The sequence below is a fragment of the Catharus ustulatus genome, chromosome 11 (genome assembly GCF_009819885.2).
Source record: "Catharus ustulatus isolate bCatUst1 chromosome 11, bCatUst1.pri.v2, whole genome shotgun sequence".
In the NCBI taxonomy this organism is placed as follows: domain Eukaryota; kingdom Metazoa; phylum Chordata; class Aves; order Passeriformes; family Turdidae; genus Catharus; species Catharus ustulatus.
Window position 1 is genome coordinate 8,699,706 of NC_046231.1, and position 72,089 is coordinate 8,771,794.

The 72,089-nt window shown below is 40.1% G+C and overlaps 1 long non-coding RNA gene across 1 annotated transcript; it reads right to left on the bottom strand.

Annotated features, from left to right (window-relative positions):
* Positions 1-6,003: 6,003 nt before the first annotated feature.
* On the bottom strand, positions 6,004-26,669 carry LOC117001223. The gene is made up of 5 exons (XR_004418985.1): positions 26,516-26,669; positions 23,790-23,922; positions 11,689-11,794; positions 11,120-11,262; positions 6,004-6,240 (listed from the first exon to the last, which is right to left on the bottom strand). It is a non-coding gene; the product is annotated as an uncharacterized LOC117001223 (long non-coding RNA).
* Between the last annotated feature and the right edge of the window lie 45,420 nt (positions 26,670-72,089).

Consider the following 72,089-nt stretch of genomic DNA (forward strand, 5'->3'; position numbering starts at 1 on the left):
AAATCTCTAGAAAACCCAGATTTATTAAGAACCTGGAGATAATTACAATGTACTTCTAGGGATGACCAGATGGACAAGCCAGTCTCAAACACTTTAAGGGCAGTGGAGCTGAACAAGAGGTGCCTATGCCATTGTCTACGTAGTTGGAGAAATTTCCTTTGTGAGGATATGACAAAAAAGCTGGAGGCTCACTGCAGACACCTGGGCAGACTGAGCCTAAACATCCTAGCCCAGCAGCATGGCTCACCTGCTGCTCTGAGGAAGGGTGACAGGGGAAAAGGTTTCCAAGAAAGAATGCAGCAGGAATCAAGAAACCCCAGGCAGCCTTTTGTCCAAGGAGACTATTTACACAAAAGAGCTCCTCATGATTTAATATCAGGTTCTCTTGACGAGCTACATTTTCTCTCCTGAGTTGGAAATAAAGTGCCATCTCCCAGGCAGCAATCAGATCTCACTTAAGCAAACCCAGCCATCTTCCACAGAATGACACCCAAGAAGAGAGAATGAAATGCACTTGAGAAATCTGAGTATAAACATCTCTTTTTACCAGTGTAAAGGCACATAAAATTTCATTGCAACCTCTCTGATCTTGATAACATGCTTCATCACAGGGGCCTGCCCTTGTCTCTAGTAAAACTGCAAATGTGAGTAGTCCCATTAAGGTAATTTGGATCTCAGAGGATGTCTGTGTTTTGGTTAATTAGGAACTTTGCTGAATCAAGGTCTTTTTTTCAGCTAAATATTTTATCTAAGAAGATACATTAAACAGTAGAAGATAATATTTCTTATTTCTAGTACTTCCTGGCAGCTTCAAACTAGTAAATATTTACATTTCAGTCACTGATAGCTAATGTGACCTTTCTGTTACACACTACACCTATGGTATATTTTCCTCTCACTGTTAACATTCTTTCTAGTCCATCTTTCATTAACAAGCAGTATTTAAATATATGCAAATTTCCTATTTTAGCTGATGTTTTAGGAACATTTCTAAGGTCACCCTGTTTGATCTATCACACAGACATAGCAAATTTATGCACCATATATCTTTCCTCTACTTGTTTTTTACCTACATCTGTCTTCTCTGATTGCATTTGAACAGGGTTATTTTCTATTTTAAATAAAAGATTTATGCCTTAGCTGTCAGTTTGCCTTTATTTGAAAATTTAATTTTGTTTCTAGAAGTCTAGATTAAGTTATTAGATTTAACTGTCCCTTGTGTGTTGCAGCAATAGCAGAAGTATATTTTCCCTGGTGGATAGAGAACATAAACAAAATGCTCTCAACTTAAAAATAAAGAATGTTATTATTAAGACCAATACAATACAGCCCAGGATACAAAAACTGGTGGTGTCATTTTTAATAATGATGGTGAGGAATGGGAATTGACTAATAAATATGACAACTCACAAATCCAGCAGCCTCCAAAGCCTGGGAAATGCTTTTCAGAAAAGGCATACTCCCCCAAAATGTCCCCTTCACTTGTCTAGTGAATATCCTTTCATACCACAGCACCACTGGGACACACAGCTTGATCCCTTATACTGAAGAGTTTATTTAAATGAGGCAGAAATGAGAATCAGCACCGCTGTTTCCAGAGGGCTAGTCAGAGGGCTATTTATTGATCCAGTGTGGTGCATCACATCTTCAGTGTGACACCTTCTTTAGCATCTCTCAGCAGTGCTATGTTGGTTATATTTTCTCTCAAGCCCTGGAGTTTTAGGGCTCTCCTAAAGTGCTAACCACATCATTGCAGCTGTGGCCTGTGGTTGCTGCCTTGCAATATCCAAACCAGCTGAGCTCTGGGGCAGGGCAGGGGATGGTGTTGGGGGAGTGTGATCTTTTCAAACCTGTTCACATGTTTTCAATATTTTTCTCCATTTTTTATTTCTAGAAGTACCTGGCTTCTGATCAGTTCTGTTATCTTCTCTTCACATGACAACATCCATATAGCCCCCATAAGAATCTGCTCTTAATCAACCTCTGCACCTCTTATAAACACTCAAACCCTATATCTTGTGATTCTGTGCTCTCAACAATATGCAGTATGAACAGAGAAAATAAAGAGCTGAAGGATAAATATTTACCTGGCTATGTTAGTAAATCTTCAGTCACAAAGGGGGAACCTTGTCCTGATACCCTTTGTTAAATACTGAACACCATGAAGACAGGTCTTTTAAGAAGAAAGGAGGAATTCCTTGTGCAAAGAAAACAAATGCATGTATATGATGGCTTTTGTCACTCACAAATTATCAGCTGAGGGTTGAATGGCACGTATGTCTACAAGGTCCCCCTCTCTCCCAATTCAGGACAACACAGCAGCTATTTAATACAAGCAGGGATGAAGAACAGCGTGGCCACCTCCTGGTAAGGGAGGCAGGACAGGGCAAAGCTGAACCTCTTTGGCAACCTTCAATCAATGCTCCTGTATGCACAAAATGCTACCAAATGCAAGCAATCCCAGCGGTAACTAGTCAATATTGATATCAGCCCAGTAAAAATTCAGTGAAAATACTGCAAGGCCATGAAGCCAATACTACCATGTCCAGGAGCACAGCACCATCAACACCAAAGTGGAACCTTCCTAAGGATTTTCTTGGAAAATCTTGTGAGCTCAGAAATACTCTAAGATACACATTCTAGACACAATTATAAATATGAGCCTCCTGCTGCCACACCCTGGGAAAGAATTCAGGACCTGTATGATAACATTGTGGCACAGTAAGACCACACCAGTGGGTGTGGGTAGGGAACCATCCAGGCTCACCTCTCTCTCTCCTTTGCTAGGAGCATGAGCCTACTGCTTCTGCTCTGATACCAAAAATTCATCAAGGATGTTCCATTAACCCTTATGCCAATGACCTTTAGAAACATCATACAAGAAGAAAGTGAAAGGCTAAGACCTGCAAGGAAGTAAACTCTGCACTACACACTAAGTAGAATATATTATCATCACAATTACTTTATTACAGAAAGCACCTTCAAACACCAAATAAATTGCACAAATCACTGCACCAATGCAGATGAAAAGACTGCTCCTCCTCTCTTTGATTTAACAAGTAATTAATGAATACATAAACCCTGAACAAAACTTTAATCTATCCTAGTGTCAAATAATTAATCATTCATTCCACGTTTAATCCTGTTCTGATAAATGTAATTAATATTTCACCATGACACTGCAGAATAAAACAGTACCTGGGACCAGAGAAGGCAGCCTTCCATTTCTTCTTTGCTGTAATTCTGAAGAGATAGGTGCTTGCTACCACTGACAGGTGATCCAGAAGACAGTGTTCCCCCCACAGCTGTAAATTAAGGTTTATGCTTGGCATCTATTGTGATCGTAATGAAGCTTTTCTTCTTCTAACCAATTATTAAAAAAAAAAAAAAGAAAATAATAACAATAAACCAATACCCAACAATATGAAAAATAAGTCACCTGAACTTGGTCAATCATTTTTCTGGCCTGACAGCATTTGGGAAACCAGAGCTTGCACAAATATTTTGGCCTATACAATGTCACTGAACATATGCCAGGGATGTGGCTAGAGAACAAAGCATGTGCAGATTGTCTGCTTCTGTCCACAGAGAGCTGTGCTGTGAGAAAAAGCAACTGGATGAAGATTTAAGTCCTAATTTTACTTCAGGAAAACACTGACATCTTTTTTGAAAGTCTGAAGTCTAATCGAGAAATATGTTGATGAGTACAAAATTAAATTGCAGGAAATCCTGTGTTGATTTTTCTCAGGATGACACATCTCAGGTATCCACATATTTTAGCCAAGAGCTTCACAAGGAAGATTCTGTAAGAAACAAATTGCCTTGGGATCCTGCTACCCAATTACTCAAAAATAGAGGCATCCCTTCAGAGTCATCTCCTTGCTCAGCATTCTCCAGCAGGGCCACAAATTCTTCTCTCTAAAAAAATGCTAAATATACTGTCATAATTTATTCTCATTCAAAAGCAGAAAAAACACCCAAACACTTGATCAAGCATACCAATTTACTGACAACTTTTTATAAGAAATCCAGCTTGTGACACAAGCCCCTCCCAGTCATGTAGGGATGCTCACAAGAAGACAGCTGTAACACCTCTTTTTCCTAACATACTATATCATGCTATCATCCCAGCTATAATTAATCTAATTCTCCATTATGTCCCAAATCAATACAGAGACAACTTTCAGATGGGGGTCTCTGGTGGAGTAGGACTAAATAAAGGCATATGAAACCAGGCAGTTTTAATTTTGGGACCTGTCAAGAGCTGTTTTATCCGCAAACTAATTTGCACACCTGATGATGGCTTATCTGAGGTGACTGATATTTCTAACACCTAGATAGCAATTCTAGCCAATTATGCTGGACAGCATTTGCAGTTACAGACAACTTTGATTTAGGATCACAGTTTTATCAGCTGAGATTAATTTCAAAATACTATATTTTCCATTACTCTAAATACTTTAAAGATGCACCTAACTTCTCACTACTTGAATAGAATCTGCAACTCTTAGGAACCTGAGTCATACTCCTTTCTCAGAGCACTTTTCAATGCTAAAATAAAACCGAAGTATCTGGTAAAGTTCTGGTTTTAGGTTTATAAGGAACACTTGACCTGATTAGGGGCAATGAATCATCAAGGCAAATGTCCTGCTCCTGGCAGCAGCCAGCACCAAAAGCTTCAAAGGAACACTCTGGCCCCACAATAAAGCCTTAGCAATAGATTTATTTTTGTGTTTCTTGGTTGAGTCAACTGTTCTTTTGCACAGAAGACAACTTAAAAACTGATTGTCTATGCCACATCTTTAACTTGTGCTTGCAGAAGTGGGTGATATTTATACCCTTGTACCAATAGTCACATGGATTTGTTGGCCAGCTGCTGCACTGTCACCTCATTTCTGACTCCCAGAAGGAAACCTTTTCCATATTCATGAATACTGCATTAATTTCTAAGATCCTGGAAACCTCACTGAAGCTCTGTGTAATAATCCAATTGATTGTTGTATTGCTTAAGATCAACAAAGCCTTAATTCAGGAACAGTGTTGTGTGATGTTTTGTATACATACACACATAACATTATATCTTGGCTATCACATCGATTTTATTTCTATTCATTTATGCTAATTATGTTAAATGGGAAGGATTAAATTAGTGATATATGTAAATGTACCATTCTACATTAGATTTGATGAGATTGCATAGGAAGGGTTACTCTTGTAGAAGAAAACATATTTCTACTCTATAAGGAAAGCGATGTTAAATTGCAGTGGTAGCTATCAGCCAAGGCTAGACCCATTCATGCTAATATGACCTTCAATTAGTGAAGCAGACATCTCAAGACCCAGCTATTTTATCAAACACACAGTATAGGATGAGGAAATGTTGGTATCCTTGAAAAATTCTACTTTGAGGTGACCTTCTACTTAGCCAGGCTCATTATGCAAAACAAAAATAATTGTGCATCTTCTTCCTGGTCTCACTTAAGAAGGTTTTCAGCAAACTTCAAATTACAAATAATGATTTAACCCATAGATTTATGCTAATACATAGCAGCTCAGGCAGCACATGCATCCTGTACAATTCCCCAGAGACACTGGTTTACTGTGTTTTCTTTTACTTAGCAGAAACAGATAAAAGCTTTTACTTAAAAAACACTACACATCTACTTGGGCCCAGATTTTTTAAATAGTAAGTACCATTGTGACACCCTTAAATAGCAAAGAATTCGGTGGTCCCCCACAGTAGTTTTCTCACTGCAAGTAGTTGCAAAATTATGCTGAAAATCTGGCTCACCTCAGTGCTAAAGTAGATTGGATTTCTTTCATTCTTATTCAGAAATATGGCAGCTCTGACATGGCAAACAAGTGAATATATGTCATACTCAATTTGTAAGTTATAATGTAGTCAAAGACACTTAAGGCTACTAAAAAATGTTTATTCTGTCAGAAGGAAAATCAATGAAATCACCATGTGGAATATTATCTTATTTTTATATGAGCCTTTTCAGCAACAAAGAAGTTCCATACAATGTTTATTTAATAAACGGTCACATTTCTTTTGAGATAGGTATTAGAATACAGAGAGTTAAGTTAGAGAGATACTTAAGTACTTAGATAAAAACAACAAACACAGGTAAGAGATTTTAAGGTTAATGGAAAGTTGACATTAGGAAGCAACCACCAGGACTACGAGCAGTGCAAAGTCCATGAGACTGGAGGGGATGGTAAATCTTCATCAGACCACTGAAAGAGAGAAGAACTGGTCAAATAAAGGAGGACTTCCCAAAAAGGTCAAAGAATCGACAGGAATGGAGAGGAATACCTGAGGAGACACAGCTGGTATATATTGCCATTATTATTGAAGTCAGATGAGACATAACAACTTAGATAACAGCTAAGGACTTGGCTGTGCAAAGCCATAGACAGGATGAGATAATAGACAGGTACAATGGGATCATGTTCTCATCTTGGTACAGGAGAGAGAATCTGAATAAACTTTCTTGTAAAATATCTTTACAATTCCCATCAGTTTGCTGTCATAGTCTGAGCACTGAAATATGTCACAATACTTACTTTTTTCTTTCCAAACTTGTCTTCTCTTCTGAAACTATTTCAAATATATTAGTCTTTGGCTGTGCCTGTCATCATGTGTGTATATATATATATATATATATATATATATATATATATATACACACACACATATATACACACACACACACACAACTTTTTCTAGTGCTTCTCCAGTCAGATGAGGATGGACACATTCCTGAGGATGCTCATGCAGATCTTAGACTAGGGGTGGTTTTTTTGTTTGTTTTCTTGCTTGTTGTTTTGTTCTTGTTTGGCTTTTTTTTGCGGGGGAGAGAGTGGAAGGACTTTTATTGATTGGTTGGTTTGGGGGGTTTATTTGTTTGGGTTTATTTCTTTTGGGTCTTAATTTGTCATGTTTTGCTTAGTTATTTGAAAACAAAGAGAATTTTGAGAACTGCCTTATGGTGGTGGGCTTAGCCAAACAGGCATGCAGTCTGCAGTTTTGAGTGATTCGTAGTATTTCACGCTTTCCTTTTCCCTAAACGAGATCAACAGCCAGAGAAACGAGTCCTTGGAAATACTCTTCTTTTTGCCCCCTGTTTTGAGTGAACCAATGCAACAGGCAGCCTGGGAAATGCCCCTTTTCCCTGCTCTTTCCTATGGATCAGTGCAACAGGCAGCCTGAGAGATCCCCCTTTCCCCTCCTGGGGGATCTCTCTTTTCCCCGTTCCAGCTCTGTCCCAGGACTCAGTGCAATAGCAGTCCGGGGGATGCCCCATTCCCCGTTTCCACGTTTCCTGTTCCCCATTTCCCTGTTCCTCGTTCCCCTCTGTCCCGGGACTCGGTGCAGTAGGCAGCCTGAGGGATCCCGTTCCCTGTTTCCCCGTTTCCCGTTCCCCGTTTCCGCGTTCCCCTGTTTCCCCATTCCCTGTTTCCCCGTTTCCCGTTTCCTGCTCTATCCCGGGTCAGTGCAATAGGCAGTCTGGGGGATCCCCGTTCCCCGTTTCCCCATTTCCCGTTCCCCGTTTCCCCGTTCCCCGTTTCCTGCTCTGTCCCGGGTCGGTGCAATAGGCAGTCTGGGGGATCCCCGTTCCCCGTTTCCCTGTTTCCCGTTCCCCGTTTCCCGTTTCCTGCTCTGTCCCAGGTCGGCGCAATAGGCAGTCCGGGGGATCCCCGTTCCCCGTTTCCCCATTTCCCGTTCCCCGTTCCCTGTTTCCCCGTTCCCCCTTTCCCCATTCCCTGTTTCCCCGTTCCCCGTTTCCCCGTATCCCCATTTCCCCGTTCCCCGTTCCCCTGTTTCCCCGTTTCCGATTCCCCATTCCCTGTTTCCCCGTTCCCCGTTCCCCGTTTCCCCGTTTCCCTGTTTCCCCATTCCTGGTCTGTCCCAGGTCGGTGCAATAGGCAGTCCGGGGGATCCCCGTTCCCCGTTTCCCTGTTTCCCGTTCCCCGTTTCCCGTTTCCTGGTCTGTCCCAGGTCGGTGCAATAGGCAGTCCGGGGGATCCCCGTTCCCCGTTTCCCCATTTCCCGTTCCCCGTTCCCCGTATCCCCGTTCCCCCGTTCCCCCTTTCCCCGTTCCCCCTTTCCCCGTTCCCCTGTTTCCCCGTTCCCCATTCCCCGTTTCCCCGTTCCCTGTTTCCCCGTTCCCCGTTCCCCATTCCCCATTCCCCGTTTCCCCTTTCCCCATTCCCTGTTTCCCCATTCCCCGTTTCCCCGTTTCCCCGTTCCCCGTTTCCCCATTCCCCATTCCCCGTTTCCCCGTTTCCCCGTTCCCCCGTTTCCCCGTTCCCCCGTTTCCCCGTTCCCCGTTCCCCGTTCCCGCCGTCCCGCTCACTGCTGGCGCTCCGGGCCGCACCGCGGCGGTTCCTGCAGCAGCAGCGCCACCTGCTGTCCCTTCCCGGCGCTGCTCTGGCCGCCGCCGCCCCACGCCGGAGTTTCTCACCCAAGTGTCCAAAGAATTTTTACATTTTAATAATTTTAATTTACACTTTTTCCCCGCCTTTTTTTTGTTTTGTTTTGTTTTTTTGTCGGGGAGAGCCCTATCCCTCAGTGAGCTCTGAAAAGCTCCTGCTGGCCGCGCGCAGGTCAGTAACATTTACGTGACATTTTCAAGCACAGCAGATCTAAGATCCTCACTTTCTCCACATTAGTGAAAAAGAATAAAACCAACAAAGGCGAAAGCCTGGTACAATTCTGATTAAGAGCAGCCACTAAGGTAAACACTGAAGTGGAGGCTGTCAGCTTGCTCCCCAGAAACACCCCCAACACTTTTGTTTGAGCATCTCAGGGGTGGAGGGGCTGTGGTACAGGTAGGGCAGCAGACCAGGACAGCATATTAACAAGAGTGTAGCTGCATTTCCTTGAACACCTCTTGTCTTTAGACTAAAGGAACAACTCATCTTCCAAGATCATGTTCTGTCAATAGATTAATCTACAACCAATTAAGCCACATTCACTGTGAATTTCACATGCAAATACACAATTTGTTTGCTTGCATTACTGAGAACGTGCTTAGGGGTTTTTGTTGAGGAGCGTTTTTTTTTTTTCCCTCCACCACTGTTTGATAGAAGTCCTGATGGCTTGCACAGCAGTGGTGACCCACAAGAGAATCTAAGAAACAGTCCCACAGATGAAGCTGCAGGGATCTTTCATATATCGAATATTTTATTTGTTTGATGGGGGCTGGTACTTGGCATTACTCTTTTTGCTCTTTGTTGTTGTTGTTGAGATTTTGGGGGTTTTGTTGGCTTTTTTTTTTTTTTTTTAATTTAGCTTGTTCTGATAACATCTATAGTAGATTCTTTTATGCATAAAAACAAAATCATACCTTGTACACAAGTAGTGAAAGCACTGATCTACTAGTGCAATGTGTTTCTCAAAGTAGTTGGGTTCATTTTGGCAATGTACTTTATCAAAGCTGTATTTTACCCACAGCCAAACAACCTGTGAGCTGTTACAAGGAATAATTACTTTCCATATTAAAATGTGGCTCATTTAAAATGACAGCTCATTGTATCCATTAAACATTACCTGTTCTTCAGGCTGGAATCAAGACTGCTTTCAGAGAGTATTCAGCTTGCTACTGAAACGATTTAAACAGGTCTACTGTAACACTGTAAATATGATCAAGGCAAAAAGCCAGTCAATAAAACTGTCAGTTTTACCCTAATAAAGGAGGAAGGCCTTTGCTATTTCTCTGTAGCAGACAGTTTATTGTCCAGCTGTATCCAATGGATTCAGGACATCTGGCCACTTAATCACTGAGTATCAAGTCCAGAGCACCAAAGGAGCCATAAGCAAAATAATCAGTGGTCTAATTCACTTTTGTACTAAAGACCCTGCACATAGCTCTGACATCAACAGACTGTACGATCCTGCTCTAAAATACATTTTACCATTTGTGGTAGCTGCCAGAACACAAAGAGCCTTGATGACAAGACAAATATGTCTGAAGAGCCTCATATTGCCCAAGCTAGGTCATACTGATTGTATGGTGGGGCACAAGTCTGGGAAACGCAGGAGTGCCTTGGAGTCAGGAGCTGCTGGGGCCTTGTCCCAGTGCCTGCCTTAAGCCAGCTGGAAGCATCAAGAGCATCAGTGCTCCCAGCTGGGAGGCAAAACAACCCTCTCAGCTGAGACTGGTGTGGCTAATGCTTGGTGCTGCTGGTAAGGCACTGATATTTTTTGCTCTAGTTACCCTAAAAGCAGCTCCTGCCCAGACTGAAACATCCACCAAATCACACAACCAACTGAACCAGCTGCTTCGCTCTGCAAACCCTTCTGTAAGGCCTCAGGTAATCCTGTGCACATAGAAATCCCCTCACTCTAGCAAACACATCAATCTCTCACTTTCATTGCTGCAGATTGAAGCATTAAAATACACTTGATATCTGGATTTTCTGGTTTATTCAAGAGAGTTAAATTTCAATATATTGATATGAGCTGTAAGGCTTATTTCCTTCATGGAGCAATCAAAGCATGTGGATTTCTACAGCACCAGGTGCACAGCTTTGTTCTGACTGCAGGTACAGAAGCTGCTGTGGAAGACCACAGGTATCTGAAGCCAGAATATACTGAGAGACCATGTCAGTGGGCAGTGTGTTTCTACTTCTGAAAGTGATCCTGCATCCTGGGCTTTAGCAAACTTCCTCCAGGATAGCTCTGGAAAGCAATTACACATCATGATGGTACCTGCCCTCATCCCCAGCTTCTCAGGCAGCATTGCTCCTCCCTGTCTCGTAAGTCTAATTGGGATCTGTGTTATTCCACAAAAAGGAGGGATTTGGAAAGCCAAGAGGCTCACATGATCTTCTGCATACACCTGTGCACCCAGAGGGTCAGTCACAAAATGGCTGGGCTGACAGGTACTGAATTTAGCTGTTGTAGTAACTTGTCACTAAATCCCCAGGCACCCTCAGACTGTGGAGGTTTGAAAGATAGGAAGGAAACATTAACACATTACATAGAGAAGGGACACAAGAGAAGGACGCAGGGAGTTAAGGGTGGGAAAAAAGGAAGAAATGCCAAATATCCCTCTTTCCTGGTGAATTCCTTCTCTACTGAAATACAGAGCTGTCCTCTATCACCTACCATTTTCTTGGTGCTTGTTCAGTTGTGGAGAAATCCGTCCAGTGAAATGAAACATCCTGTCCCAGAAATGAGGTAGCTGCTAAGTGAGAGCACTGGCTTCACACAGCCATCAAGGCAAACGCCTTAGGACTGAGCTGTTCAACCTGCAATGGAAAACAATTTTGCTTTTTTTCTTCCCACTGGGCATAAGTCTTCCCTGCCTCTCTGTTGTGCTAGTGAAAGCAAATTCACTGGAAACTGAATCTATTTACAAATATTTTGACAGATTGAGACAGTTGCTCAGGAAAAAATGATTAAATGTATCCAGATAAAATATAGTGTCATGTGAACAGCTGCTGCACAGACCCACAGCCTGTGTGGATATAATTTTATTTATGCTTTTTAAAGGCTATGTGGGTGTCCCTGCAAAACAGAAACAAAGAGAACATTACTCCTGTTGGTGATAAATTAGAGAAAAATCTCAAATGATTAATCCTCCAAAATGTGCAGTCTTGACTTTTTTTTTTTAACTTTTTGGCAGGAAGATATACATGCAGAATTGTAGCAACACTGCTCTTGTATACACTCACACATCCCATTCCATAGATCTCATCGGCAACTCCCTTTGAGGCTGTCTCAGTTCCTGACTGGAACGGGTCATTATGTGTTGCCTCAATCCATCATTTCTGAAGCATCCTGCAAAAAGATTGCCATTAGAAGCCAGCGCAATGAAACCAACTATCTTCCATCTAGAGCATGACTTGCATTTTTGTGTCACATCTTATTTTTCTATTTCTCACATTATATTACCTATCTATATTGTTACTTTTCTGTAGGGATCATGCTGTACCTGATTTTCCTGTACCAATTACCACTATTTTAAGACTGTGTAGAGATGTCTGCAAATAAACATTAGCTGGAAGTTCCTGATGCTTTCCCCTGACACTGTCATTGGAACATTATGACCATAAATACCCTTGCCTATAGCAGTTATAATTGATTTTGTTTCAAATTCTGGACACCTGAGCAATGAAACACTCAAAGTGTTCCAAATACCAGGATCAGTCTATAAAAAAAGGGCAACAAATTTCAGATGCAGCTGTTGCACTGAGTGACATGAACAAACTGCTTCTCCATAAATGCCAGCACTTGCTATAACCTGTTTTGCCCGGCACTATACAGAGTACTCACAATCTGCACAAGGCTGTGATCTTGACTGCAAACACACAGACTTCCTCACCTTTACAGAACCTGAGATACATGTTTTGACACCCAAATTCACATCCTCAATTCAACCCTGGAAAACAAAACATCAGTGGGCAAAAAATAATTCAAAGTGCCTTGCTCTCTGAGAGTTCAAATCATCTTTTCATACAGTGACTGCAATACCCAGATAAAAACATGCTAGTTCAGCTGGATCTCCACTTAGAAAATGGAAGTGCAGGGTGCTCAGACAGCAGCCATGAAGCAGCCTTGCACAGTCAGAGCCACTCTGCATGTGAGCTCCCCACAGCAGGACACAATCCTGCCATGGCAGAGCAAGCCCAGCACGTCTGCTGGCTCCCGCCCAGCCCCAGCCAGCAGCGCAGATGATATTCCAGAGCCTCACAGTGCCAAACCAGCTCCTGCTCTCAGACAATCAGCACTGTGGGATGCTTTTACTCCTAAACACAAGAAGCCCCACAGAACCTAGCATGAGGTCATAAAGAATTTAGAGGTGAAGGGGATATACTCACCTAAAGGCAAATCTTGCAAGGATAACTTGGAATAATGCTAAGGGTTTTTTAAAGGGTGAACCATCCCACAGCAAAAAAGGTGATAATAGAAATAATCTAAAAATGCCCTATTCAAATGCACAAAATGTCTCTTACTGTTTATCATTCTTTGAGCATTTCCCTTGTCAAATCCTACTTTGCAACTGATGAAAAAAAATATCCACAGTGTTTCATGATGACATGGCACAGATACTTTAAGGCTGATGATGAATAAGGAGGCCTTGAAAACCACTATGACAGTGCTGTTCTTTGTTTGCCACATCAGAAAACAAATGCCAGACCTCTTTATTCAGGGTCTTCTATACAGCAATCTGCAAAAAAAACCCCAAACAAACAACAAACTCTCCCTGCACAAAAAAACCCCAAAACCAACAAAAACAAACAAAAAACCCCTGGAAACAAAATACAAAAAAAAGATGGGAACTAGAAGTAACGTTGTGTTGAAAACCATTCTCAAGGCCAGTGCCAGCTTACTGGGAAGCTGTTGCTCATGAACTGGTACCCCAGGATGCCACCACGCACTGCTCAGGGGACAGGAACTATTTGGCTCATATTTTCTTTTACCTTGAAAATTTGGTGAGCAGTAGCTGAGCATGCATTTAAGAAATCCACTCATAGCATTGGCCATCACCAGCTTGTATTGTTTGTTTTTTGAAATTGTGGTGCATTTGCTGACCCCTGATTAACAAAAATTTTTGGACAAGGGTCAAAAGACAAAAAATACCTACATATCCACACAGGATGATAGAAAACCTGTTACATCACAGTGCAGTGAGCAAAGACCACAACTGCCTGCATACCTTGGGAAGCTGACACTACACCAGCAGATACTGGAGTCTGCCAGGTGTGAGGATGGGGCTCAGGAACTCTCAGAGCTCTGTGAACCACAAAGCAGGGTTCACCATTGGTCCCTTCAGAGGAAAGTTCTGCAACTTCTAACCTCGCGCTAGCAGTTTCAAATTAATTTTAAAAAGAAAGCTTTCTGAACCATAGCTTTTTTTTTTTTTTTTCATCACTTTGTTAAGAAATAATAAGCAGGTGTATTTACCACAAAATTTCTTCATGATAAAATGTACTCCAACTTTATGAAGAAGCTTATACTACTGTTAATTAAGATGAATAGTTTAAGGAGATTCTGAGAAAAATAATGCCTATCCTCATAAAACTTGATGACAAAATCTGATGTGTTAGAGAGAAAAGTGATTACTCTAATGCATTATAATGCTTGATACATAGTCTCACAGCTCTCCCCTGCTGTGTTTTGTATAAACTATGAAGTCAACAAAGCACTGATAAAGAAACAAATTAAAGGTAGGATTCACATGATTCATATTTCAATAGAGAGGAATTAAAATAGATAATGGCTCCCAGACAAAGAAGGAAAAAACAGCATTTATTGTAGTATTTCATCCCTGACCCCATTAGAACTTTGTGATATTGTCTATCCTCTCTCTAATTAGTACATACATTAACTGTTAAGTAACCCAACCTCAGTTTATGATATATGTCTACAACATAAAAACTTGGTACTGTATTTGAAAAACATGGCATCCCTGATATAAACTGTTTGATGAATGTTCGAGAATCTCTACCTTTTGTCAGAAATCTGCGTTCTTAGCAGGCCTGAACCATTGTCCCTAAGCTCCTCCTCATCTGATGAAACAGGAGTGACCTCATTGAAAATTTCTTTCCATGTACTATTTTCATCTGCATTCTTCCAAGTTCATCTCTCTCAATTTCAAAGAAGCAAAGAAACTGAATAACGGCATAAAGCAGAATGTGACCATGTTACCAATGCAACACATTAAGAGGAGTCCCATCTGTAGCTCTTTGTCCCCGGTAACACAATGGACCTGCCCTGCTGAAGGCAGCAGCGCACTGCCAAAGCTGCAGCGGCACCAACAGCCTTCAGAGGGACACAAAAACACAAACACCTCTCCTGTGAGAGACCCTGACAGCACTGCCCAGGAACCCAGGTTTTGCACCATGAGGAACAGCTTGCTGCTTTTCTGTACAACCCAAATATTCAGGGCTACCAGCTGCTGATAAGCATTTGCCAAAGACAGCCACTTCATTATTTAGACAAGACACTGGAAATGCCACAGTAAACTTTTCAAGGGCCTTTCTGAGCTGACTCTTGCTAATTATGGCCAAATATATTTTTTAAAAGTAATAATTGTATTGAAACATATAATTTCTGATATAGTACCCTGAGCCTAGCTTTACCTTTTATTTCTCTTGTGGTCAGCATAACAAAACAGGATATATTTTAACTAGTTCACTGTGTGTGCATCCATGGCATGAATACAGGATTCTGCTGAATATATTCTGCATTGCATAGCTGGGAACAAAAGAGAATAATTGTTCAGAATGTGGTCTCCTACTCCAAGGTAAACACCAAAAACTGATTTTTGTAAATATTTGCACTGTGTTATACCAGTTGAGCATATGCTCTGTGTTAGGCAAATGAGCTGCCCCAGGGTATTATCTTCATGGACTGTTTGCAGTTCTATAAAGCTCTCATCTACTCTCATCACATCTACTAACTAAAATAATTTGGGATATTGAATATCAAAAAGGGCTCCACAATGCAAATAAGTCAGTCTCCATTGTGCTGCTTTTATATTTTGACAGCTACAAGAGCACTTAAAAGAATGAAGCTGAGCATGAGCAGGTGCTCTGTCTTTGCCTTGTGTGCTGAGTACTGACTGTGAGGTCATAGCCAGTGATAGATCACATGATCTTGGGATAAAACACAGAAATCTGAAACTCTTACAGGCAACCAGCAACTGGAGGCAGCAGCTTTGATGTGTCATAATTTTCAGTTGCAAAGGGAAAGACAAACCTTACATAAATGCACATAAATACATAAAAGTGATGTCACTTTGGCGACACAAAGACTTCACTTCCTCACTCTATATCTGTTCCCAGACCTTTCAGACTAATTTCTAAAAAACCAATAAATGAATCTAAAATAATGGCAAAGTCATTTTCCCCTCCTTACCCCATCTCTTTCATGTGGTGAAGTCCTAAAATTAGCCAAATGAAAAATTGCTGTCACAAAATTGAAGGAGCCAGGTATAAAGCTGGGGACCCTTCATGGGGCAGCCTGCTGCAGGTCTTGGGGTTTGCTCTGGTTGTCCTGCCAGGACTCCCTGGTGAGAGCAGTGGTCTCTCAACCTTTAGGAACTGAACTGACAGCTTGGCTAGGGACAGAAAAATGAATGCTTCAGTCAAACACTACTGAGAAAGTGGGGTGGATAACTTCCCTCCAAATGTTCCCTGTCCCAGGCTGCCCACAGGGGAGAGTCTACTCATTCCTGCTCACTAAATAAGTATATAGCCCCTCCAAGTAGCACACAGCTCCTCCATCCCAATCTCCAAATAGAAAGGAACAGAAAATGTAGAGAGCTATTGTTCAGCTGGAGCCTCATGTCCTCTCTTCTCAAGGCTTGCCAGTGACTTTAACAGCTAGCTAAAGACAATTGTGTTTTTCAGAAAACCTATAGTAATATATATAGGCAGGAGATGGCCTGTGGAATTTGCAGCACTCCAAACCCTGGAAAATAGATGCCCAATCCAAAAAGTAACTGCAACGCTTTTAGAGTCAATGTTCAAGTGCCAAACGAGAAATAATGGATGATTTCTCTGTAATGATATCTTTTTTCCAGATACAAAGAGGGGACTACAATTTTCTCCCTGAACAACGAATTATTTTGTGCAGAAAAAGAATCCCTCATTGCTCCCATGAATCACATTGTCAAGAATTACAGAGAAAAGGAAACCAACTCTTTAATAGAAAAAGGATTTCTCATACTTGGGATATGTAAGTGGTTGGTGCAAAAAGCCACTCAAGAAAACAAATAACAGTTGACCAAATCAACTGGAGGGATACAATGACATGCTGGGGTGCTCATATCCAGCTGCCTGAAAGTCAAATCTTGACTTTCTACAATATATTCTTGTGCATTCTTGCTGAGGAAAAGAGACATTTGACAGCATCTATATGTAGAGGTAACCCTCCACCTTTCAGTGGAGACCATGCTGCAGGAGGGAAGCAGCCAGCTCTGTTCATGGGGTAAAAAAGAAGAGCTATTGCCCCCACAGCCCAGATCTTCATGTGCAAATCTATTTCTGGTTCATAATCCTTTACCCTGCAGATGATAAAGAACAGAGCAGCAAAGGATAAAGAACTTACACGGCAACAAACAAAAATACACAAGGACTCTGTCCACAATATTCAGGTCAGAATCTAACACTGCCCAAAGTTCAGCAACATTCAGCTCTAGGGTTTTCTTCAAGGCCAAATCTGGGAAAAGGAGGGAATGAAAGATCTCATTATGTGTGTCCATTGCATGGAAAAACCTCTTCAACACACCATGTGAAACGCTTTGTATTTTAGAAATCTATCAACCAGATCTAGTGCACATTGAAGTTAACAGAAAGCTTCCCACAGGCTTTACTGGGCTTTGGTTTAGGTTACGTTATTTAATTCTTTTTTTCCCTACAACAGAGAAGCACAGTAAATTATAGAGGTTCTCCTTGCTCTGTTCCCCTCCAGGCTGCAGGCAGCATGCACAGAAGCTTCTCTCCATCTTCTTCCATGTTCATCTTTGATGAGGGCTCCATTAAACTGTCCCAGTTGTTACTGCTCAGAAGGATTTAATGACTGGTGTTCAACCCTGATAGCACTTAATAATAGCATTTATGTAAGGAATTTATGCTAAAATGATTTTATGGCTTGCATGAGAATGTAGTAGCAGTAATAATAATAATAACAATAATAATAAACCATACACAATGTATTTTTAAATACAAACTCTAAGGACGACATCAGTAATCTTAACAGTTAAGACAAGTGAAAATATAATCTCGAATCATAAGCTCTCATAATAACATTTTCACAATTACAATTCAGAGGTTTAAAAAATGCCATTTTCCTGTGCTTACTGTTACAGAGATTATAGAAACATAAATGTGCCGTTTACATTTTTTGTAAGTTTTAGTGAATACTAGAAGAAATAAACAGAAGCAGTGTTCTGTTATCAAACCTCAACCTTTCCAAACTTCTGTCTGACACCCTGGGGGCCGTGACTCCTGAATGTATGCAATCAAGCATTTTAAAAGGCCAAAGACCAAAACTTTGGTGATTAAATACCCTATTAAGCCCTGGGAGAAGCATTTAACATATGCTTCTTCAGTGACATTATACATTCATTTTATGTTATCACACCCATAGCATGTTTTATCACTTTTAAGCAGCATCCCCTAATGTATACAATTGCCAGACAGAAACCCTGAAAATGAGAACTGATGTTTGCTGGGAGGAGACATCAAAAACATTGTTTATTGTTTTACAGTGTAGTAGATGGATGACCAATGAAAACATCCATTCCAAGGCAGTTCCTTCTTTTACTACTGAAAGGTTTCATTGCCTTGGATAAGGCACTCAGTTTAAAAAAAAAGATGCAGTCAGTTCCTCATGATGATGCATTAAACAGGGTTTGGGGTTTTCTTGGTTGTTGGCTTTGTTTCTTTGTGTTTTAAAACATTTGAGCATTACCAGGTTTATAAGGCAGAGAGGAAAAAGTTTGTTTCTGAGCCATATTTTCAGGGAAGAAGCAGAGACAGTTCCTTTGTTTTCTTACTGTTGGAAAGTTTAGCGTGATAAAAATGTAAGAGCACTTCAAGTAGTCCCATAAAGCGTGTCCAGTCTCATCAGCATTAGAAACATTGCTCAAATCAAACCTATTTAGGCATCCTAATGCAGCTCTTTCCAGCCCATCTCTCAGTGATCTCCACAGCATCATGGGACACATTACCAGCTCTGTTCCAGGTTTTGACCATTTTCAAAAACCTCTTGCCAACCCTCCCTTGCTTAAAATTCATCTCTACCCAACTGCTCAACCAACTGCTGTCTTCCCTCTCCTGCTCCATCTCATCTACCACTGTCCCCACTCCTTTTCCCCCGCTCAGGGCTGTTGCCACAGCTGTTCATCCAGCCAGGGAGCAGCGCCGCTGAATTTTGCAGGAGAAAAGCAAGTGCAGCCCCTCGCTTTGTTAAGAGACCCTCTGCATTATTTGTTTCAGAAGCAGCCACCTTCACTCTCAGATTTCTAAATGGGAGAGGGGATTTAGGCAAGCAGGCAGGCAGATGCCTGTGTGAAAAGCCCTTTCTTATAAATAAATCTTCCAGATTTTAGTTTACAAAGTAGATTAATAATGCAACTCCTGGATAGAATTCAGGGAAATTTTGAACAATTTTGAAATTTTGCTTTACAAAAATAAAATACTGAATCCTGTAGTATATGAAAACACTGTGTCAATAAGAATGTGTGATTCTCACCTTGGCAACAGGAAGAAGTATTTTTTTCTTCATTTTGAATATACCAGATTCCCATAAATCTGGACTACCACAATCCCTAGCCAGTGGCAAGGTTTATGCCCTCTAAACATCAGAGCATCTGCCAGGTACTTAAGGATTTATTCACAGGCTGCCACGATGAGGCAGTAGTAAGTTGTGGTGAATTCAGCATTTACAGCACAAATGATACTGCTGAAGTGCTAATTAGTGCTAATTTGACTTGGCCCATTTTGGACTTCTGACAATCACAATTTTTCAAAAACAAGCAGGTCTGGCATATGTTCATCTAAGGAAAAATTCCACCTCTCTTTTTCCCTATTATAATATTTCCAAGGCAAAACATTAAGAAATTTAAAATATCTGTGTTTTCCTAAAGTAGTAGCTCAGGCCAGCTGCTGCTACAGATTGATTTATAGAAGAGAATATTGTAATGTATTTGGCTTAATGGGGATTGTCAAAAGCATTAGAGCAAAGGTAGGAAGAAAACATGTCACTGAGCATAGATTTGAGTGTTGAGTTACATACTTGTGCAGAAGTTAATAAAGAAATTAACTTTTTTTTTTTTTTCCAGATAAGCAAAAGCTGTTTCCCAAAGAGAGGGTCATGAAGAGAGAAGCCAATTTTTCTGCTTTCATCCTCTGCCTTTGGGCTCTGGTAACTGTACTTGCCTCCCCCCATTTTCACTAGATGAATCAGGCTAGTGAAGAAAAACAGCTTAGAGATGCAGTAGGTTCATCCTTTGAGAAACCTGATGCAGTAAACTGTCTTGATCAGAAATATTATTTTCTACTAAGATGAGCTACATAATTTGGTTCCTTAAAAAAAGGGACTTTGAAGCTACACTCTGCCTCCAAATACTTGTCATTTGACCCAGAAGGCAATAAGTGAAAAATTCTGAACAAATAAATCAAAAAAGCTGACACATTTTCCAGGTGGTAAAGCTTTGGTATGCTAACAAAAGGCTTGATTCTCACTGCTTTTGATCTCTGCAGAATGACAGGCCAACAAAAGCACGACTCAGTGATCGACAGAGTAGCAGAATGAGGCCAACAGAGTCAATACTCAAAAGAAGAGAGTAACTACTCCAGTGATTTCCCAGGTGGCTGAAACTCTGGGCACTGAACACTCTCTAAAATTTGCATTTTCATAATAGTTTTAAATATGCACTTAAATACTTTGAAGACCTAAGTTACAAAATACCTAAATAATCTTGTTTTGTGTTTCATGCATTTGTGCTTTAGTTCTCCACTGTAACAAAAGGAATAGCAAAAATATTGGATAATTTCTGATTGCAGCTCATTTGATCAAATTATTGGCACTAAAAATGAGTGGCTCTAGCATCTTCACAGGGCAGGAGGAAGTGGCAGCAGGCAGGAAATAAATGAATAAATAAAATAACAGGAGGGTGCATTGCAACTTCTAATACACAATAAGCAGGAAAATATTTTCATTAATTAAAAACCTCCAGATCATGGATTTGATAAGAAGCAATAAATCTACACTGAATTGAAGCAGAAATCATTCAAAAGACTGGGGAAAAAATAGCATTAGGAATTATGTCAGGCTCTTATCCCATTTTTTACGGTTAGGCCTACCTGAAAATTAAAAGAAAACAAACAAAAGAATGAACTCCCAAAACTACAAAAGGTGCAACAGAAGTGGTGTTGTGAATAGACCCTAAAAGATCATTATGTGAACATATTAATCCAGGTCTCTGTGGCTTTTACATTTACACACTGCTCACATGAAGCTGCAGCCTGAACTCATGGATAAACAAAGCAGCAGCCACCCCTTGTCAAACCTCAGCAGAGATCATCCCAGGCCTGCAGGGAAGGGGAACAAACAGGGCAGGATACAACCTTCTCTTTTCCCTTAATTGCTACAGATTATTTATGCAATAGATCAGGAACTGGAGAGAAATCATCTAATAAAATATTTGAGAAAAAGCATTAATATAAACATAGAAGCATGCATTTACTTGAATTTTCCCTCCTTATATTAATGTTGAATTTTTCTTTTTTTTTAAACGAGAACTGTAAAAAAACTGATAGAGGAAGAGGTTTTTTACATATACACACTCACACATGGTGATAATGTCCTGGAAATACCAATGATATTCTAAGCTTTTCTTAGTGTCTTTTTGCATTTTTGTTTACTTGAACAACCAATCCCTCTTAATGCCACACAAGATAGACACACAGCCTGGAAACTCTTCTTCGCAGGGGATAATGCACTGCAGTCATTCTCCTTGTTTTGCTCTATTCCAGATTTCTCAATTCTTGTACTATTTCCATGGCATAATTATAGCTATGGAATTCCCTGATAGCAGCCAAGGGTGGTGTTTGTTTATATTACTATCCTTTCTCTCTGGTTTCTGAAGGATGAAGGACCACATTTTAGTGACTCCAATCCAAATCTCCTCAAAAAGCAGACAAATACTGCAATAGCAAAAAATCTTAGAAGAAAAAATGGGTTGTCACCTGTTGTTCAATGATCACCGAAGAGTCCTAAATTAATTTCCTTAATGTATTTGATGGAAAGCAAATTTTTGAAGCTCTAATTTTAAGTTTGCAGATTTGAGGGATCAGTTGCAGCAACAGTGACTGTTATCACAGGCAGCCAGGAGCAGCAGGGAAGGCAAAGGACTTGAGAAAACTTCTATAAACACCACCCATCACCATCTACTGTTAATCCTAATAGCCTATTGGCCTTAAAGTGGAGCTGTGCAAAGCAACATTGCTGGGACTTGTGTAAGAAAAGTGGTTTTAAGTGGCAAAATTCCTGTTGTAACTTAGGGACAGGTTCTTCATCCCTCTCAGCACCAGGGGGCTCCTGGAAGTGAGAAACGAGTCCACAGACTTCTAGGGAAAAACATTTCCAGTGTGTTCCCTGCACAAAGCCTGTGGTGCTGTTTGTCTCTGCACTGCAGGAGAGGCACTCTGAGACCAGGGCTGGGCTCTGAACACTGACCCAAAGTTTTCATCATTAACTAAATTCACTCACTGTGCACTACTGCAACGAGCAAAGCCCTTTCTGTGCACTCCTGAATGAATTCTCTTTCAAACTGGACAGTTCAGCAAAATGCCACTTTCAATTAGGACTAAAACTTTCATTGCTAAATATCTTGCATTTACAATATGAGACAAATTCAGTGTGGTGCTGCTTGTACCACCACCTTCTAAACCCCATTTCTGCTTTTCACTGGTATCAAACACCAGTGTTGTGTCTTTGGCAGGTAACACTTGTTTCTAGCCCTGCTGATGAAAACTGCAGAGCTGCTGCATAGGTGCACCACACACACAAAGACTGACAGCACTGAATGCAGAGGGAGTTGAGTACTGGTTGTCAAAGAGAATTAAGAACTGCGTGCAACTTCACTCAGGAAAATAATATGCTGCTCTAAAAATGCCTCCATGGTAAACTAAGCTTTAGAATGGGCTGATAAGTGGACATTATTCACAAAGAAAAATGACTGGAATTTGGGGAAATTTTGTTAAAGGAATTTTGAATAAGGACAATTAACCACGAGGATACATTTTTTTAAAAGCAGAGGCAGCCCAGAAAATTCTCAGATCCAGGGTGTAGCAATCCATTTGCATTACATAGCTAACAATTTTCATGGACAATTGCCTTGTTATTCAAAATATATTTATGATTAAAATGTATTTAAGGTGAAATTGAATGCTCAGCCTTTGCATGGCCTAGAGTTATTAAATACTAGCTAGCTGAGGTGTTCAATGATATGTTTCTTAATCGATGAATTTTACTAGAGTCAAGTATTACCCTTTGCTGATGCAGCTCCAGGTTGATCAGCCCTGAGAAAGGGCTACTTGTCATACAGAATAAAAGGTATTTCTAAAGATGAAACCTTGTCACTGTTTCAAATGGTTTGTTTTCTTAAACAACCTACATTTTTAACTCCTTTTGTGTGCAAGTGGGTTTTCCCTCAAAATAATAAATAAGCATAATGATGCTTTTGGTCTCTATTGCTACAGTAAACCCATGGCTGAAATAATTTCACTGACCTGTTCAAAATGTGAGTTTTGCTTTCATAAGTGTTAAAGAATGAGTTTTTAACAGGTCTGCAACAGAATTGATTGCCCAAAAAAAAGCCAGCTTTGCTGCTGGCAAAAGATATTAAAAATTTTCAATATTTGACACATTCATCAAACAGATTTCCCTAAAACAATCTGTGCATTCCAGCACCAGGGCACCAGCAGCACAGGGTGGGGCCAGACTTACCAACACTGGGGAAAAAATGGATCTTAACACAATAAAAATATCGTTAAATAATTTTAAGCTTAACATCTTGTGCTTGGATTTTTAAAGAGCTCAGAGTGTGTGTCAGATGGGGGATGATCCATAGTGATACAGTTAAAGTGTAGTTTCAGGATGACCTGACTCCACATCTCTCTCCATTACAGCAACTTTTCTCTTAAGCTGTCCCCTCTGGTTCTCAAATGCTTTTGAAGAAAGAGAACTAAAAGTTCTTGACAGTGCTATTAAGGCAAGTAACTTCCCACTCCCTTCTCATGCCAGTAGCCTGACTCACCTCTGGATATAGATGTACACTCAGAGAGAAGAGGTTTTAATGCTTTCTCCTTCTCCTAGTACTTGCAGCCACATCCTCACAGATATGTCCATTGACCTTCATGGCTGACATGACTTCCAGGTCTGTCCATGCTCTGATGTAAAATCAAGCAACAAAGCTGTGTTACTGCAGTCCTAATCCATTCTAATATAAATAGCTGAAAGACTAAAGTAATAGGCAGGGCAAGCTGACCATGGCTTACAGTTTCTGCAAGCCTGGACAAATCATAGGCAGATTTTACTAGACGAGGACAGTGTTCAAGAGACCTTTTGGACTTACCTATACACAAGTGATATATGTTGCCTTTACAACATGATAAAGAAGAATTCCCCATTTGACACACGGGAAGGAAAGTACAGCCAAATTCAAAGGTGGATCCAGGTGCCATGGGAAACCTCTGGAAAAGCTCTCACTCAGCCTTTTAGCAGTCACTTCAGCTGACGGCAGTGCCTCCTTGTTCTTCAAGTATTTCCAGACTGCTCTGTAGTATTACAAGCAATACCATGTATTTCTTCAAAAACAGCAGTAGAGACTAAGCTGAGAGCTGTTGATAATTTTCCTTTGTACTATTTCTTCCCTGGAAAAAGAAACCTGAAGACTGATGGCAGCCCTCTTCTCTGCCTCCTTTCTCCTCTGAGGAAGGGTCCTGCCTGCTGTTTCCAGGCCCAAGGGAAACCCAAACTGCATCTCTAAATGTGCACACACTGTTCGGTCACTAATTCTGAGACCAGCTGTGGCATGGATGCATGGTGAAAGAGTTAACTGCAAAACCTCTCTCTCTGGAGGTTCTCCACTGCAGTAACACATTACACCGGCTCCATTTTGTATTTAAATGAATATGTGGGAACATATCTTAGTGTGGTCAATTTATATTTACATTACAACATTACTTGCTTAAAGAAAAAAGTGTGGTAGATTTGATGAGAGTTTGAAGATGTTCCTTGGAAACCAAGAAGGGCTTGTACCAAGGGTACAGGCAGTACTGGCACTGTGTGGAAGGCTGTATTCAGCCATCAATTTTGACTTTTTTCCCTTTTCTCGACTGTTGAGCAGACGCCTCAGACACCATCCACTTCCTTCCTCCTTTCCTTGTTTGTCTATTTGAATTGCAGACACATTAAGTGAAATCTTTTATCCAATGGCAGTGAAACATCTTGCACAATACAAACCATTTACCTGAAACCTGAAAACCCACCTCAGATATACAAAAATGTATAGGAGTGAAGCTGCTTGGCAAGATGGCTGAATGGATTATAGATTTTCCAAAGAAAGAAATGCCAAAGGCTTTAAATATCATCATTTAATGAAGGAAGCTCCTCCCTTCCAAAAGTAATGCATAAAGAAATGCATAAAATAGGCCTCACATCATTAGAATAACTCTTATTCAGCTGTCAGTGCTGTGCATCCTTGGAAAGCTTAAATGGCTTTTTTTCCCCATGAATTCATAGAATTTTCTTTTAGCTCCATGTGTAATTTTAAATAATTACACATGAATAAATAAATGAAAATCAAAGAAACTGTCTCTTCTTAGAAATCCAGCTTAATTTGGCATGCTCTGCTGCACACTTCTAAATACTGATCTTTCAGGCCTTGCTTAAACCAAATGCCTCCACACTGTGCAAGTAATCCTTATAAAAAATATTAAATTAAATTTGGCACTAAGTGAGGTGTGAAATTCTTAAGTTGTCTTCTGAAAAAGGAGTCATCAGGTTCAGATAGGGACTGCCATCCTTGTTGCCTCCAAGCATACATTTGTTTAAAAAATAAAACTCACCAAAAACCATCAAGTTAGGTGAAGAGTAAGTGTTGCCACAAGTGCCCCTTGCTCCCTGCAGGAGCTGCAGTGTGCATTTTAAATTGTGTTTATGAAATGCACTCATGGCATGGCTTGCACTGATCCAGCTGAGCTATTCCTGCTTGTCCTCTTCCTGGAGCAGAGTGCTCTCCACGGTGCCTCTGCTGACTTTTGCCGCTTTGTTCATCTCCCAGACCCTGCTGTGCCATTTTTACATCGCCCACTCTGGAAATAGCAAGTGTCAGACTTTACTGATCACTCCACCCAGTTCCTTTCAGTAGCTATCACCGGATTTTTTGTAACAGGGCAGTACTTTTCCAAACCAGGACAATTTACAGAGGGAATCTCAGCTCTTCAAAGACTTCCCTCCCTCCAGCCTGAGCCTGCTAATCAAGGGAACAAGTGTTGACTCCTGGGGACTCACTTGCTCAGTCTGCCCCCTGGGAGGGTGTCTCACTATGACAGTGATGCCAATTCTTTGAAACAAAAACAAAACACAAAAGAGCTAAATCAAACCCCAAAACAAATAATCCCCCAAATATACCCACAGAAGGAAATTTATATAACAGCACACAATTTCTTGCAAACATAAATGTACAGACCTGGATTTTGCCCAAAATCAAGTATTTTTAAAATGTATTCCCAAAAAGGAAATAATTAGCAGTTGTCAGTAATCAAATCTATCTTAACATTAGAAATACTGAACTTTGAAACATTATGAACTCACATTATAATGGAGACATGAAGTAGCTCAGAAGTTTTAAATTTCTACCACTTTCAGGACAGCACTTTCAGAGCAGTCTGAACTGCATTGATTAACATTTCAAACCCACGTGAGTCTCCCTGGAGTCCATGGAATCAGCTCTCTGTCTGTATAGGGTTTTCTACTTACAGGAACCAAGGATCTGAGGACCAGACGCTGCATTGGCATGTCCACTTCATTTCAGGAGGAGTCTGACAGTGTGGTATCACTTAAATAATGAAGCACACATCTGGCAGGAGATTGCTGAGGTTGGCTAAGTTTGTACAAGGTCAGTTCATCCTCTAAGCTTCTGTATGCTGAAAATGAAGCAAGAAGTTTACATGGCAACCGGCAGAATCCACTGATTGATTTCAGGCTTTGTTTTCCAAGTAGCACGTCTTTCTTTGTAAATCAGTATTGTATTGTATAAAAATAGGAGGGAGTGATATTGTATTGCTCTGAGACCTATTTTCTGAAACATTTCAATAGCTAATGCATACCTATTCAAAAATATGATGCTTTTTCTTTTGTAAAAAGTAGAAAAACTACAATGCACCACACATGGCAAATAGAAAAGTGTACCTCTCACAGATCTACCCCACTACCCTGCTTTGCAAGTTTTAGACTATTCTTACCAAAGATGGATAATCCTTTAAGTCAAAATAATACAGCATCGGGATTTGAAAAATGTATTTATTTAGTACTTCCACTAATTTTCACAAAAGAACAATACCTGCTCAATATGAAATGTGAAATCCAGTATCCTAATATATTGTTATCAACTTGCTTTACAGAACAGGCATTAGTCCTGATAAAAAGTTTCATTTAAAAATTCTTCCTATGTTAAAAGAAATAGCTGACATTTTTATAAACTCAGTGTAACATAGAAATGAGACAAACATAATGAAAAATTGCTTTTATCATTCAGTAGTCCACAACATTAAAAAATCAACTTTGTGAGTAAGGGTTGTAGGTTAAAGCTCAGACCTCAATGATTTTTCTCATTTTAACAATTATACAAAGTATCCTTTCTCCAGAGGTCATGGAAATCATCTACCGGCACCCCAGGCCAGTGCTCTTACTGCAAGCAATCCTTTCATACAAATCTCTGGCACTAAAAAAAAAAAGACCAAAAAAAACCCCCTCAAATTTTTTTGCAAGTTTGCTTATTCTCCATGACCTGAAGATACTAACTTCAACATTTTTGTTGTTGCTGTTGCTTTTGCTTTTTAATTGATTGTTGTTGATTTAATATTGTTGTGGCTTTTTTAATATCTCCATTTGGCATTTTCATCAATGCTTCAGTCAGAGCATGGACCAGCTGCTGTGGAAGTGACAGAGAGGAGATGTCACCCTCACATGGGCACACATACAGACACTGATCAGCAAGATCACCACTCAGTCTGGCTCTGACCCTCTCCTCCTGACACACATTGTCTTGGAATGGGCAATATCAAGTAGATACCAAGGGAAGGGGGCAGAAAACACCATCAGAACTCTCCTTCTGATCCACCATGCCTGCAAACATCAGGGCTCCACAGTTGAGCTTGTGTAGATGCCTTTCCCTGATTTTTAGAAATTGAGAGCTAGACATAGTTAAGGGATAAGAGGTTTTTACTCAGTATTTTAGTAGGAATCCTTATGGTGCAGCACTCTGCCAAGGTGGGATGCACAGCAATGCATGCCCTGATAGATCATGTATACAATTTATAGATATGTTAATTTCCCAAGATAGCTCAGGGCTTTCCAGCTTCCAGCTCTGAGGCCTTTAGGATGTTTGGTCTGCTGGCCTAAGAGAATATTAGGGCTATGCTAAGTTGCCAAATTTAAGGAATTGCAAATATGCATGCTAAGAGTACTAAGGATACATTAAAGGTATATAAAAGAGAAGGCAAAAAATGATCCTGGCATCAGTGTAACTGGGGCTGGCTCTTTCACAGAGCAACCCAGTGCTTCAGCCACCATGAGTGATGCTTTCTGCTCTTGTTGTTTCTTGGCATCTCCTTCACGGGCTTTTTTCCTGAAGTGACTGAAAATCTAGAGGAGAATCTTAAGAGAGAAATCTGAAAAAAGATAAATATTTTCCTTTCATGGCTTTTTCCCACAGGTGTCAGTTTTATATTGCCATCCAGCCTCCCCTACACCCAGGATACTGTAATAGGTACTTCAACACTGTAACTTCCCATTTTTAAAACAGCCTTTTCAATGAGCTGCCTTTTTAAAAGCAATATTAGTTTTATGAGCCAGTTTTTTTAAAAAATAGAAAGACCATGGAAAATTCTGATATGTTGGCACCGGTCTATTATGATGCCAAAGTACACCACAGAACACAAATACAATTTTAAGTATCTCTCATCCATGGTGTGCTTGTTTATCCCAGAGAAGGCACAGAGAGCCGATCAAGACATTTTCTCCTGTGGGGCTCAAGAGCTTCCCACACGCCTTATCACCAAAAAGATGTTACTCATGCAACACGTTACCATGGAGAGGAGCCACTTCACGCTTTGCTCATGTTGCACTTCTTCCCTTTGTTTTTCTACCTTGAAAACAAGGACACTACATTCTTCTATACATGGAAAGCACTGGGCACATTCACTTTAGAAATACTTCTGTTTATTGTTTTTCTCTGTTCAGAGCACCAAAGGAGCACCTTGTACTGTCAGATCAGTTTGTGCTATTGTTTGATTTCCTTCTTTCCTCTAACTTGGTCAGTCACTATTACTTTGCTTTCTTGACAAATAGACAACTTCTCTTAGCAAGCTTGTTGACATGTCCATGTCCTCTGATGTCTTTCTTCACTACTACTTGGATGGTAAAAACAGGTACTATTCCTTTTTAAAAAGGGGTGCCCAAATCTGGAGATACGTATACCATCCATACACTGCAACAGAAGTCCAGCAGAATCCCCACTCCAAAGGCACACAGCCATCCAATAGCCTTGCAGCCCTGGGGATACCCTGCTTCTGACAGGAGTCTGGAAGCAATTTTTACTTTAGCAATGACTATCCTAGAATCATCATCAACTTAAGTACCTTGTATTGGCTGCTCTATAGTGCAGCCAGGGACCTGAAACTGAAAAATCAGGGATGTTAACAGTTGTTTTACCTTTTTGGGATTCTGGATAGTGACCAACAATCCATGAGTGCCCTGTCCATGTGTTCCAGTCAGCACATGCAAATCCCTGGGACAAGGTCTCAGCTCTGCAGAGTTACATACCAACAGCCATAAGGTGACACACAGAGCAAAACAAACTTGTCCTGTCTGTGGCAGCACCAGAAAACTGCAGCAGTGCCATGAGGACAGAGAAGAAGATTCAGGCTGTACCCAGACACCAAGGGACTGGACCTCTACTTGACACCTTTACCTTCTGTGCCTGGCCTGCAGCTCACAGCTCGTCTGACTGCTCGAGCAGTCAGAGCTCTAGGACTGGAAAAAAGAGCAGAAAGTTATCAAGGGTATGGAGGGACCCAGACCCTGTCTGATAGGAATGTGGGCTGAATGGCTGCTGCCACCAGCCAGTCTTATTATTCCACCTATTGCCTGAAAAAGAAAAGTTGGTTGCTTGTATTTCCAATGGCTTCACTTTGGGAAAAGTTAATTTTACAGCAAAACACAGAATGTGCACACCAGCTGGCCATGGCAAAAGGCACATTGGAGGTAATAAACATTGTTTTGTTCCTGAATTCGACCTAACTGCAAGCAAGAAAACCAAGGTCAAGCTGTGTCAAAACAATAAGCCCCAGTTTGCCTTGGTGTTGGGTAAGACACCCTGCTCCAGCTGAGGATCTCTTGTGCATAGTGTATGTGGGAAATTACTCACAGAATTCACAGAATTCAGAGAATGACTAGGTTGGAAGAGATGTTCAAGATCATCAAGTCCAACTCATGGCCTAACATCTCATCTAGACCATGGCACCAAGTGCCACATCCAGTCATTTTTAAACACATCCAGGGATGGAGAGTCCACCACCTCCCTGGGCAGACCATTCCAGTACTTTATCACTCTTTCCATGAAAAACCGTTTCCTAATATCCAACCTGTATCTCCCCTGGCACAGCTTGAGACTGTGTCCTCTGGTTCTTTCAGTGCTGCTTGGAGAAAGAGACCAACCCCACCTGACCACAGCCACCTTTCAGGGAGTTGCAAAGAGTGATGAGGTCACCCCTGAGTCTCCTTTTCTCCAGGCTGAGCAACCCCAGCTCCCTCAGCCGTTCCTCACAGGGTTTGTGTTCCAAGCCCCTCCCCAGCCTCGTTGACACCTCTGGAGACACTCAAGCATCTCCACGTCCTCCCTGAACTGAGGGGCCAGAACTGGACACAGCACTCACGGTGTGGCCTCACCAGTGCTGAGTACAGGGGCAGAATGACCTCCCTGCTCCTGCTGGCCACAACGTTCCTGACACAGGCCAGGGGCCATTGGCCTTCTTGGCCACCAGGGCACACTGTTGGCTCATGTCCAGCCTGCTGTCCACCAGTGCCCCCAGGTCCCTTTCTGCCTGGGCACTGTCCAGCCACTCCGTCCCAGCCTATAGCACTGCAGGGGGTTATGGAGGCCAAAATGCAGGACTCGAAACTTGGGCTTATTAAACTTCATCCCATTGGACTCTGCCCATCCATCCAACCATTCCAGGTCTCTCTGCAGAGCCCTCCTGCCTTCCAGCAGATGGACACACGCTCCCAGCTCAGTGTCATCTGCAAACGTACTAATGAAGGACTCAATGCCCTCATCCATGTCATCAATGAAAATATGCAACAGAACAGGGCCCACACAGACCCCTGAGGGACACCACTGGTGACTGATCCCCAGCTGTATGCAGCACTGTTCACCACCACTCTCTGGGCCTGGCCATCCAGCCAGTTCTTAACCCAGCCAAGCCTTGGGCTGCTAGCTTTTCCAGGAGTATGCTTTGGGAGACAGTGTCAAAGGCCTTGCTGAAATCCAGGTACACAACATCCACAACCTTTCCTGCATTCACTCCAAGCATCTCTTCCCATGTTGGATTCTGCTACCCACAAATTTGAGGAGCAAGAGGATAGAGGCTGAGTATCCTGCACTTGCCGCCTGTGTGAATCAGGAGCAGGATCCAGGCACCCTTACAGCCAGGCAGAGCTCTTCACTACTGGTGAAAGTAGCAGGTTTTTATTGCCAAACATGATCACACAGGAGCAATTATCTTTGGCAGTATCTAACAATAATTTTAAAATGTTCTCTTCAGTATCATCATTGAATTCAAATGTGTTGGTTTTTTTAAAATCCACTGTCATTCTCCTTTCTAGCCCTAATTATCTGGACTGCATCCACACCATGAAGCAGAATTGTGACAAGAAAGCAATCACCCCAGAGATTTCTCAGAAATTTGCTTTCTAATTGGGTTGAAAATGCCTCAGCTTCCTGCATTGCATTTTGCACATAACTAGATTTTCTGTGATCATAATCTATGAAAGGCAGAAATGCAGTATTGTGATTGTGTTGTCACACCACTGGATCTTACAGTGCTAGGTATTGTACATAAATTCAGGCAAAAAGACAGTTCCTGTGCAAAAGAATTGAATACTTGAGGGTAAAATTAAAAGGAATAAAATATTGGAGAAAGAGGTGAAGAAAATAACTTTGAAATGAATAGGTGTAAGCATGAATGTGTAAGCATGACTCTGTTGCAAAAAAAAAACGAAAAAGAAACATCATCTGTTGGTGAATATCTAGAACATTCCAGACTGTTATTTACAGACATGTCACTTATGTCGTGTAATCTCTCTCTGCCTTATTTACTCATGGTATAATGGAAATAATACTCACTACACCTTCCTCATACAGTGCTTTGCAAGTGTCACTTGCTTGACAACACGGCTGCGAAATACCATTGCTAAAGACACATTGTTATATGTATAGCAGACACAGAATTGACTAAGCTCATCTTTTCTGTTTTTAGAGTTTTAACTAAGCAATGCTTAATGAAATTTGCCAGCCTAACTGCTCCTGTTGTCTCTGCTGGTAATGCAAAAGCAAACGGCTGTAAGTACGGTACCCTGAAGGCAGACATTAGGAGTTTCTCTGTTGAATCCAGCAGAGAAGTTTCTTGCATCTCCGTTGAATGCCATCACGCTGTGATTAGTTAATCATTAAGTACATAGTGCTTTTAATTAACTGCCAACTCTGCTTGGGCATCTGTTCTGAAAATCACATCCTATCATGCTTTTCCCAGTCTGTGGCTATGGAGCTCTTTCAATAATACGGTTGTTGCTCCACTCTCCAGCTCTCTCTGCTATAAGACAGCTCAAGTCCAGAGTGTCCTACATGAAATGAAATATAAATGAACTATCCTTCCAAGGGAATAAAAGTAAATGGGAATTGAACAAATTTATTTGCCTCAATAGGTAATAAATGCCACTATTAGAAAACAGATCAGGCCAATTAGCATTTTTTCTGGAAGAAAGAAGAGGCTGGAACAGCATTTTTACTCTTCAGTGTCATCACATAATTTTAACAAATACCCATTTTAAAAAACCCCAAAACACTAATCTTTAACTGCAGAGCATAATACTTTCTATTTTATAAGGGGCAATGAGACTGAGAATAAATACAACAGATTCTGCAAAATATTTCATTTGACTTAGAGTGTGCAAAAGATACACAGTGAAAATATTCCCTTACAAACACTACATTTTTCCATCTATGTAGCTCAATTTCTGTTGGCTTCAAAAAGCTTAATTTGAAGAATATTTTTAAATGAATCCTAAAATGGCTTGGGTTGAAAGGGACCTAAAAGATACAGTAATTTCACAATTATAAGCCGCACCGTTTTGACTAAAATTTTGGTCTGAACTTTTCGTTGCTGTTTTAGTTTGGAGGACAGGTGTTTGCTGAGAAAGGCAGGAACTTCTCTTTGAAATGGAGAATGTAAACCCCCTCCCTCCAAATTATTATAATTTTGAAATCAAGGGGTTTTCAGGTAAAGAGATGGGAATTAGGAATAACAGTTCTTTACTAGGGAAATTAAAATAGAAATACAGTAATATAAAGAAACAAACTCCAAACCCTGATAAAGTCAGAGTACAACCTGACACCCCGTCAGGCAGGGTGTTGGTAGCAGTCCCATTCCATGGTGGCTGCATCCTCCTGCAGTGACAGATGTGATTCAGTTGGAGCAGTGCTCCTGTACAAGGTGCAGTTTCCCTCTGGAGGTCCAGTGGTGATGTGGAGAAATCCGGTTTTCCGCTGGAGTCCAGATGGAAAAAGGGGCTCCCTTAGTGTCCCAAAACCTCTGTTTTTATCTTGGTAAGAAATATTGGGCTCTTCCCCCTGGCTGGAGTAACTTCCAATGGGATGAAGTGAGTTTATCAGTCACACAGTGGGACTCAATGGCCATGAGCAGAAAATGACTTGCTGGAGGAAGGATGGGTTGTGAAAAGATAAAGAACAATGCCCTGCCTGGTTTCAATGGATGGCCCATTAGCAGAATATCTCCCGTGGAGATAAGGATCACTGCCCCCACCCTCAACAGATGGTGACAGAATAGATACCTTTTATCACACCCTGTATTGTAACCCAAGACAGTTGCTGACACCCGGACATGCGGCTTATAATCAGGTGCGCCTTGTATGTGGACAAAGAACAAAAAGTTGCCGACATCTGGAAGTGCGGCTTATAATCGTGAAATTACTGTAATCTTGTTCCAGCCTCCCTGCCTTGGGCAGGGACACCTTTCACTATACCAAGTTCCTCCAGGCCCCATCCAACCTGGCCTTGAACATTCCCAGGGATGGAGAGGCCACGGTTTCTTGGGACAACCTGCGCCAGTGCCCCATCACCCTCACAGTTAAGCAAATAATTTCTTCCTAAGACGAAATCAACACCTTTGCAGCATATACTGGGGATAAAAATTAGATTGCAAAATATCTTAAGTAGCTGATTCTGTAGGAGATAGGAAAAAAAAGAGCAATATTTGAGCAAGACCACACAGTAAGAATCGCAGTAGGCAGTGCAGCTTCTGTTGGTGCTGTGAATCTTGTTGAAAAACAGGTCAAACAAGATCAGAGGATGATTAAGGCTGTTTGATGGCACAAAATGAAATGAGGGCAGACATTTGGATCAGGTGGAGCCTTGATTGTGTGACACAGGATTAGCAGTTTCAAACTAAGAATTTGCTGGGTTCCCCACCCTAGGTAGGCACAGAGGGCTGGACCCCTCAAGAGCACTGGCCTACAGAAGAACAGACTGATCCACCAGGCTAACAACAGAGCAGGTGTTTTATGGCATAAGAAATAGCTGTGCCAGCAGCCACCCGCTCCATTATCCAAACTAGAGTTGGGACAGCCAGACAGAAAGCAACAGTCTCAGCAAACACTCTGGTCCACGTGAGATGCTTGGTCACTCTGCATGTGCAGGGGCCATGTAGAGGCTCCCGGATTCACAGCAATGCACTGGAAAAAGAGTGGTTATGTGGCTCGTTCTACTCAAAACTTGTTAGGATGAGATGAGCAGAAACCCAGTGTGCAGGATAGACCACCAAAACACAGCAACTTCACTTGCTTCCACTCCCACACCAGTGTGCACCATCTCAAAGCTGCCACTTAGCACGTATGAATCCAAGCAACAAAAAAGGTAGAATTCACAGTGCCATTTATTTCTATATAGCAATACATGTCAAGGAAAAGGTCACTCTTTGTCAAGTGCTGAGAACAGAGAAGAATAAACCATCACTAAGCTTTAAACTTGTGGTTCTTTTAGGAACAGAGCTAAGAAACTGGAATGAAGTTTGTGACACAGAATAAACCACTCCAGTTAAACAATAGCCAGTCTATAGCAGACAGACTCATAACCACTATGGTTAGTGTAAAAAACACTCACGATCAGATACACATTTTACATAATAACCCTTCTTCAACAAGTTCAAAGTAATTCTCCTGTTTTCTTTAAAATTTCCACTGCCGATGTCAAGATGTGCCAGCACATAGAAAAGAAGTATTTCATAACGATATAAAAACATGCATTTCTAATTGTTTCCATACTGAGCTACACTGAGAGCAGCACTCTTCTATTGAAGTTCAAGGTATTCCTGGGAACAGGCTATTTTCTGATGACATCATAAGAACACTAGCACTCAGGTAACAACTTGCTACTATGGCAACCACAGCTTTTACAGATGCTGAATGCCAGAGAGGTTAAAAACACCATTTGGAGGTTTGTTAGTTAAAAGTTTGCCAATATTTGATGCAAGTAGCAACAGAGTCCACTGCAGATGCATAGCATTGTACAGTTCTCTACCCATAACTGGAAATCTGAGAACAGTCAGTTATATCTTCCAGTCAAGGAGCTCCTGGGGTAATTTCACTTTTAGATGTATCCTTAAATGCCACAGCAAATGCAAAGACACCTGAATACTAACTTTGTGATTTGGGGGCAGCTGGAAGAAAGGGACTGCTCCCTCATGCCTAAAAATCTAGAGATTTGAATGTCTGGAGTTTTAATACTCTCAGACCACACAGACTGTGAAGACAGCCTATTATTATATGAAGACATATCTCTGGGAAAGTGGATTATTTATTTTCCCCCCTGACTGCAAAGAATTATAGAATATGAGATAAAAACATCTGGTTTTGTCAGCAATTGCTATCTGTTCTGAAACTACTGTCAGATGAAATCAGTCAGTTACGAAATGTTTTAAAACTAAAAGCCACATGTTACTCTTCTGGAATTTTATGCATTTTACTAACTGCAAGCAAATCTCTGAGGTACTAGAAGGCTGTCAAATTAAAGATATCAACCTGGCCAGTAACCTGCCCTCTTCAGGACATTGCACAATTTCCTAACTTTAATCACAGGTTTGTTCAGCTAGCTTTGTCCACAACCAGCACAGCAGAGACTTGTAATCAACATTCCCAGTAAATCAGATTTCCTGAATTATAAAGGTTCATAAAAATTCTGAAGGGTTAGGAACCCCTCTTAAGCTTGACTGAATACCAGTAGAGTATTTTTTAATTTTGCAGTAGCAAACTTCAACTCACTTAGATCCTTTAGTTATACTCTCTGCCAGGTTGGAGAGCTGCTTGGGGTGGCCTGGCATGGGAAGGAAGAACAGGAGCAAGAGATGGGTGTACAGATTTTCCCTTGAAGCTTCTTTTCTTGGCAACACCTTACAGTGAAACTGATTAACAAAAACTGTTTAAAAAGTGAAATTTAAGCATGTGTGTTAAAAATGCAAAACCTAAGGTATACTGCTTGTCAGGAGTTTGCTGCCACATTAGAATTAGCTGGCCACTACTGGAAGTCTCAGAGGAATACCTAAAGCCAAATTATAACACTTGTTTGTGGGGTGATCTCAACAATGGGATATTGAGATGCAACAGCAAGCCCTGAGACTTGCTCCTGTTTGGGGTCTGTGTGAAAGTCATCTAATTCCAGGGCGGTGAAGACAACTTTCCATACACCCAACTACTGTACTCCTACATTTTTTTCTGTATTTATCCTAGTGGGCATTTTTAGTGTTCAAGACATTTCCTTTTTAGTGCAGGAGAATATTAAGGCCATCGCTGGGTTTCATTTCTGCACGTTAACCAGCAATCCTGGCTCCTATTGGCAGCAAGCACCCTCTCCACACAATTCTCCCCCATCATCTGTGAGAAAAGAGATGTGGAAGAGGCCAATTACCTTTTGGAGAGAAGAAAATTACTTGCTTATAATTGAGTTCTCTGAGCATGGTGTCCGCTATTAGAGCCACACTCATCCTCCCACCTCCCCCTGAGAGATGGGGTTTTATTCCTATTTAAGTTCTAATTATTATAATTAGTCTGAAAAGGATTTGGGAGTTAGGGGCTATGATATGCCATATAGACCCCTCAAGGCATCTTTTTGTACTAACTCATTATGACCAGTTCTAAACTTTACCATTTAATCTAGTCATTCAGTACCCAAGGTCACAACAGCTGAGACCCCCTGAGCATCAATCCATAGAGACTCCCACCTTCAGAGAACTACAATTAAAAGGTAAATAATTCCCTTGCTGCCTTCTCTGTGAGGCAATGCTATAAGTCAGAGAACGGGATCCAACCTCAGCCTAATTACTACTTCGGCAATTCACGCAGTTGCAATGAAAAAGTTGGCGAACACTTTTGCATTTATCCAAAAGAAACACAAGGCCAGCTACAGTTCATTTTAAACTGGACAACATTGTGGCTCACAACAGCCAAGTTGCAGACTTTGTCTGTATTACCCAAACTCCAAGAAATTCTGAAGAGCTATGTTCCAAGGAAGCTAAATCATCATCACAATGTGCAGGCCATGTTCTCCACCATGCTATTGAGAGATGCAATCCTTTTCTTTGTTTATGTCCCCACAAAACTCTTATGGAATCAATACCATACCAAAAAGTCCTAGTTTGAAATGAATCAGTATGTGCTTAAAACTATTTGAAACGCTCAAAGCTGAATTGAAGCTCGAGTGAGTACAAAACGTTAAAAATACCAATGCCTGAGCTAACAGATTCCAAGAAATTCAACAGATGCTGGAATTTTCCTGAATGACAGTAGCTTACAGGCCTAAATATTGTAAGGCAAAAGTTTGTTACAGGGCCGGCAGTTGGAGTCATAGATCACAGAATGGCTTGGGCTGGAAGGCACCTTAAGTATTCATTCCAACCCCTGCTATGGGTACTTTCTGCTAGACCAGGTTGCATAAAGCCCTGTCCAACAGGGCCTTGAACACTCCCAGGAATGGGGCACCCCAGTGCATAGTGTCAGCATGTGGAGAAGGACAGAGTTTCAAACAATTCCTTTGCAGATTTTTTTGAAAGATAAATCAATTACATCTGCAAATCAGAAAAATGCATCCACAATTTTACAACAAAATGCACTGTACAATAATGTAATACTTGACAATTGTACATGCTCTTTACTGCAAGTACAAACTTCAGTGGCTTTATTGAATTAGTAGTGAAACTGTGTCTCTCTGAACCTGAATTTGGAGTGCAAGTAATAATGTACACCAATTTCTAAGTAAATAATTACAAGTTAAGTACATGAAAAAATATAAACATGAAAAATATAAATGAATTATCTTCTCAATACATTCTTAATGGGAAAATAGCATATTGGTACTTTATTATAAGTCAATTACAATGTAGTATGTGAAGTGTCCATACTGGTTTGGTCATACACACTAACATCATACTTGAAGACTGCACAACTTTAAATCTTTGATTGCAAGCAAGAGCATCCTGGGGGAGGGGTTGTGATATTTATTCTCATTTTCTGAAAGAACTATGAGTGCCATTTCTTCATCCTGAAAGCAAGCTGAATCTCTACCCTGGGATCACAGGTGTAGCAACTTCAGCACTACAGCCATCGAACGTCCTCCTAAGCAGGCACACAATTAAGCACGATAGGTAATCTTTGCTCTAAGGCAGGGTCCACAAAATGAATTCTCTTCCTCCCAGACAACATTAGTATTACGCTAGGGACCAATATGAAGAAATTTGCACTGTTGCTGTCTGAGCTCAGTATTTGCAGGTGACAAATAGACTTCAGTTTCTAATGTTGTTGGGTCAGAAATAGCCTTCTAATTTTCCTAAATTAAATTATATGCTATTGTCTTTTTTGTAGCCAGGTACATTAACTACAGAAGCAATATTTCAGCAGCTCCTATTTCTTCTTCTAAGAAAATAAAATGGGGGACAACACTGAGGGACAGAAGTGGAGCAGTAGGTCAGATACTGATACCCTAATTTGGAAATGGTCTTGTAGCTGTTGAAATGGCTGAAGCCCCATATAAGAATTCTGGCAAGACTAAAAATTAGTTCCAACCATCATCTTATTTACAGTTCCTGAAAGTCATTTTCTGCTGATGGCCATTCAGCTTTAACTACATTGTTAGAGGCATACAGTTCTCTGGGTGCATTATTTCAGGGACTAAAACCACTTATTAACTGAGACAGTTGTATGTTATGTGCTGCTCAGAGCTTTCCAGCACCATAGACAGGAGTTAATTTCCTCTTCTAAAAGATGAGGAACAAAATAATATATTTTGTATTTACCACTGGCAGCAGCAAAACTCCACACAAGCAGCAAAACTCCAGGGAAGGTTGTCAGCTCTCTCATATCTCCAAGTTGCTTCCCTCATACTGCTAAGGACACGGACCATGAGAAATTCGAAGCCCAGTGATGAGAGTTAAAAGGTGTCCAGGTAAGAACCAAGCTGCTCTGTGCCTGGGATGTGAGGCCATGATCCCCAACCCCTTTTCTCTTACACCACCAGTGCCCAGAGAGATGCCTACTCCTCCTGCCCAACTCACAACCAATCCCTCCACACTTCCACCCTCTTCCCTCCTCAAGAGAGGCACAAATCCATTTAGCCCCTCTTCCTCTCCATATCTCATCTCTGCAAGATTCAGAACCCAGTCTTCTCCTGAGACACAGAGGCTTGTACTGACAGCCATCTCAGTCCCACCCTTCTTGCTTCCATCCTTCAATTCCCCCTAAACAGCACCAAAATCATGAGCCTGGGGAGGATCTTGGGCTCACTTTCCTCCACCCAGCCCAGCTCTGGTGGCAAGCCAGGCCGGACTGAGCTACTGAGCCACATCTTTCCCTAGCGCTGGAGGGAGGACCCTGCCCATGCCTGCTCTCTGGGGCCACACACTGCCCTTCACATCAGTGACTGCCTGAAAGGAAAAGACTGCTTCCCTCCAGGAGAAGTTGCATCCGAAGTGCCCATCACATACAACTCTGGCAGACTACAATTAGAAATCAAAGGAGAAAATTAAGGTGCCAAGGCTATGATTTATATTCCTGTCAGCAAACTGTCAGTGACATGAAAAGCTGTATTTTGTTTCTTTCCCTTACATGGTTTTTACAGAATATTTTACTTGAAACCAGAAGACAAACATGGAGAAAAATCTTCATACTGAAGCTTGTTTATAGTGTGTTTCCCCATCTGTCATCCCCTCTTGTACTTAAAGGTCACCTCAACCAAAACTTCACAGATTCACTCCCAGGTCTTCTTGTGAAGTGTAAAGAGGAATCTATACCATGTATGATTGTAAAAATACTGCCTCCCTCCAGCAGTGTGGATTAAGTTTTCATTTAATAACAAATACATTATTTAATCTCACCAGTCCGATATCTAGCATATCCTATCATCATTAAAAGCCACAAGTCTCTCCATAAAGCTGCTCTCAGTACATCTTATCCCACAATTGTTAGTTTTTTGATCTTCCAACAGCTCTGTCAAAAGTCCATTGCTATAGATATCTCCATCCCAGAGGAAGCACTTTCCTTTGAGCTACTCTGTTTCATCAAGCTATTAGATGACCCGAAGTCCCTGAGAGCACCAGATTAGTGAATCTAGACTTTTGTGTGTTTTATTTCTGACATTCCACCTTCTGAGAGATAGTTGTAGGTGAATAATTCTTCTACTCTGTCAAAAGATATATTGGTTTAATTGAATGCATTTCTGCAAACAGATTCACTTTTGACACCCCACCTGCAGTGCTGCGTCCAGCTCCGGGACCCCCAGCGTAAGAAGGATGGGGACCTGTTAGAGCGAGTTCAGAGGAGAGCCGTGAGGATGATCAGAGGGCTGGAGCAGCTCTCCCATGGAGACAGCCTGAGACAGCTGGGGGTGTGCAGAAGGCCTCAGGAAGACTTTGCAGCACCTTATAGTGCTAAAGGAGGCCTACAGCAAAAATGCAGAGAGGCTTTCTACGAGAGGTGTAATCACAGGACAAGGGAGAATGCCTTTAAACTGAAAATGGTCAGCTTTAGGCTAGATATAAAGAAATTCTTCACTTATGAGACTGATGAGGTACTGGAAGCCCTGAAAATCTGTGCTTTTTAAAGAAAAGCATTACTGACTGGACATGAAAGAAGCTCCACCTTCTGCTTTCAGAAAAGAGGAATATTCTCTTATACATCTTCCACACCTGAAATTTAGCCAATTTTTCTCCTCTAGTCAATGAGGGCTCAGGCCTGACACAAAAATTACCTGTGCTGTGCCTTTGGTCCCAATCATATTCAGAACAAGTCTCCAAAGCCTGCCATTTGTAGCTCACTCTGAACATACAGAGATTAAATATAAATCACCCTGAACATCTGAAAAGTTCTCATTTGTGCAATTTTTAAGACCTCCCTAAAAACAGGACTAAAAATGCAGAAAATGTCGCTTTAATCACGGCCAGCAGCAACATGCTATTTTCTAAACACCAAACCACAGGCAGGAAAGAAAATCTGTTATGTACCCCATGGCAGTGAAAATTCTTCCATCAAAATGCTGGTTTATGGTGATTTAGCTGCAGATAAGGAGATAATACATTTATGTGTCTGTATAAAGAGTGAAAAATGTATTTCCAGAAAGGATTCAAAGAATAAAAAGCATTTGCAATATAAATTTATTTTGAAAAAAAAATTATAATCTAGTATGTAGAATGCAGGCTTTTATATCTCCTCAAGTTTTCAGTGTGGAAAACACACACTGGGAACCTTTATGAGACAACACAAACAGAAATACAGCTGATTAAATCATTCCCCTGTTCAAAATGCTTTTCTACAGTAAACAGTTTTACAATTGCCCTCAATTTAATTAAGCTTAATTTAATGGTTAAGCCACTGCCCCAGCTGGAACAAACTGTCTTTGCCCTGATGCAGTGGCAATGCTCAGTTAAAACTTTCTGTCTGGTTGTCAGGACATGACTCTGGGACACAACACAGTAACAGCCAGTGGATTTCTGAATTCTGTAACTATCCAACACCCTCTCCAGAACAAACCCTAATGAGGTGTTTTGATATAGGACTGCTAATGCTAAATTTGAAATAACAGTTTTACCGTTAGGTAGAATCACTACAGTTCAGTTGCCAGTCACCAGCAGCAGGACCTTGCCTCAGCAGCTCAATTGCCTTTGAAATTAGCACCCTTCTCTCCTCACCTCTATGAAATGTGGCTGGCAGGAGTTGGAAGAGTGTTGTCAGCAATGTTACAGGCCGGCTGGACAGTGAAAGAGCTAAGGTATGGAGAGTCTTCAATACCAGTGAGTTATTCCAGGCAGAGAGTGAGGAAAAAAATGGGTACAGTAATTTCACGATTATAAGCCGCACCTGATTATAAGCCGCACGTTACAATACAGAATAGATACCTTTTATCACACTCTATCACCATCTGTTGAGGGTGGGGGCAGTGATCCTTATCTCAATGGCAGATATTCTGCTCATGGGCCATCCATTGAAACCAGGTGGGGCATTGTTCTTTATCTTTTCACAACCCATCCTTCCTCCAGCGAGTCATTTTCTGCTCATGGCCATTGAGTCCCACTGTGGGACTGATAAAATTACTGCATCCCATTGGAAGTTGCTCCAGCCAGGGGGAAGAGCCCAGCATTTCTTACCAAGATAAAAACAGAGGTTTTGGGACACTAAGGGAGCCCCTTTCTCCACTGGACTCCAGAGGAATGCTGGACTTCTCCACATCACCACTGGATCTCCAGAGGGAAACTGCACCTTCTGCAGGAGCACTGCTCCAACTGAGCCACACCTGTCACTGCAGGAGGATGCAGCCACCATGGAATGGGACTGCTACCAACACCCTGCCTGACAGGGTGTCAGGTTGTACTCTGGCTTTGTCAGGGTTTGGAGTTTGTTTCTTTGTAGTACTGTATTTCTATTTTAATTTCCCTAGTAAAGAACTGTTATTCCTAATTCCCATATTTTTGCCTGAAAGCCGTTTGATTTCAAAATTATAATAATTTGGAGGGAGGGGGTTTACATTCTCCATTTCAAAGAGCAGCTCCTGCCTTTCTCAGCAGACACCTGTCCTCCAAACTAAAACAGCAACTTTTCCTTCTTTATCCATATATAAGCCACACCTGATTATTAGCTGCACTTTGGGTTCGGACCAAAATTTTAGTCAAAATGGTGTGGCTTATAATTGTGAAATTACTGTACTTTATCTTTCCAATATCTAAACTGGAGGAGAAAGAAGGGAAGAGAGAAAAAAAAAGAATTAACTAAATTTCTCATATACGTAAGATCTAATGGAAGAGAAGATCTAACTAGCCGTAACACATTTGGAATTGTCTTAATCACAGGAATTACATTGCTTATAGCTTCAACTAACTAAATAACTAGATAAATCTTTATTTTTTCTCACAAACATACATTGACTACCACAAGTGATTGCAGAATGTTAACTTACTAAACGTCGTGACACTTGTTAACATTCAGTTTAAGAAATTTTAACTGAGTCTTGACACCGTTAAGGAGCTTGAATGACAAGCTGATGAAACAGAAGAAAAGAAAAATGAAACGATTCCTTAAAAAAAAACCCAATAAACATTTACCTTTTTTGATATTTTGAAAATAAAATTGCTGCCTTGCATGTGTTCTTAAGGACAGACTATCATAAATAAGTGCAGTTTTCACAAGTCTAATATCGTAAAACACAGGTTATTATTGAAAAAACCCTTTTGACTGGGAATCAGCCTCCACCATGCCTCCTTTTATCCCAGTTCCTAACTCTCTCAGCTGAGTCTCACTCAGAGTAGGGATAACCTGTGAAGAGTATATTCCAGTACAAACCACAACCATTTACTTTGTGTAGTGACCATTTTGAAAAGAGCCAGTCCTTCAACAACTTCTTCAGGAAATTTCTCCCTTCTCTAAATACATTAATATCTCAGACTCCAAGACTTTAGGGACAGGTTTCCTATGCCTGGGAAAGCAAAAACTAGAGAATTAAGGCTTCTCAAAGTTTGACAGGGGTGTGAATGGTAGTCCATTGCTCTAGATTTTTGATTAATTTTTATAGGGATAAAATTTCATCAGAAAATTGTAAGTGAAATAAAAAACAAACGCAGAAGAATAAATAACTTCAGCTAAAAGAGTTCTGAGACAGAGGTGATTTCATTCATGAGTGAGGATGTTTGGGGGCTATGTTTTACTTTCCTTAAGTAGCAGATCTGCATTCCTTGGGAAACAATGGTTTCCCTGGCATTTACACCTGAAGGAGTGAATAAAAAAAAAAAAAGGAAAAAAATCCAGTGAAATCCAGTGTATCTGCCCATCTTTTGCTGATGTAAACAGCAGCACTATAGGTGGACAGTCTAGTTATTTCGCTTTTGGTTGGAAATACCTACTAAGGATTATATCTTATACTTGTGTTTACCTCAGCTGATACCAGCAAGGTGCTAAGTGCTCTTATAGTACATTTAAAGTATTTTAAAAGTCGCCTAAGCTTTACATGAGCTGTGACCACTCAAACCATTCCAGTTTGATGACTGAATACCCCAAGTGTTGTCTAACTGCAGCAAATGGCTACTAATGACCACAATTTCCTGCCTCTCTCCCATGCTTCACACGCAACAAATTCCTTCTCCATATCACAGACCTGCCTCAGGAGCCCTCGACCTCTGACACCAAGAGAGGGCTTTTAGTTACACACGGCCTGCCTATGCTAAACACTAACACATTTCCAGTGATTGTAAAGATGCATCAGTACTAGACTAAAATCATTAGGGATGTGCTGGAAATAACTGGAAGAACCCCTAGTGTTATAAACACCGGAACTATAGAATTTACCTTAAACTTACAAATGAACAGCCTCTACCAGCATGAAAATTAAGTGGTTTGACCCACAGAGAATATTAACTAAGTTCAGTAGTGTGAGTTAAAGTTTTGGAGCCATTAGTGTTGAAACAGAGTTAGTGGCTATTTTGAAAAAAAATTGTTTCTGTTAAAAACAAACCCAAAACTTTTTCATCCTCACTCCTTTTTCAGACCCAACCAGAAGGAGATGGCAGACAGCAGAGAGTTTGGTGGAAAGTGTTTTTACACGAAATTATCTGAGAAAATAATTCTATTAATTAAAACTCTGCAGAAAAGTAAATCTTCACCTATTGAGGTCAATCCAAAGTTATATCCTTTCTTCCCTGAACAGCTTGTAAATATTATTATTTTACACAAAACAGACTATAGGATTCTGTCCTTAGAGTTAAGTTCAAGAGAAAACTATTTGACTTGGGGAACTAAATGTTTTGAAAAATGTGCACTAATTTTAAATCTGTAATCTGAATTAAGTCTCTAGTGTAAAGGGCATGTTCTGGAATTATAAAACACAGTATTATTCACAACTATGAGAGACTGGTCACCCTTAATTTACATGTAAAACTCAATTCATTCCTTATTAAGAGACCATAACCAGTTCTTAAATAATACATTTTCTCCCACCCCCAATTCAAGTACACCCTCGTAGCATTTGTTTTTTCTGAGAAATGAGCACAAACTCCTTTCTGTTTGTACTTAACAGCAACTAAGTGTGGCTGCATTCAGGAACTGCCAGTAATGAGCAAGATTTAAAGCATAGGAATAAGAAAAAAAGCAATTTCATCACAACTGTCCTGTAGTTAAAACTACAAGAGAGGTCTGTACTTTGACCAAGTAATTAATATCACTGTTTGGTATGGGTGAACTTAATTCCAAATTTTGTTCTATTTTGTCCCTAGTTGATATTTCAATTCCTTGGAATAACTATCCCAAATACTTAGTTTGTAATTGTAGGAACTGCTGGAAACTGGTTAGCCTTTTTTTAAAAGTCTGTGCTCCCCTGACTCATATTGGCAGTGGAAAGCAATGCAAGGTGCCCCTTTTGTGAATCAAGAGGCCAAACCACCAAAGCTGGCAGGGAAGTTCCAGTGAAACCTCTTCAGGGCCATTGTGCCCAGTTTGGTCAGCTTGCTGCAGCCACCAAAGGAGCAGGTTCAGACAGGGGAGATCATAACACTCATGCCATTTTTATGAGGATTGATTTACCAGATTGAGACCCAATCCAATTACACTGAATCTGAAGAGCATCCTCCCTCTGCTTTATTGACACAGTTGTTTAAATCTAAATTATAGTTTTAGAGATTATTTTTGAACAGTAAAATTCTGTCTTTCATTTTAATATAATTAAGAGATAATGTCAATGGAACAGAACCTTGCCAGGAGATAATGAGCTCATGCTGGCAGACAAATATTAAGGTGAAAAAAGCATTTAGTGAAAGCATATTTTTTTAATCCAGTAATTGAAATTCCTGCTATACCAACTGATCAGTGTCTAAGTATAACAGACCAACAGACTGGTGAGGTGACAAAGCTGGTACCATAAATGTTTGTTGATTCACATTCTCATTGTCTTTGGGGATTGTTTATAGCAGCCAGGACTAATGGTTTCCTCTACCCTGATGGAATATTGTTCCTTTGAACACAGAGGCATCCTTTAGGACACTCCCTTTTGGAAACCTTGCAAATGTCAATAAAAGATCTCCTAGCTCAGTGCTCACCATTGTTCCTCCTACAGGATCAGTTCTCCTGCAGTATCTGATCTACAGTAATGTCTGTTCAATATCAGCAGGATATTTTTAAATATCCTGGTGGAATAAATACTCCAAGACCTACCAGTACCACAGAAGATCAGGTCTTTACATTGAATATTCAGCTTCTGTCATAAAGGACCTAGCAGATTATAGAAAACAATGATTCATTCCTCCATCTTCAGCCTTTTGTTCACAGCTTGAAATGGAAACAGCTGCTCCTCAACTTACCAAACTTGTGGTCAGAGCAGCGGTTTGGCAGGTGAATTCTTAGGTATGATATCCAGGTATGTTTGATAGAATTGGTCTTGGTTTTGAGAAAAGTGATGCGTGTTAGTCACTACACAGGTCATCTTTCAGTATCTGTGTACATAGTGGATCCTGCATACTGTCCACATTTAGGCAAGCACAAGATGGCTTAAAACACTAAAGACTAAGGTCAACAAAATAACAAATTTTAAAAAGAAACAAAATTATATGAAAAACAAATTGAGACCAGTAAGTAAAAAAATGCTTAAAGCATAAAGCATGAAATTTAACTGTAAAAGTAGAACTAAACAGTACTGGCATGTTGCTGTCTAAGATACCCACAAAGGCAGAAGAAAAAATTTACCATTTGGCAGATGTACACAAAACGGGAGCATTCAATACAATGAGCAAGGACACAAACTAGAATTGATCTTAGATGAGTTACAGGCAAAGTGAATTTTTAGTAGGCATTAATAGCACTGCCCTGCTTAGCAATACACTGCAGCTGGCTCAGGTGCTTGGAGTTTAGGAAAAGTGTTTAAAATATTAGAAGAAATACTGAGAGGCAATAGAGGAATTAGAGGGTAAGATGTGTGAAGAGAGACTTCGGGAGCTAAACTTACATAGTCTCAGAGAGAGAAGACTCAGGGGGCCTCAATCACAGTCTATAAATACCTTCAAGGTAATAATATAAATGAAGGAAGGGAATTCTTCGGTCTCAGAAGATAGCAGGACAAGGAGCAATGGCCTGGAGCTAAGGAAGCAGGAGCACAGGGTAGGTTCCAGGGAACAGTTCTTCACTCTGGCCTCCGCTGTGCCGGATGAATCCACTGCAGGGAGGAGGAATTGCTCTCCTTCCCCCGGCTCGCGGGCACATTGCCCACACACATGCACAGCGATGCATCCGAGACTGCTCCAATCAGCCACAGCCCCCCAACCTGTGCAGCTCCAAGCTGTGCATTGGCACGGACACAGACACACGTGCTGAGGCTCCCACTGTCTGCATGGACCCACAGCTCTCCTCAAAACACGGAGTGATACCACACTGAAGCCTTCCATTAACCTGGCACCACTTCCGTGAGCAGAGGAGGGACATTGTGTTTCTCCATGGCTGTATTTCACTACCCTGGGATGTTTCTGGTCTTACAGCACTGTTACAAAGGTTGGTTTTGCACATTTTGTAGAGAGTGAACAAAGCCCAAATCACAAATATTAGCAAATGGGATGGTTTCACTTCCATTTATCCACTTGGTTCAGTGGAGAACAAAAACTCATAGCATTGCACTAGTTCAACAGAACGAAACCTTGTGCCACTTGTCTGCTCCTAGGATCTATCCATGTCCTCAAACAGCAAAACACTTCCCTCCTCCATTTTTTCAGGAAAATTGGAAAGCTTTTCAGAAAAGACTGTCCCAAGATTTTCATCTTTTATGCTAGTTCATAACCAAACCCAAACTTCAGTTTCTCTGGCTATTTTCTTATCCTCCAATCTACCTGAAATTTTGATGGTGGCAATTCAGAAGCCCCAAAGCAAAAAAGACCATGAATTCTGCAGATGCAGAGAGGCACCTGCATCCAGCAGAAGCCAAAGCACTGAGAACGAGGAAGGACTAGAGTGACTGAGACAATAACTTGATGTTTCTGAAGTGGCAAGTGGCTTGACTGACTGACATGGCTGGTGGCAGAAGAACACATGCAAAGCGCAGTAAAAAATAATTATAGCAGCAGTCTCAAGTACTGTGCAAAGGGTTCAAACCAGAAGAATAAAGTGACATACCTCTTACTCCAGTGAACCACAAAAAAGAGTCACTGTTGTTCTTGTATATTAAAGGATGGATTCCCAAAAAATCAGCTAATCAGCTTCTCTTCCAAGGACAGGAAGAAATAAAGCTACTTCATTTTATAGAAAAACCCTTTCAGTTTTACTGCTGTCCTAATGTAACACTTAAACACAGAACAAAACAAAGGCTCTGACATTTCATGACATCTTGACCGTCCAATCCGTGTATGTTGCCTTTGCTCTGATCACAGGGAAGAATTTCAAGCAAAGGGATGTGATGTGTATGCTGAAGGCACTAAGAATAATAGTTGATTTAACAAGCATTTCTCTGGTTCAGAAAACACCATCCCTCCTGCACCAAGCTCCCCATCCACCACAGCTGGTTTTCTACAGAACCAGATCACACACCTGTAACCCAGTAAGAGACAGGTTCCTCCTTAAATTGACAGTAGAAAGAAGTCAGGAAATGCTTTGGATTTGTATCAAGCTGGCTTTTCAAGCTTCTCTACATTTTCTAATTCAATATGTCCTGAAATTGTGCTTTATGTTTGCAGCTTTGCTGGGAGCTTGCATCTTGCCTCAGCCCAAAAGCTACCGTCCCTATTAGCACAGATTTATGTTTGAAACCACCTAAGCTGTTATTAACATCAGATAACTTAATTACAGTTGGACACTTCACATATGGTGCTTGGCACCTCTAGAAAAAACAGACCTCTCAGCAGGACACTGACATACGTGTAAAAACTCCATAGACAGACTGTCCTGAAATGGTAACCTGTGAAAGACTCCTTGCCTTGTTAAACATAATCACCTCCTTCCAAAAGAAAGTCAGAACTCCTGTACAGAGTTTTAAAAGGTGGGGTTTGTGTTACTGTATCTCCCAAGTAAATACTGTTATTATAAAAAAATATTTGAGCTGCTGTGAATACAGATATGTTTGAGGGTTTCAAAAACACTTTTCTACATTTATAATTGAATATACAAAGTGGTATCATCTCCAGTGAGGGCTTCTCAACTCATATTTGTATCTACCAGTTACAGCTTAAATGTATTAAAGCATATATTTGTGTAAGCTACCATACCACATATTGACTGTAAGGCTAGGCAGCTTTGCAAATACACACTGAAAAAATTATCTGTCTTATTTTTCTGTTGTCAAGAGACTGGAACCACTTCTGGGTACACAAGATACATTTTTAAAACTATCTAATTATGTACAGTATTTAACTTGAAAGACCTGTAGCCATTTTGGCCTCTTAGGAAAAAGAGCGTACATGTTTTATAACTCTAAAATAATGATTTCTAATAGAATATTAGAAAGTATTGCAGCCTTAAAAAAGTCCAAATTAGTCTACTTCAAGCAAGGCATACATAGCATCTATAAGTGTTTATTTGGTGACACTAGTTTGCACTGTGAATTGCTTCTGTAGCAGCAATTCTTTTCCCTTAGCTTTGTTTCCTTTTAAAGGTAGCAATTAAAGCAAAATAACTTTTGCTCCATATATTTGAAAGCAGTGGAAGAAAATTTCCATTTTGGTATGTATTGGAACACAGTACCAGTGACCACAGTTAACATTTACACTTAGCAAGCTCCAGAGTTTTCAATACACACAGAACACATAACTCAGTAGTAGCTCTTAACAAAGGGCAATTTTATTTTATCCAGGAACCAACCACTGAATACTTGTCTGTCTTAAGTAGCTATTCTGGAAAAAAAGATAGCAAGGAAACAAGCACACATTTTAAAGTGAAAACCATTGACCCAGAATTAGAATTCTTTGTTTTATTATTATGCAATCCTGCTTCCTAACAGCAGGAATCCAGAGGCTATTAAGTGACGCAAACTGATGCAGAACTATGTCACTGTCCTTTGACATCGATTTCTATCCATCCTCCTCCTTGGAGTGGTATCCTCTGTGTGTCCAGATTGGATTTTTATGTAAGACACATTTTTAAATCGACATTTATAGTCAGAGGGTATCTGTGTCTACTCTCTACAGTGCAGGGCAAAAAAAAAAAAACCAAAAAAAACCCCACCAAAAAAAAAAAAAAAAGGAGAGGAATGAAATGAGGGAAAAGGGAGACACAGAGAAAAAGAATATGGCCCAGTAAGTACTGAGGGAATCTCGAGCTCTGGAGAGATGCGTTCAACTCTCTGCTCTGCCAAATTCCCTGCATAATGCGAGGAAAGCAATTAGTACCTTATCTGTGAAATGGGGATACTCAATTACACACAAGGGGATTATGAAACTAAATAAATAGTCACAAATTTCAAGTGATTTAGTCAGTATAGAAGTAAAAGACAAACAGTACCAAGAGAGAAACATATTAGATTTCTATTCTACACACATATGAACAACAAAATTACCCCAGTGATTCTTCCCTCTGCAACAGAAACAAACACCAATAGTTTCAACCAGCATTTCCAGTGGCCCAGCAAAAGCAGCTCTCACACTGTGTCCCAAATGGCCTGCACCTCCAGGATGGGTATCAGTATCAACCGGTTTGAACATGGATAAGAGTAGCTTGCCCAAGCAAAAAGCTACAGCAATATTTCCTTCCTTGCAAGTGCTGCCAGCAATGGGAGAGGAGCTGACCTCACCTCAGCTTTCTAGGCATGACCAAGCCTGCATCTCCAGCTGATGAAAGGTGGAAGATTGCCTCTGAAAGTGCTTGCAGTGAAGACAAATTTCACCAAAGACTGCAATCTGACCTAAGAATTACTCAGCTGCAGATTAGACCATTGTTTCTGTACTAGTAGAATATCTCAAAGATTTATAATGAAAAAAATAGGTATAACGGGTGTCATTAACAACTCATGAGCTCCTAACCGAGCACACAGTGTCACATGAGCTACTGTATTTAGCTTCTGGAGTTAGCCTGGGAACCAGCCCACACAGTGCCATGTGCTGCTGCTGGCAAATGATCTTTTAATGGCAGCAGCTATATGGGGTTGCTTCCATTCAGCTACTTCATTCCAAGATGATGATTAATGATAATGAGAAATTATTACAACTATCAGAAGTATTAGTAAATATTCCTACTGCTTGGTATTATAAATCTAGAGAAGTCTTTGAGACTGATGTCACACCACATGATGCACACCCTGCACTTAATTTTACATTTGATAACTTGAAATTTGGGAGAAAATTCAGTACTACTGGAAGAGGAATCTATTAATTCCTTAGAATGCCATAAAAATATTTAAGTTAACAGTGAAGAAACTTTAAATGTGATACGGTACTATCTTGACAATCAAAATATTTAAGGATTGCTGCAGTATGCCAATTTTTTTTTCAAGCACTTTTTGTCCTCTTATTCCATCACTCCCCCTCCGATGGCAGAAGCACACATGTATTTTCAGTGACTGCTTTTAAAATCTTAGAAACTTTAGATTAGAAAATTTAGGTTAGAATAGAACCCTAAAACACATCTAGTGGGAGACAAAAAGTAAGCACATGAGCTACTGTAAAGATTAAACTAAAAACACCAAACCAACAACTTTCTTAACCCTTGCCAGCTCATGAATTTTAGGGAGGCACAGTGAGGACCTGGCCTGGCCAGAGCTGCTTCCTCCTGCAGCAGAGTGATGGAGAGAGAGCGCTGGCCCTGTGCTTGCCCAGCCTCTGCTCACACCCTGTGCTCTTGGGGCACACGTGGGATGCAGTGAGAACACTTTCCAGATGGCTGAAAATTGTTTCCCTTAATAGTGTTGTCACTACGGTCTTAAATCTGAAATGTCTCTGTACAGGATTTTTACTTGCCAAGAAAGGTCATTTATTAGAAAGAAATGAATTATATTTTGAGGTTTTTTGAGTTTTTTTCAAGAAGGTACCAAACGCATTTGACAAAATGTTTCCCTTTTTATTTGTGGGGGGTTTTTCTTGTTCTTTTTTTTTTTTTTTTTCAGTCAGCTGGTAAATCTTGCAGGCTTTTGGGTTTTTTTAGTGATCTGACTACTCATATTAAAATAATATAAAAATACAACCCAGCATTTTTAAACACAACTAATTCAATCCAGGCATATTAATAGGTTACCTTTTTCTCCAAACACTACTGAGCATGCCGTAGGCAGTCATCAACTTGAAATTATTTTTATTAAAGGAGGATGTGTGTGCCTACAGCACACAACTCAAGAAATGTCTCTAATGAGGCAATAAGAAACCATTTAGTGACAACTATGTTGGAAAAAGCAAAGCAAAAATTGAACACTACTTGCAAGGCACTTTATTGCATTTTCTCGAATGCAGATATCTGGACTTGTCTCAGAGCAGTATTAACACTGCTCGAGCCAACAACACTGCTCTCTCCTCAATATCTAGTATGACTCTAAGAGTTTAAATCCTCTCAACTGGCATTTGCTGTCATTAGACCAGCCTTTTAATTATCTGAAGTTATGACAACATATTAAATAAATTCACATCTCTTTTGAGCCTTGAAAGAAATTCATGTTTTGATTGCTCTGTTATTTTAAGAGTGATTACCTCTCAGTCCATTACTAAGGGCTCTGTAATCATTCCTTTAATCAGAAGAAGCTGATAAATTATGTATGTGGAAAACATTATTCTTACAAACTAAATTTTCAACAGGTTTTCAAATTATAATAATAATTGAAAAAGGATAATGGCCATTTAGAATGGGATATGATATAATTAGCCATAATTAGAAATACTTTTTGTAAGACAGTTTTCCATTTACCCCATGAATTTAAAAATAATAATTCTTGAAATTATAACAAATTTGAAATCAGAAAAAAAATAAACCTCCCCCCAAACAAACAACAACTACCATCAAAAACATATGGGATTGGGGAAAATTTGAATTTCAACAAAACTCATATTTTTCCACATAATACAGTTTTGATGAAAAATATCTTGCAGGAAACAATTCAGAAAAGCTAGGGAGTGCACAAAGAAAAACAGTCAAACTTAGTCATCCCTCTGTATACAGTGCTGCATAATTTGTCAAAGTTTATAAAAACTCATTCTAGTTATACTCTAAATCCTCTAAGCCAAAGACTTACTCTATGTGAAAGTGCTTTATTCAAACTTCAGGGCCCACCATAAGCCATCAGTGAAGTTTGGGGTCTGTTAATGCTCCTATAATATTTCCATTGTTCTCAAAAATCTTATTCTGTCAAAGGATAATTTATCCTGCCTGAAAGATGACACAGTGATTGAAGTTTAAATATTTTTATAAGATTTCTCAAACCACACCTTCCCTTTCCCTCTAGTTCTTTTCCTGTTAACATGTCATTTAAATAGTTATTACTGCTCTTAGACTTGATTGCACCCACCCTACTACTGCCCACCCATAAAATTACTTTAAATACATGGCAGTTGCCTCTGCAAAGCAACATTAGTTCCTTTTGTCCTCCTTCCTCTTCTACTTTCAAATTTTCTCCTGGCCATGGGTTACAACCACCTGGTGTTTCACAGCTCCTTGCTGTTAAAGAGCAGCTCCAATTTCAACTGCTATCAATTATCGATTCAAAGGCAAACTAAAACTTAATACACCATTGAAGCATTTACTTAAGTCTAAACCAGAAGTGGTCAACTTTGACCCCTTGGAGTGACATTGGTGTTATTTTTATTTTTAGACCTAAAATCTTAATGAAAAGCAGCTTTGACTACACAGTTGTAACCACCACAATTAACAGTTCATAAGCAATTCTGTTATCCAGAAACACCAAAAAAATTCCATTTTCATTGCAATTGTGTTGGGTTTGCAAGACAAAGTCAAAAGAGAACCGTAAATACTGACATGGAAAGTAGTCTCTGAGAAATGCTGAGTACTGCAGTGTGAAATCATTTCACTCAGCCTAGCCAGAATTGAAATCACAGCCTCCACAGCCCTCCAGCAAAGTGGGAAAAGGGTTAAGTTTACACAATTTGTAGAGTGCAGGAAGGTAGTGCTGAAGGGAAAAGAAGGATCTCATAAAATCCCCATACACAAAGCTTCATGAAATAGTTGCTCTGCAGAGATTCACAGCAAATTCACAGCACCAGACAGCATTAAATGGACTAAATATTAGTTCAAGTGGGGGAGTGAAAGCCATAGCTTAACCTTAACTTAGCCATAACTCCATTTCTCAGCCTTTTAATATGTTCTCAGACAGATTACCCTTTCCAACTTTTTCAGAAGAACACAGTGCATACTGGAAGAGGTCCTCAAATTAGTGTTATAATTAATGGGAAAAGCTGAAAGCCACATAGGCCATTTACAAAAATTAGAAGAATGTGATTTAGCAAGAGCTAACAGAAATGTAATAGAAGATCTAAAAAAAGGAGCAGTTGACACATTACTGATTAAGACTGTATTAATCTGTACCAGCAGATTTCCCAAACTTTTAATTCAGAACTCAAGTGTACAACAACCATTTCCTCTTTTCTACAGGAATTCAGCCACACCTCTCCCTCTGCAGTTCTCTCTAAAACATCAGGGGTAAACACAAAAGAAAAAACTCTGAAATATTCAGGCTCAGAAAAAAGGATACCATATTGAAACAAGCAAAACTACGAGTGCAACGTTAACTTACACCTGGTGAAAGAGGCACAGGAGACTTAAAGGAAGGCATAGCCCCACTCAAGAGAGGGAAGGCCCCCACAGCACCTGCCCTTCATCCCAGTGTTGAACACACTGACATAGTTCAGGCACTCCCTGACTTCTGTCACAACAGAACAAACTGATTAAAAATACTGGAGCACTCGTAATAGACTTGCCAATTGCATTTATGAAAACACAAAATAAAATAGTTTTACATTACAAAAGCTGTGTAAGATGCATAGAGCTATATAAACCTCTGAACTTGAAGAAGAATCTAAAAATATGCATATTTTGAGAAATGAATAAGAATTAAACCCCTACTAGTATATAATAAAGAACTGAAACTGATTATTTGGGATGCTTAATCTCAACTCAGTTCTTTGTGCAGCTGGAGAGAGAAGCTGGAGCTGGAGCACAGGAACTCCTAAACTTCACTCACCTGAAGTTTGTTCCCATATCCATTCCAACCTTGCTCATCTACTGGTTTAGGACAGGAATGCGCTGACCTCTCTGAGCTGGCAGGCTGCACTCCAAAACCTGCCTACAGTGTGACTGGATTTGGTCTACAAGCAAGAAAAGGCCTTTGGGACCTGACTCAGCCTAGTGAGGGTCTATGTCAAGGGTCACAGTGGGCTCATGGTGCCAGCCAGCAGTCCCCTTTCTCCACGCTACCCCAGCAGCTCTGTGCTAGCTCAGCCCAGCACAGCCATGGGACAGCTCCTGGGAACTGCACCTCACCCAGCTTCTGCTGTGCTGGGGAGTCCCTGCAAAGGTGGAAACCAAAATGTTTCCCAAAACCCACCCTGGAGTCACACCAAAACAAACATTGCTGAGACTGCCCTTAACTCTTTATTGATCACTATGAGCCTTGAATGCAAATCAACCTCGGCCAACACCAGAGCAGAAATATAATGGAAATGTCCAATTTGAATTTCATACACATAGAAGCTGTCAGGGCTTCCTTTCTAATTATTCTTCTTGTTCTCATTAGCTGGTGCATTGCTACTACCTTGCACAACAAAACCAAAGGAGTTTGTGACAATTAAGTTTTTTCCAGGAAGTTTTTGATCCCACAAACAAAATCTAATTCAATATTGTTTTTCTAAGCTGATGTTTATTTGAATCAGAAACGTGGAAAACTTAGAACACCACAAGCATTTACATCAAAATTCAATCTTCACAAAAAACACAACCTGACTGCAAACTTTCCAAAAATAGGGTTTTTTTCATTCTTTCTTAAGATATAGTGATTAGTTTGTGCTGCAGAGCTGAGTATTTTAAAGAAATGTTGTGATTAGATTGCACCTAGGTACACATATATAATTTATATACTTAAGGCCTTAATCTTTTGCAAATAGTTTCAGAGGTTTTCCGTGCATCTTTTCACTGCAGTTACAACTTCAGTTGTTTCTTCACATTACCAGCAGATGGGGCTCACTTATAGCTGAAATCATTGGACATTACACAATTTTATATTACAGACACAAATTATGTTGTACACACACATATTTCTACTGCATACACTTTCCTTTTCACGGTATATTTGCACACTTTTCATCTCATGAGAAAAATCTATATTTTTAATTTACTGATACAACTCGTTATGGATTTTTTAACATTTATTTTTAATAACTGCATTAATCTTAGAACTACTTTTACATTGTAAGCCCAGTTTGGATCAAGTGGATAGTAGCAAGAAGAGGGGATCTATTGTTAGATAATTAGTGCCAGCTTTCTAACTAGTTACAGGTTCCTGGGAGCTGTGATGGGGAATATCTCACTGCATGCCTTAGAATCACAGAATGCTTTAAAGCCAGCTGCATCCAGCTCCAGTGTAATCAACAGCAGCAAAATCAAGTGCAATTTTTTTGGGCAGTGCTTCAATCTATTAAGAAACCTCCAATATTGTTGTTCTGATGTACCAGCATCCTTCCCTCCCCTTTTATTTTTTTTTAAGGTCACAACAGGAGGAGTGAAACCTCTCGCTGTACAGCCTGGAAATTCAGTCAGGGAAATGCCCTATTTTTATCACCTACTTTCTCTCTTTCTGAAGGCTTTCCTCGCTACATTATTTTCTCCCCCCTTCCCAGTTATACATGAGCAGTAATTCCCCTAGAAAATAACTGAGCTTCCATTTTAGCTGTTCAAATTTCTCAGGACGGATTTTGTGAGTGCAGAAGGGCTTTAGCCTGTTCTCTCAGTCCAAGTAAGCAGCACTGGGAACTCTCTGGTTGATGTCAATCAGAAACATACTGTGCTCAGGTTAAGCAGCAGCAGGGACCCTCAACTGCCTATTTGATAGAAAGATCCCATAATGGAAAACAAATAAAGGAGATAAGAATTGCAAAATGCAAGAGAATGATTTTAAGTCCACCACAATGCTGAGAAAAAACTAAAATTAAAACAAATACAAATCTATTTCATTATTCATAGTTTAGAGCTATAGACAATACATTAAAAAAATTCTGTGACTTCATCTTTGAAGACTCCAGGGGGCTTATCAGACCTGGTTTCTGCACAGGCTAATCCTAATTCTGCATTAAAACCTGTATCTCAAACAAGAGCACCTCTGACTACATGGTTTGGCAGCACCCACTTGATTTACATGGTGCCTACTGCTGTAGTGCTCCATCAATATTTTTCAACAAACATAATCACAAGAGTATCTTTTCAGACAGTGAAATTTCAGACAGCAATTGATTAGCTCTCAAGACTCATCAGATTTTAAATAAAATCTGTATGGAGAAAAGAGTCTTTCACACATAACCAAAACACATTGACAAAAGTCAGCCCTAAACAACAAATGATGTGATGCCAGTTAATTTCTCTAAATGGGTGCCTGGACTGATAATCCCTCAGTTCTAAGACAGAACTCAACAGAAATAACCAGAATTTGCAAAACTTAACTTGTTAAGGAGTCTGAAAATCTAATTCTGCATATAATTAGGTATTTTTAAAATATTATCCTGCTTTTGCAATATTTTCTTTTAGTGGATACTGAATTTAACCCTGATATTTTGAATTTAATTTCACACTAGCAAACTTCTGAGATAATCTCTGAAACTCTAACTGTGAAAAGCAACTTAAGACTTTGTGGTGATGCTTCCTAATTTCTGCCTTTCACAAAATATTGTCAGAGTTGCCACACTTTTAGAGATCTTTATTTCCTTCTTGATACTGGAGAGGCTTTGATCTAGGAGGGAAGTGAAGCTGTTTGCCTGGACAGCCACAGGTCCCGTGGCCCAGGCCCTGCCTACAGGTGGGACTGCACAGCTCCAAGGAGGAGGAACAGGAGCACAGCGGCCCAAAGTCGCCAGGAAAAGGGAGCAGACAACTAAACAGGCACAGTCTGTCACAAACATCACCCACTCTCAGTCAGGCTACAGCTACAGCTGAGCAGAGGGACAAAAACTGCAAATGAGAAACAAAACTCCTTAGGGAGAAAAGAAGGGAACTAAAGTCTGATCATCCCAAAGATAAGAAAAGGAGGGAAGAAAAAGATTTGCCTCCCGTTTAGCCATGTCTCCCAGAAGGTTGAAGAAGTGAACACAGCTACTTTCACACAAAGGGAGAACAACAGCAATGAAGTGCTGGGACTTGTGTGAACAAGTAGCAGACATCACCATGCAGAGTGTTGAAAGATATTCAGAAGCTTCAAGTCACCTAGATTGCACTTGCTTTTTAGATGTTTATATCAACCAACCCCAGTTTTCCAAATCTTCCAGATTCTTCCAATAAAAGACTAACACCTGGTTTTGTAGGGTAATGTTTGTGCTGTGACTCAGAAATACTCTGTTTCGTCCAAAAAAATCCAGGGTAAGGAGCAGAATGATTTTAAACGAGAAACATGGTCAGAAGTTCTTGTATAATTCCTTGAGAGGCCAATTTCTATCACATTTCTGGTCAACACAGGCAGGTGGTTAAAAATGGTTAAGAGTGACTGTCTCACTAGAAACACCATTTTGACTAATACATTGTTATTATAATGGATTTGGATGGAAAAAATCCAAGTTATTATGCAGCCAGTACAGTAACAGATAAAGAAAGCTGAACACAAGTATTTAATATTCAAAACTGAGACTAGCACCAAAACAGCTGCTATTGAGCAACTTGAGAAGTTGGATGAATTCACTCCACTGAACACCTTCAATACATAGCCCAGTTGATTTACTTCAACTACTGAACCCAGCAACAGAACTACATTTTTCGTCTTTTATGCTCCAGACTGGCACAAAACAGACCCAAAAGTACATCCTTGAAACATTAGTTTTTGTGTGTTACTGGAATATGCCTACATGGTCATCAGATCAAATTGCTCCCAATGTTCATGACATATATTATAAACACGTTTTTCAGTGGTTTTGTGCTGATTCTATTGGTTCCTTAACCCTATGACCAATCTCAACCATACAAAGCAATCTGTCACAAATTTTTGTTTCACATATGCATGACCAAGACATTATTTCTGTCTCTAAAGGCTGCAGAGTCCTGGTAGACTGGGTGAGATCCAGACAGCCCCATCTGCGGCTTTTAGAGTAAGGCTTGTGACCCAAATGCATCTGAAAATGCGTTGTCTTCTGCTGTAACAGCCCTTTGGTAAGGTGACCACCAGGAAAATGTTAAAACACTGCTGCCATAGTTTTACATTGCATTCATAGTTCGGCAGTTAAAGCTTTGACATAAATCTTTGAATTTGCTCATTCTTGTAGCTCCAAAGTGCAGAAGAGTTTTGGCACATCAAATGAACTTTAGCAGACTGACCTTGAACATTCATTTATTCTTACAGTACACCAGCAGCTATAGAGAAACATATTTAAACATAAAGCCCTTCCCTGAAGAGCTTCCAATTGAATGCTTGACAAGACCATGATGAGCAGTAGGAAGGCAGAGGGATCCACACTGAGAAAAGGAAAAGTCACTGTAACAGGATCACAAGGCAAGTTCACTTAGCAAGGGTACAGTTTGCAGGTTTGTGAGCTTTCCAAGAACTAATTGCTGCTCTTGTGGGTGAAAAAAAATAAAAGTGAACACTTAACAGTTTGAAATGGAGCTGAATAAATGTGGAGGAAGAAATAATGTTTGATGCAAAGTGTGAAAAGAAAAAGGTCTCAAGGCTCATATAATTTACAGAGGAGGCAAACAAGAATTGACAGGTCACAGAGATAGGCCAGGGCAGAAATGTAAACAGTTCTGGAGAAGCAAGAATAAGCTTCAGCATTTCTCTTGAAGTAGAATCTGAAAGAGTGAGAAAAAAAGGCTAAAAAGTTAATTTCAAGACAACATAATAAAATATTTAAAAGGCAAGTACTAAAATGTGGCATTTGTACTGAACACACTTGGTTGTCAATGCAAATGCCATAAAGTTTAACATTTTAGTTTGAACAGATGCTTAATTGTATGCACTTAATGAACCATCATAAACCAGGAAGATTCCTGATATGGTTGTAAGCAATGTGTTACACTGCATAATCGCAGGGACAGATACAGGAATCTCAGCCTGATTACAGTGAATGGGGTATAACAGACACAAATAACCAGAGCTGATAAGGTCCTGATTTTTAAAAAGCCTTTAAAAGTTTAAGCAGGCAAAATCATTTTGTCTGGAAATGACAGCAAAGGTCCTATAGCTCAGAAGGTAGCACTGGCCGTCACCAAGGCAAGAAATGGGCCCTGTGTTACCAGGGATAGTTATGGCACAGCAGAGTGGTGCAGAAAAAGCAGTAACCCTGGAAAGAATTCTCTAATGATGAAGAAATTCTTTATATTTCTGTCCCTTTCACAATGTGAGTCATAAAAAAGGCTAATGACATTTAGAAAGAGAACTAGAAGATCCTCAAAAAAATTACCCCTTATCACAGATTATATCAAGTTCTTTTCATTTACAGAAGAAATTGGCAGCACAAAACTCTTTCATTACTGTGAAGTGTCCTTAGTGTCCTCTGAAAATTTCACATTCAAATGTAATGACAAAAAGTATGCACTTTGGTTTTATCCATTTTACATACTAATCCCTATCAACTTTTGGAACAGTTTGTTAAGCTAAGATCATATCTAAAGAAAAAAATGTAATGGCTCAGATGCTTGTATCATTATGGCTGCAGAACAAGAGAAAGCAAGAGTACAAACAGGCACAGGCCTTATCTGCAACTGCCCCTTCAGTAGGAAGCCATCAAGCAGCTAAACACATTAAGGGAAGATGTTTCAAATGTGTGGAAGGAAAAACAAGAAAGCCAAAAGCTGCTGCAAACAAGAAAATAATGGAAAACACAAAATCAGCTGCTATCAGTGTATGAAAAAATAGGTACTTGGAAGTCTCAGGGGACTTGAGCCACTGTGCATCACAATACTATTAATCTCTGTGAACAAGATGCTAATGAAGTTTCAAGGGCAATGGATGAGTGTAGACATCTCCAGTTCTTTCTTTCCCAAAGTTGTTGGCACCAGTGAAGTCAAAACCTGTTCTAGAAGTTCTTGCCATGGCACAGACAGAAAGGCACCTGCCTGCTCTGCTCCTCCTTCATGCACAGCCCCTGTAACCCACCACTCCTCACTCCATAGCCAGGAGCCTCCCGAAACAGCTCTGATCAGGTGCTTTGTAAGGGAGATGTCTCAGCAGCCATCCAGGAGCAGAAAGAGTGCAGGCAGGTGGGGACACCAAACACAGCAATCCCTAAGGCTCCACTGGCCCTCAAAAGTATGTGGGGAACTGGTGGGCTCTGCTCAGCACCCCTTTTCCTTCCTCTACTGAAGGACAGGCCATGCCAGGACTCCCAGTTCTGGGGAAGGGGGATGCACAGGGAGCCAAGATACGGTGATACGGAGTAATGCTAAAGCTCAAGAGTCAACTCACAGGTTGCCAGGGCCAGCAGCTATTACTTTTGTGTAGAAAGAAGCTCTGTGTAGAAGCTGTTGTGATATCAATATACTGCAAATTGCTGCATTAGGACATTACACAGCACCTCAGGCTCCAGCAGCAAGACCTTGATTTTTCCAACCTCTGTTACAGAAAGGATTAGATTTGTATCGTGAACACAAGCACATTATGAATAACTACATTAATTATCTGAAGAGAAGTTAATCGAAAGGTTACACACTACAATGTCTCACTGACATTGTATCATTTTTATGTGCAATATGCATACTAAACAAATCTACAGCTCCCACACCAAACAGCCAGAAATCCAGGACTCTAAAGTCCAGGACACAAGACTGCTGAAGTAAGATAATTTCTCATACTTGAGGTTCAGCATCTGTGCATTTTCTGAAATATTCTATTCTTTTTTTTTTTTTTTTTTTTCCTAAGAATCCAGCTATGGAAACACAGTTTGTCAAAGGGCTATTGATCTGTATGTACACCCCTCCTCCCACTTAAATGAGCTGCAAGGGGGAGCTGGGGTGCCTGTTAAACCTAAACCACTTACATCTATTTAAAGGTAGCTTGTGACACGCACTTGAAGAAGGGCTGCTCTGCATGCTCCCCGGCCCGCGGCTCCTTGATGCTCCCGGCCATGCTGCAGGAGGCATCCAATCAGAGCGGCTGCCACTGGGGCAGGGAGGCGGCCGGGAGTTTGATTTTCTATTCCAGCGGCAGTGCAGGGGATGTAAGGCAGCGAGTGTGTACGGCACGAATAATGAGTTGTACTAATTCACAGAAATTCACTTTTTTTTCCTGTCACACACTGCTCCTTTTTCTATAGACCAAGACTTTGAAAGTTCATTTTTATGTGTCATTTACTTCCCTAGGGTGTAGAGCCTGCTAAAAATATCACCATTTCTTCTCCTCTGATAACAGATTATTTATGCAAAGGCAGAATAATTATTCTTGACATACTGGAAGACTCCCCTTACTCCCCCCAACTACCCCCAGCTAAGGTAGTTTTAAATGATATCTTCATGAAATACAGCAAAGGTCAATATTGTCAGCTAAAGCTCAACATTGAACATGAGTCTTCCAAAGTCAGGATGCTGGAAAGGCTTGTTAAAAGAAGAAAATTATTTTGCAGTTGTACAGGACATTGATGTGAAAGCATGAAGGGAACACGACTGGGACAATGAGGTTTCTGTAACCAGTTACCCCATTCAACCCTGAAGAAAATGCAGTACAATCTGTATGGTGTAGAATACAGTAGCAATTAAACCAGGCAGAAATATATGTGGGGGAAATCCTGACAACTGGCATCAAGAGGTTAACTCTTCTTTTCTTTTTAATCAGTAACTAGTTCTGTCATCTTTTGGTTCAGTGCAAAATCTCCCCAGAGAAGCGCCTCTATTCTTTGAATGTCCATAAGGCAATTAGGTTTTACATTTTTAAAACTGAAGGGTTTTACAGGATGAGCCAATTTATATGTTTCCATAATAAGAAAAGACTCAGGGCTACTGAAGTATCTATTTCAAAATGGCTTAGGTGGTGCATTATTGAATCCTACAAAGCCAAGGGGGCTTCCAGGTCCCAGAGTCTTTAACAGTCATTTTGAAAGAACTACCTGGGCAGAATACAGAACATCTTCATTTTTGGAAACCTGTAAAGCAGCTATTTGCTATTTGGAGTTCCTTCAACACGGGCAATACAGAGTACTGAGAAGAGAGGCCCTGGCTTGAACACAGGAACCCAGAGGTAGAAGGGTGCTCCCACAGCACAGGGTGGTTATATTTCTTTGCTCAAGGGCTTTTTTATTGTCTCAATAAATGCTGGTCAAGTCCCAGCCATAAAAAACAATTGGGTGGATATAGCTGTGAGCAAAAATGGGTGATAGCTTTCAAACTGGAATAGTGTAACAGCTCTATCTACCAATTAAAGCCATTCAGTGAACAAATCTGATGATTAACTGGATATGTAATTAAGCCTTTATTATTAGTCTAATTGGATGGTTAGGGGAATTATTAAAGCTGTTAAGATTCTGTGTAGCAAGCTGACTGTGCAGTACAGGCAATATGAAATTCAGCTCATTACAAGCAAGGCCAAATGAACATATTTGAGTGGAAATTTGAGACAGCTGCATCCAAGTCTTTCAAAACAAACCCAAACAAACCTTAAAGTCATGAGTTCAGCTCAGCAGAGAGAGACATAATGTCCCACTCAAAGATGCATGGCAACAAGCCAAGCCCAGACCCATTTCCAGGAGGCTAAGGAGAAGGGACATCTTCTGTTGTGATGCTGGCTAAGGCATCTTCCCTTCCCTCAACTCCCATTCCCATCTTTCCAGACACCAGGATAAGGAGGAAGCTTTGAAACAGAGGCATCTGAGCAGCCAGGCAGCTGGAATACAACTCCTGAAGTATTATAAGGAACAGAAGATTGTTGATTCCTCAAGGAACTTGGTGCTCCAAAATCTGGTCTTGGGAACTTAAAAGAGTAAGAGGGAAGGAATGTGCAGAGCACTGCACAGCAAAACACTGAGATTTCTGTGAGCACCTTGTCCATGTTCTACCTGTCCCAGGCCAAAGTCTGCACTCAGCAGTAGTAACATGCTGAGCTGAGAGTTGAGAACCAAGCCTTTCATGTCCCTCACCAATAGCCAGTCCCTCATCCTCACCTACCCTTACCAAAAAAATTAATAACAAAGAAACCAACAAGGAAATTGCCAGGCTTACCCAGTGACTGAGAGGGTAATTTAAGTGGCATGAAAGCAAGAGGAATGATGGCTTTTGAGGAGTTATCTCCATTGGTTGTCACAGGTTGTGCCAAGGGAAGCCTCTCAGTCCTGTGTATCAGCAGCCCAAACACACAGCAAAATTCTAAAGACAACAGAGATATAGACACCTCTTCTGCCTACAATTAATGTCAGTGGAGAACCCCACCACCACACTCCAGTTGCAATCAAACTGTTTTAAAACTGCCAAAAGCAAGATGACACATGATCACAATGCTGTTGCACGCATCCAGAATACATTTAACTCTCTGTGGAAACCAGTGATAGATCTGATATGCCTGAACACTCTGGATAAGATAAATCTTGTAAGTGACTGTAAAAATTATACAAAATGTTACAGAACTCACAGTGTGTGTTTTGAGTCTGATTTAAGTTCTCTTCCCCAGTATGAGCTACACACTATTACTGCTATGAACAAATTTTGTTTCCTCAACTCAAAACCACACAACAAATACTATTCTGTGTGACAGTCTGGTATGAACCAGGCTCATGCCTCCAATTAAATAAACATAATGAAGTGAAAGAAAACAACATATGATTCTATTAATTCAAAAACTTGTTTTCTAGAGTAACATGAAGAAACTAAAACATATGGTAGCCACAAATAAGGTAGCATAAAGAGCATATGCTAACATAAATAGATGAAATCTACAGATTCATATTATCTATACATGTGAGATTAGTCTTATGCTGGTAAAGATCTCTTAAACCAAAATAAAATAGCAATGTGTAAATAATTTAAAATAAAGGGGCATGTTAGATATAAAAACCAACGAAATTTCAGTTTCTCTTTGCTATAAAGAATTGTATGGCCAAAGATCTTAAAAGAAAACACCTTCTCTTGTCTGTTAAATTATGCCACTATCTACTTTCAGATGTGAAAATGTTTCCTTATTTTGTAGAGTATTATATCACTGTTAAATTAATAACCAAATAAAGCACAAAAAAAAAGAAATTTCACAATTTGAAATAATTTACTTCATGGATTTAAAAACACTCTAAGAACAAATAATCTAAAGATTTTCTCAAAAACTCTGTTGTAATGCAATTTGAGTTTTTGTATTCAATATGACATAAACATAATTAAATCTTCCACTTTGAAACCAGAGCTCTGTGATGTAAGAAAACGTAGAAGGAAGGAATTCATTACAGAAAGGCACTTAGTCACAAAAATATACATTAAGAGAACACAAGTTAGAAAGGACCTTGGAGTAGCTGCAGTTAGAAGAGCAAATCAAGACAATGTGCTTGCAGGACAACATGGATAGAGCATTGTCTAAACAGAAAGAAACCCTAAAGTATCTCATACACTCAACTAAATAACATGACACATAAGGCTCTTCAAAGGTATGTTCCTCTTGTCCTTGATAAAACCTGGTGCACACAAAAGAGTGGAAAGACCACAGCCTTCAACAGGGGAGAGCTCATCTGGGCCAGATCTCCAGATGCACCTTGTGTTACTAATGTTCCCAGAAAACATTGGAAAAAAATAACTCCAAGTTATTGCAATGTTTCAACTTTATTTATTTTTCCAGTAGTTAAATATTTCATGTTTATAAAATTCTTTGAAGTTTATATAAAATAAGCAATAGACTTGTGTGAAAACCACTGTCACAATGTTAATTATAAGCAGGCACTGAGATTTTCCACAAACAAAATTGTTTGTAGTTCTTTTAGGCTCTGACAGGAAAATTGTAAGTTGATGAAAACCAGCCGGTAGCTCATAGTCCCTTATTCCAAAAACTGGGTGTGTGTATCTCTACTGGTGTGTCTTCACAGACCACAGTGTCTCTGCCCACAGCAAACTGCCAAAATTCAACTTTAAACAGCTCAAAGGAAAGCACCATCTTGTAGAATGAAAAAAAACCAAAGGAAAAACAAACAAACTGACCAACCTCACTAGTATTTACATTTTGGTGATAATTCATCCTCTCTGGGTTGAGGTGAGTGTTTCTGAGGTCAGCCTTCCAGGACATTAAAGCAAATAAGAAGACTTCCATATTTTCATAAGTTGCAAAAAAAATCCAAGACCATTGGAAGAAGAAAATATCACTGGTATAAAGATGACACTGCGACTTACTGAATTTATTGCAACATCCTTTAAGAAAAAGGTGAATCAAACACAAAATTTCACTTCTTTCTTCCCCTAGAAGAAAGATGAAGACCTGTCATTCATCAAAGTAGGCTACTTTATTTTAAAAGAAAGCAGACAAAAATCCTGCCAAAAATATTCCAAAGCAAGAAACTTTTTGAGTGTCATCAGGATTTTTTTCCAAGAATCATCCTTCCCTTTAATACAAAGCACACACAATCCATTTGTTTAACAACAGAAGCCACCCCCTGGCATCCTTGCACAGAAAGGGCTCTGCAGTGTCTGGCTCAGGGACAAGCCCACCCTCTCCCAGCTGACCAAGGGCCTGTGGACAGCTGTGTGCTTCCAGATCCAAAAAGGATTTTGCACTGGGCTGCTGTAAGTAGCACCTACACATCATGGACAAGTCTGGGTGAGTTTCTTCCGCCCCTCTATTCAACAGTCTATAAGGGACTGAGACTCCTTAATAAACAACAGGTTAATTAATTACATCATCATAATTTGGGAAATAAGGCTTTTAAATTCCATTGTGCATATTTTGGCTAAACCTGATTTGCAATATTACACAAAATCTTTCTGAAGTGGAAAATAATTGCATAAAAATAATATAATTTCTTCAATGAGTTAATAAAATTTAATTCTCAATAGAGTCTCTAAAAATACATTCAGTGATGCAAATATCCATGGCAAATAAAGCATACACAAACCAAAATTTCTAAGGCTGTGCAAAATATTAGGTAGGGTACAGGGTCAGCTGAAGAATGTAATTCATTAAAAAATATATGTGAAAATTCCCTGTCCCAAAGGCTTCTCACAGTTCTTCTAATTTTATTAAAGTTAAAAGAGATTTCATTCATTTCAAGTTTTGGAAGAAAGCTGTAGATGGAAGCAGTGCCTTAAGAGAAAAAGAAAGAAAATATTTTAAAAACCTATTTTCATCCATTCATACTAATTCTAATTCATCTTTTTCCACATAGGAGCCTTGGAAAATCCAAGAACAAAGAGTGACATCCTTCCACTGTAATTGTTCTGCTTTGCTTCCTACATATAGGTACAGTCTTTAACTGATTCCAAACCTGCTCCTTTAATTATTCCCAAGAAAGCCTAATTTCAAAGTTTTGCTGTAAGGCTTTGAGAACTATGTCAGATGTCCTTTTCAAGCAACTTGCCTGTATTTGTCCCTTTACACTGCAAGGACAGCACCAGTCATTATTGTCAGATATACAGGGCTCAAAAATAGAAGTATCTCAAGTACACAAAATAAAGTTATTTCATCAGTGCACGCAGTTTCTGATTTCTGAAGTCTGACCCACACGGTGTGATACAGAAAAAGGTATTAATATTTGAACTCCAAAATGACAAAATGAGACCTGTCTGAATGAAATCCTCTCTTTGGTAACAATGCTTTGAGAGTATAAAGAAACAGGAATGACATTGGGAAATTTTGTTACTTGATATGCAAGAGCAAGGCATTCCTCAAAAAGCCTTCCTTAAAACCATCAAAGAGTTTAACCAGAGAAAAAGTAAATTTTCCTTCTCCATTAATTTTACCTGCTTGACTAGTAGGCTACTAGAACTTTTAGTATTTGGAAATCACTGCTTGCAGCAATAAAAAAGCTTAAATCTTACAGGGCTACAAAAAGGTTGAATTAATCACAATAACCTAACAAGTATCCTGAGGCACTGAAGGTCTGGGATGCTGATGAGAGCTGCTTCCAAGCTGATACCCTTTATACAGCCCAGTCTCTGTGCAGGACAGGTATCAGAGTTCCCAGCTTCTTCCCCAAAATCCATGAGAAAGTGAGTAGAGAGAAAGTAAAATCAAGCCTGGAACAGGAATGCACAATTCTTAAAATAAAATAACACCTTAAAAACTGAAGACAAAATTGTGGGTTTTTTTCATAAAAGAACAATTACAAAAGAAGAAATGTGAAATATTCATATATTTTAGCTGTCCCTCAAATATATTTAGAGCACTGCTTCCCCCTACACCCATAAAAATAGGTAACAATCCCTGTAGTAAAAGATTAAAATATGACTACCAAAATAAAATTATGTTGTTGACACTATTAGACTCATAGAACATTCTTCACATAAGGGAGAAACTTCAAGAAATGTGAATGAGTGGATGATGTGCTATAAAAATCCTAGAAACCATATGTCAATAGTGAATGTATCTACAAGTAACATTCACCTTCAGCCTCTATTAGTGGGAGTTTAGAAACAAGGTAATTGAGAACTGCTCTATAGAGCACACCATCTATAATTCTGAGTGGCTACAGCAGAACCTTTCAGCTTACAAGAAATGACTGCTGGTATATACCAACATAGGGAAGCTACTCAGAAAAGTATCAGTGCTCAGGATGTCCAAGAGTCGCTCATAAAACTCAAAACAGATGTGGAACTACTAAAAATCCAGATATGGCGTCTAGTCACTAGATTTTTACCTAAATTTTAATCATCATTTGTATCACTAACTCATCATGGAACCCTAAATTAGTGGTCCTTGCCTTAGATACCTCCTGGGAGTTGTGACCTACATGGGCAGGACTAGCAATGTGTCTGCTGGTAGCTGAAAAAGCTCTTATCACATCCCTAATATCAAGAGCAAAACTAGGTAGCCAGAGTAAGACTGAAGAGGAATATGACAATCCAACCAGTTTAGAGATATTTTGCAGAGGAGGAACTGAAAAATCTTTTCCAAAAAAAGCTCAATTTAATGCTGGTAGTTGTGGAAAGTTCAAGGTAGGATTTTCTAGCATGCCTCTGGTTTGACTATGCCATTCTCACCCCACCCTCTGCATCCAGCACTCTTCCCAACAGTTCTCTTCTCAGGCTGAACTCTGGAAGTAATTAGATTTCACCCTTTCTTTCCAGTGTCTTCATTGACTAAAGCTAGAGAAGTCTCTGCTCTTGTCTCTCCTCCATATCAGTTTTACAAACCAAGAGCATCTGATAGCCATTCCTGCAAGAATATGTCAGTGAAAGCTGTGAAGTGAGTACATTATTAATTAGACCAAATCATAATAATCCTCTGGAACACAGTTCAAGAATTTTGGCCAAACCTTTTCAGTTCTTACTTGCAATCTCCTAATTCAAACATTCAGCCAATACGTCAGAGATTGAAAAACAGTCTATAAGAAGAGAAGTGTACTGAAAAGTTTCTGTTCTGCAGTGTGAGGTGAATATTTAGGAGGAGCTGCTGGAATAAATAGCTATAATTCTGGCATCATGTAAAAGTGTTTCTGCTTTGCTGGCAGAGATTTGTAAATCATGCGTTTATTGCAGTTGTTACTGACACGAACAACAGCTCTCGGGATAAACACTTCTGTAGGAGTGTGGTCTTCAAGCCTTTTACTGTGAAAGAAAGACCTTGCAAGGTCAACTGTAGAGCAAGGGCAAAACCAGCAGCTCCATGCAGAGGCATCAAGCTGCAGTATGAGTGGCTCACATGCAGGACTCCAAGGAAACTCTGAAAACAGCAGGTCAAAGGAGAAAAAGGAAGAAGCATTACAGCATCAGCTGGGTCATGGTCTTAGCAGCTGAGCAGCAAGAGATACGTGAGGACTGCTGTGAATGAGAGGGGGAAAAAAACCACAACAAAACACACAAAAAACAAGCTTTCTGTCAGCTCTTGAACACAGTCTCAAATCCATCAGTGGCTTGTGACTGATTTTTAAAGAAGGAGCTAAATGTGCTTAGCAACCACAAGCACCAAACACAGCACTGAAAGGTCAGGAAACATAGCATAAAAATAATAATCTAAATGTAAAGGGCAAATTCTCACTTGTGGTTTTTCTGCTGAGCAGACCTACCCCTTAATCAAAACTGTTCAAATAAACGTACAGATTAACCTCAATTATCCAGTCTTGAGTTATTTGAAATTCCAGGATAACCAGGATATATTGCCTTATTCACTGAAACTATTTTTACTAAGAAATCTATTTTCCTTAAAGATTTTAAGAAATGTGGCATGCAATGGCAAAACAGAAGTTGGGGATATCCTCTAGTGTTTAGCAATGATATTATGTAATATTTCTACATAATGATTTCCAGATCCATGTCCATGTGCTTAGAAAAAGGCAATAAAGGGCAGAACTATTGTGATGTGACAAACATGCCCAAGGCCAAACACAGGACCCAGGTCTCCTCCCTTTAAGTGTGGTGTTGCATGTCTAAGCTGTGCAAGGGAGGACAAAGTCTTCAAATGAACAGAGAACAAGCTGGGTGCAAGCACAACACAAGAGCAGCACCTTGTCCTGTGTGAGGCAGTGTGGTGCCTGTGGGGTCAGTGCTGGGCTGGCACACCTGTGCTGATTTGGGACTGGATCTACATGGCACCACACAGCCCCACAATGCTGGGAGCCCTCCTTAGCCACACTGCATCAAACCACACTGATGGTCCCCACCTCCTTGCTACCCAACAGAGCCACTGCCTGCATTGTTCACAGCTACAGCAGTTACTAGCCGTGGGCAAAACTCAAAATATGAAACAAGTACCTCTAAGAGCCTCCATTTGGAAAACCTAAGATAAATAGGTTAATTTTTAATAAATTACAAGGTACTTCACAATTCTTGATGACTTCAACACTCACTTATTAGTTCAGCAACACTTAAAACAGATATTTCAATCCACAGGGAACTTTATATCCTGAAAATTTACTTTTCTTAGGTTTTGGTCATCTTCCTCCCTAGCCTGTGAGGTTAAACAGCTTAAATGCAGCTGTTAATCATCTCCTTTGATGAGTACATCACAACCTCATCTGAATCCTATCTATTGGGAAGGAATCCAAAACAGAACCTAATTTAAGGCTGCCAGTGTAAAACTACCAGATTTCAGGCTCATGCTAAAGTTTGTGTTTCAGTCTATGTACTCAGTCTTTGCCTTTTCATGTCCTTACTTAATTTTTGCTACACAATTATCTGTGTAGATACGAACTATCTGAATAAATCTGCAAGGCTCCTTCCATACACAGAATTATATTCCTCCTAAAACACTAACCTTTCCAGGGAGAAATTAATCCATTTATATGAATTATCCTTACTTGTTAATCCAAAAATACCTGACTCTGGTTAC